The sequence below is a fragment of the Miniopterus schreibersii genome (assembly GCF_964146895.1).
Source record: "Miniopterus schreibersii genome assembly, chromosome: 18".
NCBI classification, from domain to species: Eukaryota; Metazoa; Chordata; class Mammalia; order Chiroptera; family Miniopteridae; genus Miniopterus; species Miniopterus schreibersii.
The window spans coordinates 25717462-25781581 of record NC_138121.1 but is presented as its reverse complement, the minus strand read 5'-3'; the positions used below and the strand labels follow the sequence as shown (position 1 = coordinate 25781581).

Genomic DNA, 64120 nt, shown 5'->3' with positions numbered 1-64120 from the left:
TTCCTGGCCTACAGGCTTTTAGCTCCGGTCAGAGAACTCGGGGCAGTTACAGATGAGGGTAAACCCTCCTCCAGAAGAAAAGCCAGGTTCTATGAGAGAAAATTACAGAGGGATCAGGCCTGGTCAGAGGCATCCAGGAGGCCTTCCCCAAGGAAGTGACACCTGAGAACTGAAGGAGAAAAGGAGTGGAGCAGCCAAAGGGGTGGAGGGGCAAGGGCTGTGGACAAAGGCTCCATGGGGATGTTTGCTGAGGGGAAGAGCAAAGGGTGGAGCTGGGTTTGTGTGTCAAGAAGCTTGGTCAATGGAAAACGACAGCTCAGGGCCTTGCTGGGATTTCAGAGGACATTCGATGGGACCATGAGGTCTTCAAGGGCAGAGAGAGGCCTTGCCTTGACTCTCTCTTTCTCCAGGTAACTAGCACCTGCTAGGTGTCTGGTGTTTTCTAGCCTCCACCTGCTCCTATCTCTGCCCAAGGCCTGGACTGCCCAACCTGGCCTCCATCAGGGCCGGGCAGGGGTTAGAGATGGAGCTCTGGGTACTCGGCCTGCTTGCTTAGACACTCTGAGTTACTTAACATGCTGGTCATTCAGCAGCTGTTCTGGATTACCTAAAATTGAATAGTGTAAAGCAACAAGCATTTTATCTTGCCCTTGATTTTCTGGGGTAGGAATTCAGGAGGGGTTCAGGGAGGTGGCTCTCGTTAGCGGGGATCTCTCACTGGGTTGTGTTCAGATTGCCTGGGCTGGATGTGGCCAGCGGCTGCGGCTGCTGTGGTCGTCCGGGGCGGTCAGCTGGGCTGGGGATCGAAGCACCCAACGTGGCCTCTTCTGCACAACAGTGTCAGGGTTGTGGATTTCTATATGGCACAAAGCAAGTGTCCCAGAGGACAAGGGAGAGGCTGTGTGGCCTTTTCTGACCAAGCCTCAGGAGCACGTGTCAGCATTTCCACTGCACTCTACTGGGGGCAGTGGTCATGAGCTCCCAAATTCAAGGGGAGGGGATATTGGCCTTCCCTCTCAATGGGAGGAGTGTCAAGACCTGTGTGACCTTTTTAAAGCCCCACACTTGCTGTGAGCAGGCACCATGCTAGGCCTGCGGTGCCCTCATGCTCTGGGGCTTGCAAGGGGGTTGGGGTGGGGCAGAGATGTACAGTAAAACAAGCAGTAATTGCAGCGGGTATCCCTGTGTCCCATGGGAGTGGCTGCTCCTGGCTGATTGATCCCAGGGGAGGCATCTCTTTCTCAACTTTGCGGGCTCTCCTGCTGGGCGTTTGCTCTCCAGGGGCTATCTGAGGCTAGAAAGGGGGGCCCAGCCCCAGCTCCAGGTGCCGCCCTGGTGGGGGAAGGCCTCCTGCTGCTCCCACCCCCAGGACAGATTGTCCTCATGACAGTCTCCCTGCTGCTTCAGGGAGCCACAGAGAGAGGTAAAAACGAGAACGAAAATGGTGGCTGCAAGGAGATGACTCATCAAGGGACTGGAGGCAGCTCAGTGTGTAGGTTGAGTCAGGTCGGAGGTAGCCAGCCAGGTAGTGTAGCCTCAGTTTCCTCCTCTGAAAACCAGGGCCATATCTTAGTCCATGGTCTCTGCTCTGACCTGTCTCTTCTAGAAGGTTCCCCCACACCCCATTTAGTGGGCTGATGGGTGGTTTTCAAAAGATACACCTGTGGCCCAGAACCTGTGCACGGGACCTTACTTGGAAACAGTGTCTTGGTGGACCTAAATAAGTTGAGGCTCTCCAGATAAAATTGTCCTGGATTTAGGGTGGGTCCTGAATCCAAAGATAGGTGTCCCTTATAAGAGGAAGCAAAGGGAGGCTTGAGTCAGATACAAGAAGGTGGAGGCCATGTGAAGGTGGAGGCAGAGACTGGAGTGATGTGGCCACAAGCCAAGGACCACCTGGAGCCACAGAAGCTGGAAAGGCAGGTAGATCACCCCCAGACTCTCCAACTTCTGGAGGAAGCTCAGCCCTGCCAACACTTCGATTTCAGACTTCCAGCCTTCAGAACACGTGTGTGGATCTAAGAGATTTCCAAACCTGTAGAGAATTTTTATTTGAGTTTATTTGAACCAAAGTGACAACATATGCTGGAGAGCAAGATCTCAAATGCCCTGGAAAATAACAGTTTTGCAGCAGCTTTTATGCATTTGAAATTAAGAAGGAGACGTAAGGAAGGTTGGAGAAAACAAGGCGGGGATTGGGTTACAGCAGCGATTTGCAAACTGCTGCAAGAATTTTTAAAACATGCACTACTTGACTATTTAGTCAGGAGCACTGATCTCTTTTCCTTTAGATTGTCAAATAAAAAAATGACAACAGCCAACACAACAATAGCCATCCAGTGTGAGTGAATCAAAATTATAACTTTTTTTTTTTGGTCAGATTGGCAAAAAATGTAATATATTTTTTGGTGGGCCACAGAATTTTAGTAATTATATGTGCCATGAGATGGAAAAGTAAACCCCTTCAAGGGGTATTACTTCTGGTATTTCAAAGGTGTCTTAACCTAGGTACACAAGAACAATAGACAGGGCTGATTTAAAACTTTCCATAAAGAAGCCACAGGCCTAGCCCTGGCTGGTATGGCTCAGTGGTTAGAGTGTTGGCCCTTGAACCAAAGGGTCGTGGGTTTGATTCCCGGTCAAGGGCAAGCACCTGGGTTGCAGGTTCTATCCCCGGCCCAGTTGGGCACATGCGGGAGGCAACCTATCGATATGTCTTTCTTATTGATGTTTCTTTCTCTCCACCCCCCTCCCTTCCACTCTGTCTAAAAAAATCAATGAAAAAAAGTCATAGGCCTAGGGCATGACTACCCACCATGGCCTGCCCAGTCAGGAATTTATGATCAGTCACCCTGTGAGGTTACTTTCCATAGAACCTTTTCCCCTCCACACATTTCTGTTGGTTTCAGCCCTCCCCCCCCCCCCCCCCCGTTGGTGGTCAGGGGCCCCAGGAAACTTCCCTCCCTCATTGGCTTCTCCCCTCCCCTACTAACTGCGAACCTCTCCAGGGCAGGGACGTGTCCTCAGTGCCTGGCACGTAGGTGCTCAGTAAACAGTCGGTGAGCGGGACTTCTCTGGAGCAGGAGGGGACCTGCCCGGGTCTGCAAGCCACACAGAACCCACAACCCTCTCAGGCCAGGACCAGACCTGCTCTGTGCTGAACTAGGCACAGCGGCCAGAGGCTTCCCGGCTTCCTTCACCTGGGAGCGGGCTCCCACCTCTGTCTCGCCCCCAGTCCCTCCACCGGAGGGTAGGTGTGTATCTTGTGTACCTGTCCACCTGCCTCAAGCACCTGTCCAGCTCCTGCACCTTCAGGGGCCAGAACCCATTCCTTTGACTCCTTCCCCCTTTTCAGTCTCTGGAGACACCACCGGGAGGTTGGAGCTCCAGGGCTGGGGCAGGTGTGGTGCGGTGGCCAACGGCCAAACCAGGGTGTCTGGGGCTCCAGAGGACCTGGCTGCAGAGACTTGCAAATCTCCTCGGGAAGGGGACACCTTCCCGCTGCGTGAGCCTGGGGGGAGGCTGTCTGCCTCTGCTGGAGACCTGGTTTGGGGGAACTGCCCCTGCAGCTGGGGGGTAAGAGAGGAAAGAGGCCCCCTTGAATGGAGGGCTGACAGTCAGCTGCGGGTTATTTCTGGTAAATCTGTGAGAACTAGCACAGATCTCGACATGGGTACTTCTCTAGTTGGCTCACCCCTGGCAATTCCCGTGTCTGGTGTCACTGCCGAGGACGTGCAAAGCCGTGGATGGCATGCCCAGGCGAGACAGGCTGCGATTCTTCCGATAAACCCCACAGCACAAAGGCCGTGTAAGAGGCAATTTGCAAAAACGGTGATGATGTCAGAATGAGAACACCGAAGCCAAATTCTCAAACAAAATAATACAAGTATATAGACGTGAGCAAAATTACATCGGTGCCGTGAGAGTGTGTGGTGAGCCCTGGGGAGGGAAGGGTAGTGTCAGCGTGGGACTCCAGCTGTGTCTGTTCCATTTATTTTTAAAAGAGCTGAAGGAAATGTATACAATAAAATGTAAGCATCTGTGTAATGGGCAGGTGGGAATTTGTTAGGCTAGTTTCTGTTTTCCTGTTGGTTTAGAAGTTTAGAAATGGTTTTGAAACAGGCAAGCAAAAGCCCACCGCGCACCCAGCAGCCCCAGGGAGGAAGGTAGACGGCTCGCCGGAGCTGATGGAAGGGGCAGGCGGGAGCTAAGGAAAAAGGGGTGAGTGCTTGTGGGGGTCCAACCAGATGTATGCTGCTCAGTAGCACCAGTTTGAGTTTGACAATTCAAACGCCAACCGAAACGAGGCTGGATGATGTTGAGAACCAAGCTGTGGGTCTGAAAGATCTAGAGGAAGGATGTCCCCAGATGCTTCCAGTGCCTTCCTACAGGTCGCCTCCCCCAGTGACACCCCGGGGCACCCACTGCCCAGGCTCCTGCCTCCTGTAGCCCTGCACCCCCATCTCATCAGTCTCCTCAGAAGCCTTCCTCCGGGATGCTGGCTGCTCTGGCGTCTCTCCAGCTCCTACAGGGCCTGGCGTAGTGTAGGAGCCCAGTGAATGCTCACTTAATAAGTGGGTGCCACCTAAATAAGTGGGCTTGCGCCACAAAGGGCCCTGCTTCTCAAAGGGTGTCATCCCCAGATACCCACAGCAAAACCACCTGGTACATTTGCTAAAGTGCAGATTCCTGGGCCCCACCCCAGACTTACTGGGTCATGATTTTGAGGGATCATTCCAGAATCTGCATTTTTAGCAAGTTTACCAAGCGATTCTTAGATACTCTAACGAGAAGGTCTTTACAGAGGGTAGAGCTTAATGATGCTTGTTAGGTTCTCCACGTGCCTGGTCTGGAGCTGCATTAGCATCATCTGGGAACTTGGTGAGAGGCAAATTCCACGAGCCCTGCCCCTGGCCTGTTGAGTCAGAAACTCTGCAGATGGGCTGGAAGTCTGCGTTTAAACACACCCTCAGGGCAATGCTGATGCATGTTTGAGTTTGGGAACCACCATTTTTGACCACACTCTCCTCCCTTTGAAAAAGAAACTTTGATCCCATTCTAGAAGAATTTTGGAAATGGACTTAAATTTTTCATTTTATAAGCATTACTTGCTACCATGAAAATATTTAGAAAACAGATAAAGAAGACAAAAGATACAAATGATCTGATAATCTACCTCCCAGAGGTAACTATTGTCACATTTGAGGGTACAGCCTTCCTTCCAGACATTTTAACAAAGAATATACAATTTTATTTTCAAAAATTGAGATTATGTTGTGTTCATGTTATTGCAACCTGCTCTTTCCCCTCACCAATATATGATGAGCACTATTTCAGTGAATACGACTATAGTCATCTTTGTGTGTATGTGTGTGTGTGTGTGTGTGTGTGTGTGTGGCTTATGCTAAATGGTTATATAGTCATTAGTTTAGCCAACCCTCTATGGCTAGGTATTTGGAGTTTGAATTGGTAAACTGGTGACTCATAAGCCAGATCTGGCCCCCACTGTGACTGGACTGCACATGCATAGCTGCACAATTTGCCATTGCTCAATTGCAGGGGGCACTGTTCGTGTGAATTTTTGTGAGACCGGGGACCCCAGAGTTGTAGAGTGCACAACCTGCCCAACGGTCCTCAGAAGCCCTACCCCAAATTTTGAATTGGTTGCTAATATTTACAAATGGAAAGATTTCACATAAAATCCCAGCTCTCACATTTTTTGGACAAACCCGAAGATCCACTAACACGTGGATTATATTCCTGCGAGCAAGGAGGGGCTGGGGCTGAGTTATGACCGCCCGTGCGGATTGTGTGTGGGGTGCACTCGCCAGGGCCCTACAGCCCTCAACTCTCCGGTTAATTCCCCTGCCGTCCTTTACCGTGAGCTCCTTTACGTGAAAGGTCTGATTCCTTTAAGCATCTATTTGTCACCCTGGATGACACTTTTAAATATTTGTTGGATGAAGGATGGAATCCCTCTTCAAAGCTACAACTGCCTAGAGACAGAGGATGCTTCCTCTATTTTACTTAAACAACCCAGATGGGGAGTTGCTATGGCAACTGTGGGACCATATAGTAGATTGCTTCCAGCATGATCAGAGTATCCTCCAAGAAGCAGCACCCTGCCCCCCACCCCCTACCCCGTGGTAGTCACTTGCAGCGTGGATGTAGTCGCAGCTGTTGAGCAGGGGAAGTAGGCTTGCTTTTAGAATAGAGTGCTAGCTCCGAATGGGAGCACAGGGACTATTTAGCACTGTAGATTCTGGTTTTCCCCCACAAAAGGTTCCTTTTTACTATTTACCTCCCCATACATTCCATATTTTAGAACAATCGTCTGCCAAACAAACTGCATTTAGGGAAGCACAGATTTGTTTTCTCATTTAGAAACAAAATCAAAGCTGGATCGTGGTAGCTACTGTCATGTCATGGTTAAGTAAATGGATTCTAATATGGGCTCTGCCCTTCATTTGCTGTGCGACCATGGGCAAGTTACAAAACCTCTCTGAACCTCAGTTTTATCCCCTTATAAATAATAATGATGATGATGACAGTCCCCATCTTGTAAGGTTGCTGCAAAATACCCAAAACACGGTTATGCATGAAGCACTCAGCACAATGCTTGGCTAAGAAAGGCTACCACTCAATTCAGAATGGCCATTAAACCCCTTTCCTATGAAGGACCATGGGACTCATCCAAGAAAGCTAGACTGGGGCCATGTCATGGCTCTCCTTGCCACTGGGGCTATGGGCATGTTGTTGGGCCTTGGCGCCGGATTCTGCCCTGTCTCCCAGGCCTCTGTCTAGGTCCTCGATCTCCTGGGATGTGCAGTCCCCCTCCTAGGTACTAACCCTCGCTACTCAGCATTCACTCTCGCCTGCTTCTACTGCTGTTGATTCTGGAAAGTTAAAAATGAATCCCCCAACTCTCTTAGAGCTAGGGTCCGCGTGCAAATGTGGTTGTGCCAATAAGGTGCTTTCACGTGAGATTTGAAAGGCAGGAGAGCGGGGAAGCCATCTCTCCATGGCCTGTTTTCTCTTGGCAAACAAGGTGGTCCAGATATTGGCGTCCTGTCTTCAGCTCTGCGGGTGTCCAGAGCACGTGCAGGCCGCAGTGGGGCTCTGCCCCCTGGGCTGCAGCTCTGAGGGCGTGTTCTTGGCTCACCCTTCCCCTCAGCAGCTTTCTGGTTCCCCATCTTCCTGGCTGTGGCAGCTCCCGGCTGGGTCAGTTCTGTGGGGTCTGGGGCTGATGACCACAGAGGAACTTGGAGCTGCTCCTGCTCCAGCCATGCGTGTTGTAAGCACCTAATGCCTTGTACCAAAGCACTTTCTGCAGGAAATACTTAGATCATTTCTGCGTGAAGCCTGACCCATGCCACCTCACTGGGTACCCATCCCTGCTGGCTGCCTGCTGTGTGTGCTGGGGGGTGGGGGTGGGCTGAGCTCCCAGGCTGACTCTGATCTCAGAGGCTCTGCTTACGTCCCGTGTAGACAACTCACTTCAGACCGCACTCTGCTGCACAGAGGCATTTGGGAAAAACATTGAGCAGGGGGGGTGGGGGGTGGTTCCAGGTTCTCCCTACACTCGGATTCCCGGGATCTCTCACTTAGCACTGAGTGAGTTCGAGAGTCATTAAGGGATATTTCAAAACTGCAGATAGCTAGTCTGTTTTGAAAATGACTCCCAGCGTCATTACACCAAAAGGCCTGTGAGGGCCGACCAGTTTTCCTTTTTGTGCCTTAAAAATGCAGTCGTTAAACTAGTGGTTAAATTGTGAGCTTTTTCTTCCTAATGTTGTAATCTTTTCTAACTACAGAAGTAGTAGATATTCAATGTGGGCCGACCACTCCCACTCCGTGTGACAGGGAGATGTCCCAGGCAGGGATTATTCTGGTGGATTTATGAGCACCCCAAGCAGATGCGGGGGGGGGGGGGGGGGGGGCTCTGACCTTCCCCGCCTGGTGAATTGTGCTGAGATGGCATTGGGGGCTGGGCTGAGAGAAAGAGGGAAAGAGAAAGCCCTGACCGCAAGGCCCAGCCTTTAGGAGGAGACTGGGGGCACACCAGCTGTCAGGGAGGGGGCCTGCGGAGAGTTTCAGGGGGTGCAGGCAGCCCTCCCCAGGGTTCTGACAAGCTGGCTCTAACGAGCCCTCAGGGGCCTTAAAACCTGGCTCCCGCTTTGAAGTTTTTCTAAAAGGCTCTTAACAATAGCCATTAGGCCCCAAGGTCTGCAGTCGCAATAAATTAGGATCTCAGGTTTCATTTAGGCTGGAAGGCTTGGCTCCAGGCCTCCCACGGAGCCGCAGCCTTAAAGCCTTGGTGCTGAGATGAGAAATTGGTCAGGTGGTTTGGGGAAGGGGAGGAGGAACCCTTCCCTTGCAGGAGAAGCTTCCATTTTAATTGAGGGCCTACTATGTGACAAGCACATATCATTTATATCCGCAAGGGATGTGATAGTGTCCAGCCATTTTAGAGATGAGGAAAGTGAGGCTCAGAGAAGTGAAGCTACTGGCCTAAGATCCCAAAGCTAGGAAGTGGCAGAACTGGGATTTGAACCCAAGTCTGTGGGCTCCAAAGTTCATGCTTCTGTCTTTTTTCCCTTCTTGCCTTCCTCCCATCCATTCCCTTCTTTCTCCCCCCCGCCTTTTTCTACCTCTCCCCTCCCCCCTCCTCCCCTCCCCTCTCCCTCTCGAATATGAAGCCTGCAGTGTGCAGCCCCCAGGCCCCTGCCCTGACCTCCAGGCCTCTCTACCCCTCCTGAGTCTTTCTTTTCTTCACAGTCCTGCTCCCTTCCTTTCTCTATTCCTAGCACCTAGGAGGGCACCTGGGCCATCGTGGGCGCTCAGTAAATGGGGCTACTGTAAATATTTAGGACAAATAGTTTTTGTCCTAAAATATTGGCAATGTGACAAGGCCTGGGAGGGTATGTGGGGAAATGTGCAAAACTTGTGTTGATTAGGCTTCGTGACATGAAAACGGGGAAACTGAGATGGGTTGTGTATAGATTTCTCTAAAGGCCAAACTGGTGACTTCAGTAATTTGTTCTGAAGTAAAAAGAATCTTTAATAAACCTGGAAAGAGAGGGTAGGGGATGGGTAAGGGCACCAGGTTGGGAGGAAGATGCTGGGGCCCCGGCAGGGACAACCCACTCTTGGGGTCCCCGGTAGTGGTAGTGACAAGCCACATCCGCACACCCCCAAATGCTCTGGGAACCCATCATAAGAACAGGACACAACAGCTCTTTAATTATTCATGATTTGCACTTTATTTCGGTTTAAAAAAAAAAAAGCTAATGCCCAAGGCCCTTTTCATGGTCTCCTCCCATTTCCATCTTGACACGCTGCTCTGGGCTCCGGTTTCAGAGTTTCCGATTTCAACCCTGGGGTGACCTTTGGCCACTTTGCCTTTGGGTGCCGGGTGTTGGCGTAGCCTGTCCTGGATGAGTGAGGTGTCCCCATCTGCTGGGAATGGCCAGCCCACTGGTCAGAGGTCACATAGCCAGAAGGGGTATCAGTGGCACTTGAGAGCTGTCTGTCTGACCCCCAAACCAGCGCTTTCTCCCAAGAAATCATGTTGCCTTCACCCAGGGGGCTTTTGAGAATCAACAAACCTCATCAACTAAGAAAAGTCAGATGCCAAAGGCATTAGATGAACCCCAGGAGCTCACTGGAGACGAGGTCCCTGGGTGGAGAACAGAGGAGCGCAGGGACCTGGCTCCGATTCGGGGTCTGCCTCAGACAAGCGGTGTGGCCCTGGGGGGCCCCTCTGCTTCTATGGCTCTCAGTGTCCCCTGGGATTAGGTCATCTTCCCCAAAGGTGATGGATGTGAGGCTGGCGATTTTCTCGGTAACTGCAAGGCATAATGAGGAACAGTTGCTGTGTAATTACTGGAATGTATTAAAATACAGCACACAATAATGGAAGCTGACCCTTCCATCTGCGTTTCTGACTCTTGAGCATGCACCGAACCACCTGGAAGGCAGGTTAAAATGCAGGTTCCTCAGGCCTACCTCGAGCGCTTCTAATCCCGTGGGTCTGGGTGGGACCCAAGAATCTACATTTCCAGCAAGACCTCAGGTGGTGCTGATGCTGCAGGTCTGAGGACCCCTCTTTGAGACCACTGACCAACATAGCACTCCTGGTGCTGTGTGCTCAGTGCTGTGCCAGAGGCAGCTATTACTGTGGCTCACAAGGAGCCAGCTGTGCTCGTCCCTTCCCAGCTCCACATTTGGTGACCTCACATTGGTAGCTGAAACCAGCCCTGATGGAAGTAACTGGATATCAGCAAATACTGCAAGTCAGGGCTCACCTCAGAGCCAGCTGTTAAAACAGCACAGAGCTGTTCTAAGCCCTTCACGTATACAAACTCATTTAATCCCTTCAACCATCCTATGCAGTACATGCTATTGTTATTCCCATTCTACAGATGTGGAAATGGTGTCCCAGGAGCATAAGTAACTTGCCCTTCAACGAATATTAGCAAATCAGATCCAGTGATACATTACAAAGGTCATACATCGTGATAAGTAACTTGCCCAAGGTCACACAGCTGTACGGGCTTTCTGCCTGGACATTCTGGGCCCACTGTCTGTGCTGTTAATCACTGATCTACGCAGCTCATCAAATTCCGATTTCATTGCCTACAGTAAGGCTAAGAAGAGAAAAGCCACAGTAGGTTGGTTTTAAAAATATGAACTAATAACAGTGCTTCTGTGTGGCGGACAACTGAGTTAGCTTAGATGGCAGATGGGCTTTCCTGAGTTTATTTATAAGGGAAGGCAGTGCCTTCCTTGGGAGAAGAGGTCCCAAAGCACTTCCTCAGTGGTAGAGAGGTTCACACCAGTGGAAAAGCTGGGGCTTGAGTCAGGAGAGCAGTGCCTGACAAGCAGGGGACTTGGGGATCAGTGTGTTCAGACAATGTTTCTAGATGTCTGAGAGGCGCGTGATGACTTTGGCTTTTAAATAGCAGTGCTAGCTCAACCTCAACCTAAAATTCGTATCCATGCCATCCCTTCAAGATCTTATCCTTATGTAAATAGGAAACAAGGAAACTATGGCAATGCACCCTAGTAGTGCCAGAAATGGGAAGATCTGTCTAGGGGGTCTTGAGTGAAGAGGTCTGCGGGAGGCCACATGCTCTCTGAGTCCTTCTGGCTCTGCTAGTTTGCAAGGGCCCCAGCTGTGGGTTTTCCATGGGGGGAAGTCAAGGCAGGGCCAGAACCAGTGTTGATGGCTTGTCTGGGGTGTGCTGGGAGTTTTGTGGGCGTTAACTGCACACATTTCATTATATGGACTATCTGCCGACTGAGGCTCAGGGAAGCTAAAAAGAGAGAAATCACAGACAAATCCAGAAGTCAAACTCAGGACCCTCTGACCTCAAATTCCTGAAAAGCCCCTGTGGCTGATGAAGTTTAGGCTGAGATCCGAAGACTGAGGAGGTGTCCCTACAAGATCTGGGGCATTTGGGGGAGATCTGTGGTAGGTTGAGTAATGGCCTTCTAATGTCCAGGTCCTGGTCCCTGGAACCTGTCACTGTGACTTTATATGGCCAAAGGGACTTGTGGGTGTGGTTAAGTTGAGATTCTTCACATGGGGGCAGATTACCCTGGATTATCCAGGTGGGCCCTCTGTAATCACACGTGTCCTTATTAGAGGGAGGAGGGGGAGACCTGACTGCAGAGGCAGATGTGGATGAGGGGCTGGGGAGGGAGGAAACAGGAAGCAGGGCGTCCCTGTGGCCACAGCCAGAGGCTCAACATGTGGTTATGTAATCACTCTCGGCTCCTTCACTCCCTGCTTCCCCGGCCTTATCAGTCATTACTCATTTCATTCATGTATTCGTTCGGAGCCCACACTCAGAGGTAGGCACTGGGTGGGTGAGAAAACACGATTCCTGCCCTCAAAGAACTCATTCTTTTATGGTGCCGAGAGACCACTGGGGTATGAGGGTGTTTGAGGGATACAGGGGACACAGGAGCCCAGGGGAGGGAGCAACCAGAGGCTGCAGAGAGGAGGTTCCATTTGAAAGGTGCGTTCATTCATTCATTCATTCATTCATTCATTCAGTGTTAGCCAAGTACTTACTGAGTGTCAACCATGTGCAAACACTGTTCTAGGTTCTGGGAATACATTGGGGTGATAACAAGGTTTCTGCCCTCCTGGAGCTTCCAGGCTGGGGGATTGAACTGACCAAGGAGAGATGGGGGGGGTGGGTAGCCAGCTGCCAGTGTCTGGGCCAACAATACTTAGCTGGTAAGACTGTCGGTAAGAGCCACCAGGCAGGCAGGGGCCAACCAGCCCCAGGGGCAACCATAACACCTCCTCCCTCCGACATTTATTGAGCACCTACTGCGTGCCAGGCACTGTGCTTAGAGCTTTCCCATCCTGGCTTCATTCACAACCGTCCTCCTCAATAGGCACTCATATTAGCCTCTCTTTGCAGATAAGGAAACTGAGGCTCAGCCAGGTTAAGCCACTTGAAACCTCTTCCCACGTGTGGGATTTGCTCTCTCTCCTTGTGTGCCCCAGGACATTTGTGTCCCGGCACTCGGTGATAGTCCTTCATCTATCCAGTGCCCTCTTTGGAGGACAGGGATCTCACAGAACACAAGTGCTCACTATGCATTTGTGGAGGGGGCTAGTGTCTTCCCTGGGGCCCATTCTCCAGTCCTTCCTCGGCCCCCAGATCTCAGGGTCTGGCCCCCCACCTTGGAGCACTTGCCTCCGCAGTGAGGTTTGGAGGACTGATAACAGCAAAGCCCTGCCTCCCCGGGGAAGAGAAATACTGAAGGGGATGGAGGCTCCGTGGTGGAATTTCAGGCATCAGGGAGGGGAAACATTTTAAGCTCTTGTTGTCTTTGCTCCCGGCAGTCGCCCCCATAGAATTGGTTGCAGTGATAGGATTCAGGTCGTGGAAGGAGTTGAACCCGAGACTGCATTTCTCTGCTACTGTGAGTTGCCCATGGGACGCCTGCCTGCATTAGTGCCCTCAGGCCTGTCTCCCAGATCTTGGGGAGGCTACCCAGTGCTCCTGCTCTCAGCAAAGTCACCCCTCAGCTTAGGCCTCACCAGGGGGTCAGTACCCCTTTCTTAATGGGTCCCAGTTACTTTAACATGAGAGAAAAATCGAGAGCAACAGGGCTTGAAACCACACCCCTTTCCAGTAGTCAGGGGACCAGGTGGCCTCCGCTCTCCACAGTCACAACAAGAATTCAGCTTCGACCTGCATGTGACATTTCCTCCTTCCAACCCAGATGCAGTTAGCCGGACCTGCTCAGGGTGACGGCCTGAGGGCCTGGAAACAGAGGTCCCAGCCACCACTCTGCCTCCTACACTGCTCCCTGGGAGCCTCAGCTTTGTCGCCTCAGAAGTGAGGGACAGCAGACACAGGTTTCTTTCAGGGCCAGGGAGGTGGGGGAGGCAGACGGGGAGGCTGTGCCTGGGCCAAGTCGCCCGGGAGACCGACGCCAGCCTTCCCGGACCACGAGGGCTTACGTTTCTGGAGCTTCGGATTTTTCAAGAGAAATCAGAACTTCTGGATGTTTTTTCAATGTGAAGATTTTATCATACTGACTTTTGTCATTTTAATAAAGTGTCATTGTATCAACATGTAACATTCATGCCTGAAAAAGATGTTCGCATCCAAAGTGCACAGCTGGATGGATTGTCAAAAATGGAACGCACAGTTCAGCAACCAGAGAACAAAACAGAGCATGCCTGGCCCCCCAGTTCCACCCCATCCCCTGAGGCGACCACTGTCCGACCCCTAACACTGGACATCCGCTTCACTGGTTTGTATTAACGCTTCGCCTACAGGGTTTACAGGGTGTTCTTTTGTGCCTGGCTCCTTTCTCTCCACATTCCAATTTTACAATTTGGGGACCAGTTGTAAATCATTCACTCTCAGCTTCTGTACAGAATTTCATGGTGTTGAGTGCATCACAATGTATTTAGTCACTCACAGTGATGGGCATTTGGGTGGTCTCTGGTGGGGGCTATTATGAATAAAGCTGCTATGAACATTCTAGATAGAACATGCCTTTTGGTGTATACGTGAACACATTTCTTTTTATTTTTTTAAATCCTTACCCAAGGACATTTTTTTCCCATTGATTCCAGAGAGAGAGGAAGGAAGAAGGGGAGAGAGAGAGAGAGAGAGATTCATTGATCAGTTGCCTCACGCACAAGCCCCAACCGGGGATCGAACCTGCATCCTGGGTATGTGCCCTGCCCGGGACTGGAACCCTCGACCCTTCCATGAGGAGGATGATTCTCTAACCACTGAGCCACACTGGCCAGGGCTGCATGAACACATTTCTATCGCATCTATCCCAGGAGGGGAATTGCTGGGTCAAAAGAAGGCAAGCATTTGGAGGAAGATAAATTTTATCTGAAATCTTCCTATTTTTTATAGCGACAGAAAATAATCAGTATTTGTTTAAACAAGTATTCAACCAAGGAAAACAGTTGGCAGGCGGATTAGGCCCGCTGGCGGCACTGTCAACCTTTGGTCTGGACTGGGCTTACATTCTCTATTAGCCCTCGCAGCCCACAATTAGCTTCATCTGTGTTTTGTGGTCTTACATTTTTATAACCTTTTCATTATAAAAGAACTATAATCATGTTATAGAAAATTCAGGAAATGGAGAAAAGAAAACAAATCACCAGTTCAGCCCCTTCAAGCAAATATAGCAGCATCTTTGCACGTGGTGTCAGTGCTCTCTTCCTGTGTACATATGTATTTTTGTTACACATTTGCAATATTGCTCTGTCTAAATTATATATTTTGCCTTCTGACTTAATCATAAGCACTTACATGTTATTACACCATCTTCCTATCCAACTATGATCGGTTTTCGATTTGTTTAATTTTCTGGGTGGAGAGAAGACAATTCCTGTCTGTTTTTAGATTTATTATTACATCTATAAATTAAAAAAACACACAACTGCTGGTAAGTATGGTTTTTCTTTTGTGATAATAAGGCTTTATTTGAGGTGCATGAGAAAGTGGTTTTTGTTGTTGTTTTAACCCTCACCTGAGGATATTTTTTCCATTGCTTTTCAGAGAGAGTGGAAGGGAGAGAGAGAGAGAGAGAGAGAGAAACATCGATATGAGAGACACATTGCTGGCATGTGTGGATTGAGCCTGCAACTGATTTATGTGCCCTTAACTGGGATGGAACCCAAGACCCTTCAAAATAGTGACGCTCTAACCCCTGAGCCAAACCAGCCAGGGCAGAAAGGACTTCTAGGAGCGTGACGTCCGTAGCCACGCCACTTGAGCTCAGAGCCCAGCTGTACAGATTCCCTCCCCCTGCGACCTCTCCAGGCCTCAGCTGGCTTTATCTGGAAAGTGGGCATAATAAACAGCACCTGCCTCATAGGCTGCTGTGAGGATTAAATGAGGGGACAGAGGTAATGTGTTTAGAACAGGGCTTGGCATTTTGCAAACAAATCGCAAGGGCTAGCTATTCATTCTTAGCTAAAGCGATAACTATGTTTATGTTTATTTTTCTCCCTAGAAAAGTGATACTTGTTCATTACAGAAACTTTAGAATCCTCAGAGGCACCCTTCGTGAACATTTGTGGGTGCATTTCCCCAGTCTTGTCTTAGTGCTTATGTAATATGCATATGTGTATAACCTCACTCAAGAGTATGACATAAGGACTGTTTTGTAACCTGTTTCTCAGTGACCCCAACATGTCTCTCTAAGTTATTGATGGGACAGTCCTCCGTGGGTCTCAGGTTTCTGTGTGTTTTACAAGCAGAAGCACTGACTATCTTTTAAGGATGTTTGTATAACAAGGAACACCCTTGGTGGTTAGCCGTGTCTCCGTCTGAGCAAAGGGCAAGTTAGTTTTCTGCCTCATGTAATAGAGCCTCCCGCCAGGACAAAGGTCAGGCAGGCTGCCTGCCCAGCAGAAGAGATTTGGGTTCCCCAGGCTCAGTGTTCCTCAGTGGGGAGGAACATGCTCTGCGTGTGACATTCACGCTGCCCCCTGGGACCTGGGGGGAGGGCAACAGATGCTAACTTACAGCTCACACTGCCTGCTGTGCTGTGAGTAGTCAAGTGCTTTGTCTCTGACCCAGGAGAGTTGTATCTTCTGCCAGAGGCCTTGGAACATGCTGGCTGACTCCTTGGCTTGCACGTAGGATGATCTCTGCTCGTTCACTGTCCCTGTGACTCTTCAAAAGTTTTCTCCAGCACTATTTCCAGTGGCTGCCCAGTTTTCCCTCGTTTGCCTTTTCCATCACTCTTTGGACCAGTCTTCCATTGTTGGGAACGTAAGTTGTTTCCAATATTTTCACTATTTTAAACAATGCTATGATGAGCAGTATAACACTGAAACTTTGCTCTCGTGTGACTCTTTCCATACCGCAGATCAGAAACTCTGAGGAGTTGAGGGACAGGACCCCTGATCTTGGCCTATCAGTATGCCCATTGCCCATTGAGGCCTACCTGATCCTGAGCCACCGGGGTTTTCTCTGTCACCAGAGCTCTTTGAGGGCAGAGATATTCTTATCCTTGTGTCCCTAATACCTGGCACACAGTAGGTGCTCATCCAATGTTAGCTGAACTTGAACAGGGACCATAAATATAATCAAGAGGATGCTGAGTCATTTCATGGCATTGAACCTGCTGGTTCTCTCTCACCATTGTTGTACCCTGAGAGATGTTCTGAGTGTCACAAAATCACATCTAGTGTAAGGAGAGAGGACTTGGGGGCTACACTGGGGGAGGGTCCTGAGTCAGTTCCTTAACCCCCTGATCATCCCCACAGTGAGCCCCTGAGATAGGTGATTGTAAAATTTTACTTTCTATTGAGAAGTGTACACATTCCAGGCGTTCAGCTCAACAAATGCTCACTCACCCAGCACAACCATGGGATCAGCCTTCAGACCAAGGAACCCGACATTACCGGCCCCCCAGCCTCACCTTGTGCCCCCTGTGAGTGTCCCCCAGTGGTAACCATCATCCTGATTTCTAGCAGCATAGATTCAGGGTCCTGCTTTTATGCATGAACCACACTCCATATGACCGGTTGTGCCTGGCTTCTGCTATTTAGCGTCACTTTTGTGACAGCCAGCTCTGCTGTCATGTGTAGTTGCAAGTCATGCTTTCTCCCATGTGGTTTCCGTTATAGAGATAGACCTTATTTAACCATTCCACTGTGGATGGGCATCTGGGTAGTTTCCACTGTGGGGCTCTTGTGAGTAGAACTACTAAGGACATCTAGTAGAAGTTCTCTGCCAAGCACTTCATACGTGTGATCACACTTAACATTTCAGCATCCCTATGATATCAACATTATTGTCATCACCCCCCTTTGGCAGACAAGGAAACAGAGGCAGGGAGCTGGGAAATAACCCTCCCGCGTGGTAGCTGGGAAGTGGGCATCGGGCAGATTTGAAGGCTGCCATGTCTGCCCCCAAAGCCCGTGCTCACTCCCCTTTAGGTACTGGGCCTCCCTCAGACAGGAAGGGTAAGATCATCAAGGGGAAGTGAGGAGCCTCCGGGAGAAGGGACCCTGCAGCCCGAGGCATCAGTCAGGGTGGCATCAGCAGAAGGCCTGGCTGGCATTTAGGGCTGGGGAGGTTGGCAGTCTCCTGGGGCTGGTGAAGGGGCAAGTGGGGGCACAGCAGCCTGAAGGGGCCAAGGGGGCTCCTGCAGTGTATGGCAAGGGTGAGCAGTGGCCATTTCAGAGTGTGGCAAGCTTTAGGAAATGATCATGAGGTCGTGTTTCATAATGCATGAGGTCAGGTGGGGGTGCCCACCGGACACAGGGCCTTTGTTCCCCGCAAGGACCAAGGGAGCACTTTCCTCCTAATCACCCCAGAGAGGAAGGAAACGGAGAAGATTTATTTCCCAGAGTCTAATCGGCTTCCTTTGGGGAGGCCGCTATCTGTCCTGCACACAACTCTGCACCCCAGAGAATGCTTTGCATTGAGTTACTAAGGGTCAGACTTTGGGGGGCCAAAGACCTATAGCTTGCTTACAGCATCTTAGAAAACACACATTCTACTGTACACGTGTGTGTGCACATGTGTGTGCATGCACATGTGCGTGCATCCATGTGTGTGTGCGTGTGCGTGTGCGTGTGTGTGCGTGTGTGAGTGAAACTTCTTTCCGGACTGGCCATTTTCACAGATATCTGCATTGTTCACCGCCCAGCGTCTTTGTGAAGTTTTATTTGTTTATTTGTTTGCTTGGGTTGATTTTAAACAGGAAGGGAAAGAAAATGAGAGCAGATAGGATTTTCCTCAGATCAGTAGCTCAGTTGGAAAGGGACTGAAGGTCGGAGGTCAACTTATCAATCACCAAATCCGTTTGGAGGGCTCCTTCTCAGAAGGGAAGCTCCTGGCAGCACATTCCGGGCTCCCGCAGCCGACAGCCGAGGGGGCGGGGGCGTTGGTGAATGTGTTTCACAGGAAGTTTCAGGGCAGACTTGTTTTTTGCCAACTGCTGACTCTGTTTTCTGCTTCTCCATGGAAGCCGTGTAGGTACGGAGGGATCATGTCGCCTCAGCCAGAACCGATTGCACCAGGGCTGGACGCCTGACCCAAGCTGGGCCACTCAGTGTGTCTGTCCTGTGAAATTGCCATTGGGACTGATTCTGGAACAGAGGAGACTAAATCTTGGGTGGGGCTGGCATCATGTTGTCTCACTCAGAGAGAGAATAAGGCAGGGAGGCGGGGAGAGAGGGGGGGAGGGAGAGAGAGGGAGAGAGAGGGAGAGAGAGAAAGAGAGAGGGAGGGAGAGGGAGGGAGAGAGCAAGGCCTCGTGAGCTCCTTCTGGTTTTCCAGGCCCAGCCTCTGGCCCTGTGGTACCTAACCACATTCTTTATGCAGGACCAGCTGCATAATGTTTGGGACTTAGTGCAAAGGGAGACCATGGGGCCCCTTGTTCAAACATTTTTAAGAATTTCAAGGTGGTGACAGCAGAGCCTGAGACCAAGTGGGGACCCCTCCCAAGCCGGAGACCCTAGGCTTGTGGGTCCTGCAGCCAAAGAACCTTGAGCAAGACAGACCGATTGGGAAGGTGTTCTTTCCACTCAAAGGAAAGGTATTTCAAAAATTTTCCTAGAACTGCATCCAAGGGGGCGGCTATAGGCCAGGAAAATTCAGAGGACAGAAAAAGTCCAGGATGACTAAATAAAGGGAGAGAAGAGGCATTGCTAGCGCAGGATTCTTGCAGAGAGCCCTGGGGTGGTGTGGGAGCTGGGAGCGAACTCCTTTGAAGGCCATGGTGCTGGGCAAGTGCAGATGGAGTGGGGTCCAGGGAGGAATGCTCCAGGGTAGAACTGTGGGGCCCGAGGACCCCAAAGGAGCCAAACACAAACACATGACAATAAAGAAAGGGAGTCTGGACCGGATCAGAGCAAAGAGAGAGAACTTTCTTTCCGCCCAATGGAGCTAAGGGGCTCAGCAGCAGAACAGAGGGGGGGCTGGCACTCATCACTGGCACCTCTTATTAGGATATCTGCACATCTGCCCTTTGGTGTCCAGTGTTATGTTTAATTACATAACTGTGCAATTAACTGAGTACTGTTCTCATTCTCATTGTGAGTTCAAATATTCCCATCCGACGCTTTAGAAAACCTCGGGTTAGCAAAAGAGGAAATGCTTCAAGCCCATCTGTGTGTGGCAGTATAGCTGTTGGGGCTCCAAGGGGCTGGAGAGGTTGGCAGTGTCCATAACAGAGGCTCCAGTAGCTGGCTTGTCTCTGCCGCCTGGAAAGCACCTCACATTCCAGGCACCGTGCTGGGCCTGAGGGGGTGTGAGGGGGTTGGGGAATTGGACTGACCAGGACCACCCCAAGCCTACATCCCCGTGACAGGTCACCCCCTTCGTTGTCATCAGTCCTGCCCAGGCATCAATAAATTTCTGTTGAGAACCGTCTTGTAATAATCTGGAATCCACCGAGTTAAATGTCAAGGAGATCATGAGAGATCTTTCACATCCAGTTTCACTGTGTCTGCTGCATTTCCCTGATGTATGGCCCCGTGAATCCTGCTACACGAGGAAGGCCTGATGCCTGCCCTGAGTGTAATGGTTAGGAGATCAGGCGAGGTGGAGGACAGGTCTGGATGGGAATCAGAGCATCTCCACTTAAGGGCTGTGTGACCTTGGTAAGTCACCTAACCTCTCTGAGCCTCAGTTTTTCTCAGCTGTAACATGGGAATAATATTTCCTATCCCACAAAGTTGCTGTGAGGTTAATAAAAAGCTACCCAGCAGGTAATGATGCGAATTATTGTTATTGTTATTATTTTCCGTGTGTTCCTAGGCCATGCATTGCAGAACCTTGACTGGGGTTGAAAGGAGGGCGATCCACGGAAGTGCTAGCAGGGGTGGGGTTATGGTTGTGAGTGTTGGTGCAGAAAAGAGTTAACCTGGCAGGCCCGAGAGGCTCTCCTTAGAAAGGCCGCTTATAAGGCTGGCCCTTGGCTGGCATCTGGGAACTGGACACTTGAACGATCTGTTCCCTGCATCCCCTAACTAAAAAGGATGTTTTATTATTGTAACAAATCTGTTTGCACGAACAGTATGGTTTATGCTGCACACCTGTTTTCCTTATGGGAATCTGGGATTTTGGTTCCTACCAGGCAGAGGGTGCCTATGTGACCAGGCCCAGGAAAACCCTAGACCCTGAGTGTCCAACGGGCAGCGATGCTGCTCGCATGTTGCCGTGGGCAGCGTGTGCTCTGGGTCACCCCTCACGGGAGAGAGAGCACAGGACGTCTGTGCATGGACTCCTTTGGACTCCACGTCCCAGTCAGCTAGGCTGCTAGAAGGAAATACCATAGACTGAGAGGATTGGGCAACAGACGTTTATTTCCCACCGTTCAGGAGGCTGGAAGTACAAGATCAGGGTGCCAGCAGGTTTGCTTCCTGGCGTGTACACGGCCACCTTCTCCCCGTGTCCTCACATGGAGGAGAGGGGGAGAGCTGTAGTCTCTTCTCATAAAGACACGGATCTCATCGTGGGAGGGAGCCCTGCCCTCCTGACCTCAGCTAAAGGCCCCAAGTCCAGATGCCATCACAGTGTGGGGCAGGGCTTCAGCATGTGACCTGGGAGGGGATGTGACATTCAGTGGATAACACTTCACCTGTGGGTTTCCCCTTATGAACAGGCTCTGTACGCTCTGACTGCTGCTGAAATCAACCTTAGTCATGCATACAAAGATATGCAGAAAACGACTCTTTTTAGTGAATCTCTGATTGTGGGGGTGGGGACCCCAATGCAATGTGTGTGTGAGTGATTTCTTGCTTTCTGTTTCTTAGGGTAGTTTTATTACTTTCATAAGGAACAAATAAACGTGCTTTATAATCTTGTCACATATGAACGTGAAGCTGTGGTGTTATTTCAGTAATAAGATCACGTCCTCTGGGCAGCATCCGCAGTGACAGTTTCCAGCAGCTGCTTGGCTGTGTGGCTTCCTTCCTGCTCCTGGCCCTTGGCCCCAACATCCCTCCCCACGATGATGCGATTGTTGGAGCCCACCCCAGCCTCTCCCCTGGCTGCAGGCAGGAAATGGCTGGGTGTCCTGGAGAAAGGCCTCCCCGCTGGAAGGGAGCTGTGAGTGCATGAGACAAACACTAGAACCCCCAAATATAGAGATGAGATTTTGAGCAGCTGAGGAAGGTGCTTCCCGAAATGGTACCAAGGTCCACAGCCACTGCTGGGGAATTCCTCTCAGTAATGCTGAGACGGCTGTGACTGGCCATTCTTTTCAGAAAGGTCACTGCGTGTGTCACATTCGCTGTCCCAGTGATTGTCTTGGTTACCATCATGAATGAGAGGATCCGAATGGGGTGATTTCAGCAAGCAGACCGGACAAAAGGACACTTTGCCAAATATGCAAATCCAGCGGCCAGATTGCCCATAAATTTGCAAGTTGGTGACATTTTGTGTTTCTTTGTTCAGGCTCCGGCCTGTCTGCTTGGAGGGCGTGTTCATCCAGAGTTTCCAGAACTGGTGGGGTGGAGGGGCCCCAGTCACACTTCCAACGCCTCTCCCGGCCTGTGGAAGTCGTGTATGGAGGAGCGAATGAATGAGAGCAGGAGCAGCTGTGGCTGTTGGGAATGCAGCCTAGGACCCCAAAGGGCAGCAGGTCGGGTGGAAAAGGGGTTCTTATTAAAATGTGGGCTCTGATTCAGCAGGTCTGAGGCTGGGGGCTGAGAATCTGCTTTTCTAACAGACTCTCAGGCCACGCTGATGCTGCTGGTCCACGAGTACACTTTGAATGACAACAAAGTAGGCAAGTCTTAATGTGCCCATTTCACAGATGAGGAAATTGAGGTTCAGGGAGGAAACCCAGGTCTGCCTGACTCCAAAATCTGTGCTCCTTCTCCCATGCTACTAAAGGTTTCTCAGTGGCCGGATGACATCCTGATTGTCATAGGACAGGAAGGTAAATCGGACGGGTGGGTAGCATGGATTTGAGGCAAAGAGAATGAAGGAGGAGCTCATATTAGAACATCACTGAAGCAATTCAGGTGGGAGGACATACAGCCGTAGAATAGAGTGTGTGAATAAAGAGGTGACAGATACGTGGAGGGAGTTTTTTTGGACAGGATTTTATAGTTTTATTAACACAAATACAATGTGCACAGAAGCCGTCTCCTGGTCCTGTTGTATTTTCCTTCACAGTACTTGCTATTAAGTGATTATGTGTGTGGTACATGGTTTGATGGTTTGTGGCCATTTAAAATGTTCTGGTGTCAGTAACTATGCCCACTGTTTCCCAGTGCTTAGCATAGTGCCTGGCATATAGTAGGTGCTCCAAGAAACGTTTATTGAATGAATAAATAAGTGAAATAGGCTCTCCATAGGCCCCTTCAGCCTCCAGCTCCTAAACCTCAAAATTCATTGTGTCAACATATGGAGGAGCCGACACTAGTTTTCTCTTTGAGGGAGTTCACATCCAGGGCTTTGGTGTTGAAATGAGAGAAATTACCTATAGACACAGTTGCGACTCCTTTATGACTTTTTAAAAAATCATAGTCATAATCATAAGCCCCTGTGGACCACAGGTGGATGTCACTAAGTCGGCTTGGGAAGCTCCGATCTGGGGCTGCATTATCTCGCAAACTCACTCCAAGGTGAGTGGTGGTGGTGGTTTGGTGGAGCATCAAACTGAGCAGAAAACAGATATAATACAAGTTAATCTTTGTTAGCACTTAAGAAGAGCCAGGCCCTGTTCTAAGAACTTAACTCATTTAACACCCACATTGTGAGGTAGGTCTTACTATCCCCATTTTAGAGATGGGCAAACTGAGGCAGGTTAAAGACATAGCCCAGGTCACAGAGCTAGTGGATCTGCAGAGCTTGGCTCCCAAGGGGATTTTTGCCCTTATATCCAGTGAGTTTTGATCCTGTTCATGAGCCAAACTCACTTCTTTCTTTCTGTTTCCTTTCTCTTCTCTGTAGCAGAGGGCAGTGATTAAGCATATCAATTCCAGAAGCAAAAGCCCAAGTGTAAATCCCAGCTCAGACATCCCTGTGTGGTTTCAAGCAAGTCAATTAACCTTTCTGTGCCTCAGTTTCCTCAGATGTAGTACTTGGATAACGCCTGAAGCTGCCTCGTAGAACTGTGGATATGCTTACGAATCATGCTGGCAAAGGGCTCAGATCAGTGCCTGGCCCAGAGTGGATGCAACTTGTGTGCTTGGTATTATTGTATTTTAAAATAGCAAAGAACAGACCTTGGTTGGAAGATTCTTTGAATCAGTTCCTGGGTGGCCAGATAAGTCACCTGCTCTGCTTAGAACTAGGAGACCCAAGCTCCAGGCTCCGCCTTGCCCTTTCCAGCCGTGTGACTTTGCACAAGTTACTAGCTCTTTCTGAGCACCAGTTCTTACATGTGTGAAATCAGGTGTCATCCTTCCCCACAAAATTCCTAAACATTCAAAAAAAAAAAAAAAAATACTGGCTCTAAAGCAATGGCTGGACCCTAGAATCTCTTCTTTATAACCAGTTACCTAAGATTCACACAGACAAATGAAACAACAGAAGCACTCATGTTTCTCTGAGCTGGGCACAGGCCACCCTTGGAAAGCCCTGGGAGCCATGAAAAGCACAGTCTCAGAAGTCGCAGTTGCTTTCTTCCCGGTGTCCCACCTAGTGGCTGCCGAGGGGCTGCAATTGTGTGTCATCTGCACAGCGGGGTTGGCCGTTGTATTGAAAGAACACCGGGAACTCCCAGTCCTGACAGAGAAAACAGTATTCCAGGGGTTCTCCAAGCCCATGGCCTCCACCGCAGCTGTGCTGGAACTCGGGCCACTGGTCCCCGCCTGGGACGTCCCACGACTTTCCCGAGGTTCGGGAAGGTCTGGGTGTTGGACTGGCTGGGCTGGTGGAGGCTGGATTGTGCTTTCTCAGGGGGATTCGCCCCGAATCTGCTAACTCTCAGTGTGGCTGCGCTGCTGAACAAAAGATGTAAGCAGAGCCGAGGGCCGGGGCGGTGGCCGGGAGGCGAGGAAGGACCTAGGGGAGAGCAGGGGAGGAGAGACCCTCCTCCGAGGGCCCAGGGCTCCCGTGCATACAGGGCTGGGGCGGGGGCTGCACCCGCTGTTGCCTCATTTCCAAGGACGGGCTCAGGAGAGGGGGTAACGGGGACCAGGGCCAACCATGGAATGGGCACCTCTAAGACAGCTCCTGAAAGGGTGGTCTGGGAACCACCCAGTGGTCAAGAGGTGCCTTCCTTAGGTTTCCTGGGCAAATGGTCAGCAATTCCCTGGACTTCCTTTTTTTTTTTTTAACCCTTGCCCACGGATATTTTTTTCCATTGCTTTTCAGAGAGAGTGGAAGGGAGAGAGAGAGAGAAACACTGATGTGAGAGAGACATGTCGATTGGTTGCTTCCTGCATGCGTCTCGACCAGGGCTGGGGATCAAGCTTGCAACCGAGGTATGTGCCCTTGGCCAGAATCGAACCCAGGACCCTTCAGTCTGAGTGCTGACTCTCTAACCACTGAGCAAACCCGGCTAGGGCAGGACTTTCATTTTTAAATACACATAAGGATGCTTACTAGTGATGCAGAAAAGAGAAGGTATTGTAATCATTAAGTTTGAGTCCATGGGACAGGGAGAGAGATTAACACGAAGCAGGCATGCCCTTCTCCACTCTTCCTGATGGACAGAGGATTGATTGAGGGCCTGCTCTCAGACCTTTAGAGATCCGATCAGGGAAATGGGTTACATTTGTATGAGAAAGGGCACAGTGAAAAGATGCAGGAAAGAGAACAGACCTTCCGGGGGAGGGAAGGTGAGAGAGAGGAGAGAGCAAGGGAGTCAGGCAGAGAAAGACTGAGTCAGTGGCTGCTTGTGGTGGGACTTTGGGGAGAGGTCTGAGCACAGAGGACACACGTCGTGTTGTGGCCACCAGTGTTTCTTGGATCCTGCTCCTGCGTGTGGAGACACACCCACCTGATGAGTCCTGAGCTAGAAGCCAAGTTGAACTCTGCCAGTTCAGGTCCCACAGGAAACAGACGCCGGTTGGAATTAGACGTGCAAGAGACGCACAGGGTATGGATGGACCCGGGAAGAACCTTCTCTGACACGCGAGAAACGAGAAGCGAAAGGAAGGAGGGTTGGAGGGAAAGTCCTTAGCCTGCAGGGCAGCAAGGAGGAAGTCTCGGCCAGACTGCTGGGGAGCCCCAGGGAGAAGATGTCCCTGTGGAGAAGCCCTGACATGGGCCAGAATGGCAGCCCTGCCCTGCTCCGCACTGGCTGGGAGCAGAGATGCTGCCAGGTTCTCCCTTGGAGGGATATCTGAGCAGTGTGTGTCCCCATGGCCACCACCAGCCTGAGAGCACAGGGTAGCCCCAAAGAGGGTTGGTTCTGGAGGCAAAAGTTTGTTCCAGTAGCCACAGTTAGAAGGTGGGGAGGGGGTCCCAGGATGAGGGCAGTGGGGTGGAGGCAGAAGAGCAATTTTCAACAGGTTGCCACGTGGGCCACTGCATCTTCCTGCAGGTTCTTCAAGGTGCCCCGGAAACCACAGGCCCCGTGACTGCCCACAAAGCCTCAGCCAGGATGGCAACAGCTTTGGTTCCACGCCCGTGGCTCTCAGTGCTGCTGTGCACTGGAACCCGGATGCCCGGGCTCCGCCTCTCAGAGCTTCTGACTCAGTTGTTTCTGGGAGCAGCCTGGGCGTCAGTTCCCCTTGAGAGTCCAACATGCAACCCGGCTGAGAGCTGCTGGTCTAGCCTAAGAGCAACGGGCAGTTTGCTCTTTCACTCAGCTAGCTACTGGATCTAACAGACAGCCTGTTAGTCCGGGTGTGTGTCCAAGCATGTGTCCCAGCTCAGGTGACCTCCAGCATGAACTCTGAGGCCTTGGAATACTCACATGCAGGGCATCTTATCAAACCGAGATCCTTTAGTATTCAGTGTTCTGTGTTTTAAAAAGCACCATCCAGCCTGGCTGGTGTTGCTTAGTGGTTGAGTGTCGAGATATGAACCAAGAGGTCACCGGTTTGATTCCCAGTCAGGGCACATGCCGGGGTTGTGAGTTCTGTCCTTAGTAGGGGGCATGCAGGAGGCAGCCGATTGATATTTCTCTCTCCCTCTCTAAAATCAATAAAAACATATTTTAAAAAAAGCATGTCCGATGAATATACTTTTATTTGGGGCCAGATCATTCCTGGTGGCCTCTCCTGGGTGTTGGTGGCCCAGTTTATTCCGTGAAATTTGCAGGCTGACAGGCAGGGCACATCCCCACCCCTGGGCGTGGTGCTGGTCTATAGCCAGCTGGCTGCCCCTCTCCGGCCCTCAGTCTCCAGGTGAGGGGGAACAGCCACGGTGGTGCTGTAATTGAGGCTGTCGGCACCTGTATCAGCAATGAAGGCAGCCTCTGCCACCAGCTAACAGGGGACTGGAATCTCTTCCTCCCAGATGAGAGAGGAGACTCAAATGCTCAAAGCTGTGAGCCACAAAGGAGACCTGTGGTGGGCTAAAAAGTGGCCCCTAAAAGGTATGTCCAAGGCCTCAGTCCTGGTACCTGTGCAGGTGAATTTATTTGGAAATAGATGTAATTAAGGATCTCAAGATCCTGAGTCCACAGTCTGGGGCGGGCCTGAGATCCTGCATCTCTACCTGGCTCCCAGATGGTGCTAATGGTCCTCTGAGCAGCGAGGCCACGGGACTGTGTCTCTGTACGTGTGTGTGCCTTGGACGGTGTGTGTCAGCTTCACTGGATGGGTACACCTTTCCTGACCTACAGAATCAGCCTCTCTGGGGCAGAGGCCTGTACTCTGTGTTTAATCATCTCCCCAGGACAGCCTCACAACCACAGGATTTGGGGGTCTGGGGTAGTTAGGCCTGGGAAGACAGTGGCCCCTGAGGGAGTCTGAGTCTCTTTCTTATTGGGGCAAGGGAAAAAAGCATCCACATTTTTAAAGGACCTCTTCTGTGCCCCACCCTGTTATAGTAAACCTTATGTTCATTAGTGTATTTAATCATCAGAACAACTCCTGGGAGGCAGCTTCTGTTCTTACCCCCATTTTGCAGATGGGAAAACTGAGGCCTAGAGAGACAAAGAATCTTAATGTCCTATAAACAGATGCTCACAGTCAGACCCACTGCTGGCTGTCTGATAACACACTGCCCCGAATTCACAGTGACTAACTCCCCCCCTCTCCCAACTGGGTCCCGGCAGAGTTCTGTTTAAGGCCAGTGCTTCTCAAGCTTTAATGCGTCTTCAAGTCATGTGAAAATGCGGGTCCTGGCTCCCAGGAGATGACCCTGTTTCCCTCAGAGGAATCATCCCTGACATGGATTAGGAGTCACCTGCAGGGGCCATCTGCGAATCCGAATCCGAATTAGAGATGAAAGACCAGGCACCTTGGGGAGGTGGGGCAGGACCAACGGCAAGCAGGCGCCATCCTGTTTTCCAGCCATTTTAACACCTGGACACCTGGATAATGGGATCACCTGAGCCATCGAATTACAGAGCAATTGGCACTTAATAGAACTAAGATACGCTGAGCACCTGCTAATGGATTGCTTTGAAAAGGAAACAGCTGCCCACTTGCCTCGTTAATCTCATTATGCCCATGCTTGAAATTACCTCCTTGGAGCAATGAGCAACTCGGTGGCCCTACGTGACCAAGAATGGAAGGCTCGCTCTACATTAGAGACACATGGGACAACAGGGCCCATCATTAAAAACAGAATGGGGAAACCTGGTGGAGGCCCTCCTTACAAAGTCCGCCCTGGGGGACGTGCGTGGGTGAGCGTGTGGAGCCGGTGGGGTGAGCTCGCGTACGTGACCCTGGCTTCCCTCTTCCCTGGAAGGGTCCTGTAGAAAACCAGTCCACAGTGAAGCCATCACAGGTCTGTAGTAACTGACAAACGCCAGCTTTCTACAAAACAATGCATTCCATTTATTGCCTTTTAAAAACCCTGTTTTTGTAAGACTTAGGTGTTAAGATGATTTTACTTTATGAAACGGGGATGATGCTAAATGTGTTACCTTTTTTAAAAAAAAAATGTCCTCAGTTGGTAACATAAGCAGGCAGCCTTGTTTCAGCCCCTTGATGTCTTAAGTAGTTTGTGAAATCCACAAATCTGGAAACCTCAGCCTTCGGCCGTTGCTATAAACACACATGTACACGACGTTAAATGCAGCGTTGCGCATAAAAGCGCAGGATGGAAGCAACCAAAACGCTCATCTGTAGGGGCCTGGCTCAGTTATGTAATCTCAGCAGTGGCAGGTTATGAAAATAGAGGCTTGTGCGAGCTCCGTGATATATTGTGTTCTTTTTTTTTAAAATATATCTTTATTGATTTCAGAGAGAGGAAGGGAGAGGGAGAGACAGAGATAGAAACATCAATGATGAGAGAGTCATTGATCGAGCCCACAACCCGGGCATGTGCCCTGGCCGGGAATCGAACCCCGATCGCCTGGATCCTAGGGTCGATGCTCAACCGCTGAGCTACGCCCGGCCGGGCATCGTGATATATTGTTAAGTGGAGGAAACAGGCTGTGAGACGGCAGAGGGGCTCCTGGGGTGTTAGGGCTATGGAGTGACGTGGATACGGAGTTTCTGGGAAAATCCCCAAGAAGCTCTGGCAGTGGCTGCCTCTGGGGAGCAGGACTAGGAACCAGGGTGGAAAGGAGATTTCCTTTTTATTACAGACTTTCTTGGACTGTTTGAACTGGTTATTGTGCTCGTGTGTTAATGTTTGGACAAACAAGTTAATTAACCAAGTGACTGTCTGGGACCATAGCTAGGTGGAGATGCTAGTTAGGAGGCCCAGGAAGGAAATCCCAGCGCGGCTATCAATGCGGGATTTTCCTCCTTGGCACCTCAGCTGTAAAGAGGGCTGGTCGCTCTTTACATCCCCGGCTGGTTCAGATGGAGGCTGTTAGAATGCACGTGGAGCTTGGTTGGGGGTCACACTCCTTTTAGGCCCTGCTTCTCAAACTTGAATTGCTAAGAAGGCTCCTTAAAACACAGCTTGCTGGGTCTCACCCCAATCTGACTCTGGAGGTCTGCCTGGGGTGTGAAGACCTACATTTCTCACACTCTCCAAGGGGATGCTGACCTGCTGGCCCAGGACCCCATACTGAGGACCATAGCTTAGAGGGTTCCAACCCTGCTGCTGGGTATTTCTTTCCCCAGATAAATTGCTAGCCCTTCCCCACACGGCACCAGGCAGCAGGTGGGGCTTTGTGGGCCTGCTAAGTTAAGATGAATGGGAAACAGAGCGGGGAGTCCAGCCTGGCTGCAGCTGGGATCCCTCGGGTGCGTTAAGAGCACCCACGCCCGAGCCCCATCCCAGACCAGTTAAGTCAGAACCTTTCAGTGTGGGCTCAGCTGTAGGTCATTTTAAAAACACCGTGGGTGAACTTTGAGTACAGACTGTGCGTGAGTGTCCTGTGGCTGCCTTAGCCAAGTACCTCAAACTGTGTGGCTTAAACAAAAAATGTATTGTCTCACATGGGAGGCCAGGAGCCCAAATCAAGGCGGCTCTCAGCAGGGTTGGCTCCCCCAGAGGGTCGTGAGTGAGGGAAGTGTATGTTCCAGGCCACCCTCCTTGGCTTGTAGATGGCCCTCTTCTCTCTGTCTTTCTGTGTCCAATGTTTTTAAATAAGGACACCAGTCATATTGGATTCAGGGCTACCCTAACCCAGTACAATCTCATGTGAATTAATTATATCTGCAAAGACCCTATTTGCAAATGAGAACTCATTCTGAGGTCGTGGGGTTAGAACTTCAACCTGTGAATTCTGGGGGACACACTTCAACAAACACCAAATTGTGTATAAAGTTTGCTTTTCAAACTGTAATGTACATAATAATTACTTGGGGCCTTAATAAGCACAGATTCTGACGCATTAGGTCCGGGCAGGGCCTGACACTCAGCATTTCTAACTAGAGTCTAGACTGGATCAGATTATAGTCAGGAATTATAAATTCTGTTAGGTGTGATCATGGCATTTGTGGTTGGGTAAGAAAGTGTCATATTTTACAATGAGATGCAGACGGACACACTGAGGCTGAAATGTCTGGATGACTACCACGTTCTTTCAAATATTCCCATGAACAGTAGGAAATACGGCGAAATGCTAACGATTTTTAAATCTAGGGGGTGGGGGTGAGAGGTTTAGTCTTATTAGTTTGCTTTTCCTCATGTTAGAAATTTTTCATTAAAAAAAAAAAGCTTTCCAGGTGACTCTGAGGTGTAGTGGGGGCTAAATACCTCTGGGATGGATGGAAAGACAGAGGGACAGATGGGGGTGGGGAATGCCTGGACGTTGGTTTCAGGGCCCACTCCTGAGCTCTCAACGTGGGAACGATAGCTGTGGGCACCAGCACTTTGTTTGTCAGCACCGAGTTTTTATTTTTCTGCCACCATAATTTCCGTTTGCCTCCAAGTGAGTTCTGGGAGGTACCAGGAAGGGGCGCCCCTGCCGGGTTTACCTGCTCTGGGGAGCTGAGGGCAGTTTAGGTTTCTGACCTGCAATCTTTGCTTCTGTGTCTCTAGCCCTTAGCATAATGCCCAGCACACAGCAGGCACTCAGTAAATGCACTGAATGAATCAACAGTTGGACACTTACGCTGAAGGCCTGGCCTATTCCAGAGGATCCAGGCTCAGGGGGGTTGGGTGACCTGTCCCAAGAGGCTGAGCTGGGTCTGAACTTCTAAGTCAGTGCTGGAAACAGGATGCGAGCCCCATGCACGATTCTAAATGTTCTAGTAGCCATGTTTTAAAGTGGAAAGGAATGTGTTAATCTCGAGGATACATTTTGCTTAACCCAATATGGCCAAGATATTGTTTCAACAGGTCATCTCTGTTTTAAAATTACGGGGCCGTGCAGGAGGGAGATCTCATGGTGAGGGAATAGTTCTGTGCCTTGATTGCGGTGGTGATCACACAAATCTACACGCGTGATAAAAAGACATAGAATCATTTACACACATGCCCATGTCAGTTTCCTGGTTTTGATGCTGTCTGATTATTGGGTAGGATGTCGCCATAGGGCAAAACTGCGTGCAGGTGCCTGGGCCCTCTGTGGGCTATCCCTGCAACTTCTCGTGAACCTATAATGATTTAAAAAGGAATTTTAACCTTTTCAAGATAGTTTACAACTAAAAATAATTTTTCAACTAGAAAAAAAAGTTAAAAACCGAGTCTCTGAGCTCTGATGTGCAGGTCTTAGTCTGGACCAGTCTGAGCGCTTGGTAGCCACGCGTGGCCCGTGGCTGCTGCCGTGGACGGCACAGCTGTTGCCTGTAGCTCTTGCCTCCCACACAGCATTCCTGGAGGTGGGTTCCTGGAGGCCTGTTCTGGCTTCTGGTAAAGTTACTTACCTTAGTTAGGTCACTGCCTCTTCTGAGCCTCAGTTATCTTTATCTGTAAAGTGGGACTAAAAATCGTTCTTATTCTGCCCAGTTGTTGTGATGTGTTAAATGAGTAGTCAGCACTTACGAGTGCTGCCATATTTGAAACCCTTCCTGTCATATTACCTACTGCTTCTGTCTGCTGGTCTTCCCCAAGCAACACATGCTCGAGTGTCTCTTCTCATTTTAGCTGCTGGGCAGGAAGTAGGATGACATCCCCTGTGTATCTTTGGCCCCTCACTCCTGGTTGCTGTAGCTACACTGTCCCTTCCTGAAAGATAGCAAGCTGGCTGTTGCTCAGCTCTGAGGCCAGGCCTTCTGCAAAGATCCTTGCAAAGCTGGTTTCAAAACTAAGGACTTACCCTGTAAGCCCAGGGCTGCGCTTCTGCTTTGCAGAGGGCGGCTGCTTTTTGCCATATAAGGCAATCCCTTGACAAGTGGGTGACACAGGTGAGCTCGCAGCTGCACCGCAGGGTCTCACTCAGCTAAGCCCAAAAGGCGCTTCCAACTGAGCATGTGCGCAGAACTTAGCAATGAGGAGATTTTGACGCCTTTTATGGTCTAGAAGAAGAAAGACCTGTACACCGCAAAAGCAGAAACACAGAGCTTTATCGCTGTGAGAAACGGTAGGTTGACCTCATAGTGACACTTTCAACAAAACCAGGATGTAACTCACCACAGAGCAGATGCTCACAAACACCCCGAAGGAGGCTGCCCGCCCGGGGGTTACTGAGGGTGGCAAGAGGCAGTCACAGGAATCGACCGCAAAATTTAAGCGGCGTGGGGGTGGGGGGAGGACTTTGGATGGGGCATAAACCCTCCACCCCCCGCCCCCACCCTCGCCCCTCCTGAACCTCAGGGCTCATCCATGGGGCTTCCTGGCCTGTGACCAGGTTAGCTTTCCCCACACTGACCTTAAACCCTGCTCTGTCTTCAAAGGACTTCACCCCTCTCTGCCTCCCCATCTTCACCTGAGCCTCTGAAGGGGGGAGGAGAGGGAGCAGGAGGGTCTCTGGGAGGTAGGATTTGAGCTGAGGCCTGAAGAGTGAAGGAGTGGAGAAAGTGGGGACACTTTTCCAGGTGGATGGAAGGGCCAGTGCGAAGGCTCCGAGTAGGGGATCGTCATGGGTGCTGAGAGATGGCCAGGCCCAGGGCGGGGGAGGCTGCAGGGGCCCCCTGAGGCAGTGGGAAGTCACTGAAGAGACATCTCAGCAGCTGGGAGACATGATATGACTTACTCGGTGGGATCTCACTGCCAGTTATCAGCTGGCTGGCATGGGCGGAGAGAGGAGCAGCAGGCTGCTCACTCACTCAGCCATCTCTCGAGCGCCTCCTGCAGGCCAGGCACGGGACGCAGACGCAGTGCCCCGCTCGCAGGGGCCTTGCACCCTGGTGCTGCTTACAGGGCAAGGTCACGTCCTCCCTTGGCCCTTCTCACACTGTTCTCCGGCTGCCCTCTCCTGGCCTCTCCTTCCTAGGGCCCCTTTAATGACACTGATGGAGTTTTACTTGGATAATTGGAGAGGCAGGAAGAGGCAGGAACCCCAAGTAATTGTCTTCTGCTCCAAACGTCGAAAACTGCTGGGCTGCAAGTTTCCACTCTGTTCTCACCCCACACAACTAGGATGCCCTGGCCTTTACTCCGTCTTAGCCGAAGGGGAGGGGCAGGCAATGGTTTTAAAAAGAAAGAACAAACTTTTTTAAAAAAAAAAATACATGAGCCAAAGAGCACAGTCTGGAAAAGGGAAGGAGGAAGAGCAACTGGACAGTGGAGAAACAGGACAGACAGCCCCTCATTCAGGTGACCAAGGTCAACAGCAACAGTGGTAAGTCACGGCGACGGCATATGCCGTTGATACGGTGTCGTGAGTCCCCTGGGGTCTTCATCCGCCAAACCCACAGCCTCAGTCTAATCGAGAGAAAAACGACAGACACCCCAATAGAGGGCGCCTTACAAATCACCTGGCCAGCTTTCCTCCAAACTCTGAGGGCCCTCAGAACGAGGGGAGTCTGAGAAACCGTCACAGCCCAGAGACATCTAAGGAGGTGTGACAACTAAATGTAAGGTGTGACTGCTTCCCTACTGGGCAGCCTTGCCTTGTGGATACAGAAGTCTTCGAGGTACAGTTCTGGACAGTGATGGGGAGGCATTTGGGGCACCTGAAGGACAGAAGCCCTACCCCTCACATACCTGTGGAGGGAGCAGGTGACTCAGTTTCAGCTATTCATTTCCAGTGGGCGTCCTATAGAAGTGACAGTGTCATCCTCAGGGAATCCATTTGGAGTCACACAATGTCCACTTGGGCATTTTGAGGCAGGGTCATAATAAGCTGGGAAAATTCCTGGGCAAGAGGAATGAGGAAACTGAGGCAGGATAATTAAACAAGGCCAAACTATTTGAACAATGTACAGCCAGCCCGTGAATCGAGAGACGGTATCTTCCCAGAAGGACACTTGAGAGCAGATGATTTATACCCTCCTCTGTAGCCAGAGAAGACACAGCTTAAATCACGCTGGCTGGGAAAATCGAGAACAGAGACCCAGTTAGTGCCATTTGTGCCGGCCAACCCCAAGGACGGATGAAGTCAGGGGAACAAATAACAAACAGCCCGTTAAAGCCACATAGACCCAAGATAAAAGTCAAACAGTAAAGCAGACCAAAGAATAATCCTATACGTTCATTTGGATGCAGCAGCATATTAAAAACACACCTGGGAAGCTAATGAATATTCTACCTGAACCCTTCCCTAAGATTCCCACCCAGAGAAGATAAAAACCCTTAAGACAAAGACCCGCGTGGGCTTGCTCTAGAGCACACCCATGCCCCTTCTTGGGCATGAAGTGTTTACTTCCTCAAGTCTGAGGGTCCCCGTGAGACTTGCAACCAGGGGAGTGATGGGCAGCGGCAGCTCGTCCCAGGCTTAACCCCTGATCCTGTCTCCAAGGGCTCCTTTTCTCTGACTTTCCAGTGAGCTGACAGCGGCCCCGCCTTGGCTCACTTCTTTCATATAACGGTTCTAGGGAGCCAGAGCGGAGCGTGACCACCTAGGCGCTCTCCTGCTGCTGCTTCTGTCCGAAGCCCTTCCTTGGTTTACTATCCGCAGCTTTAATAAATGTCCTCCCTCAATCACCTGGACTGGTGTGTGAAATCTTTCCTGCACAAAGTGAAAACCCCACACACTACAGGCTGGCCTGAGAGAGACCCACTCTGGGCTGATCCCCACCTGTAACAATTTGCTTTGGGTTGAAACCAGCCTTTTTTAAAAATGGAATTTTAGAGAGACAAGAAGGGAGAAGGAGAGAGAGAAACATCAATGTGAGAGCAAAACATCGATCAGCTGCCCCCTGCAGCCCCCCCCCACAGGGAATCAAGCTTGCAGCCATATACCTGGGAATCGAACTGGCAACCCCTCAGTCAGGGGACGGCGCCCAACCAACTGAGCCACACCAAGGTGCAGCCAGCCTTTGAAAAACGGGAAACCCGAGTGGAAAAGTGATTATCCCATGGCAGATGGACAACTGTGTAGCAAGAGGGACAAATTTTGGGATACTGCACCAGCTTTAGAAGGCCGTAAAGAGGTTTGGGATGCCTTGAAGGCTGCAGCACATGCTTTTGAGAGCGCTGATCATGAAATGGCACAAGCAATCATTGATGGTGCAAGCAGAGCGTTACCAGAGTGCTGTGATGAGCTGGGAAACGGGTACCAGCTTCCAGCCTGTCGCCTGGCACCACCCATCAACGTGACAGAGGGAAAGAACTACAGAGAGACTGGATGTTCCTGAGCCACCTCCTAATTCTGGACACGAGCGTCAGCTCCGCCTGTGCCTTTCCACTGGCGAAGATGCCAGACTTGTGGGCTGCAGCACAGACTCGGTATACCACGGGGGGCGGCTCTGCGCAGCAGAGGGGGTGGGCCCGAGGAGTCAGGGGGGGCTCCTTTTGGGCAGGCCTCCCACCCACAAAATGAAGTTGGAAGAGCTGAAGATCCCAAAGGGCTGTGTTGTGCAGGTTGTCATGAGCCGACCTTCGCGAAAGCCAACACCAGTTGAGAACTGAGCCGGTCCTATTGGTTGGTTCTCAGCTCCCTCCCGCTCCTTTTTATTGTTACCTACTCTGTGACATATTTCTTTTCACTGCTCTGAATTCTGTATAATGGGTTTAGTTCTGAGGAAATACCAGTGAAAAAACTCCATTCCATCTGTGATGGAGATCAACAAAAATAACTAATAAAACACAAAGAACTAGCCTTTGAGACTCATGTAATTACAATTTCTAACTTGAGGGGCAGTTAAGAAATAGACAAACATATTTATTTTAAAACACCCAGCAACTATGTAGTGGCTGTATTTAAATTATCTGAACTGTAACTAGAACATTGTATCCATGAAGAAAAACAGTAAGCCCCTTGTGAATACTTAATTTTTATAAAAGTAAATAAAATTTCCAGAAATCATAAGGTGGAATCAATATTGGTTCATTAATGGTGACAAATGTATCCTATGAATGTAAGATATTAGTCATACGGGAAATGGGTGTGGGCTATGCAGGAACCCTCTATCAGTTCTCAACAATCTTATAAATCTAAAACTATTTGAAAACTTGTGTTTGAAAAACCAGGGCCTTGGCACAGTATTTTGCAGTGATCACGAGTGCCACCTTGTGGGCAGACGGCTACATTACCTGTGTCCAGTCCCCACAAAACAAACTAAAAGGGTCACAAACTCTGGGCTTGGGAAATGGAAACGGCCTGTTGCGTGCCCTGCAGTGGCTCCTAATCAAGTTGGGGGCCAACGTGAAGGAAATACAGAATTCCTCATCCCGGCTAGGACTTATCTGCACCTTTATCTTGGGCTAGAGACTGAGCTGATCCATCCCACTGTCACTGGCCCAAGACAGCCTCGTGGGACGTGCTCATGACGTCAGCTTTAGTTCCTGTAGCTCCTGGACCCTGCTGGGCAGCTGGGAGGAGGGAGGGGGGAGGAGAGGCAGCTACCCTCTTGTCCCCCAATAAAAAGCCCAGGACTTCCCCATGATTTTTAATGTCCATTCTTAGGAAATTGGGTCAGGAGAGGGAGTATCTCATTCATTAATTACAAATGTCCAGCTCCAGCTAATAAAGCTGGGACCTGGATTTAACAAGGAGTCCTCGGGCCCCTGTCTGGAGCCTGCTGTGGATCGCATGAGGAGGAATGTGGTTTGTCCTTGCCCTTGCTTCCTCCTTGCCTTACAGCTGCTCTTCTTGGCTGGGGTTGCCCGGTAAGACCAGGGTGCCCAGTTACGTTCATATTTCAGATGAACAACGAATAATTTAATAATTTTTTAATTTTTTTTTTTAGTATAAGTATACTCCATGCAATATTTGGGGCTATTTATACTAAAATATTATTCATTGTTTATCTGAAGTTCAGATTTAACTGGGTGTCCTGTGGCTCTATTTGTTCCACCTGGCAACCCTATTTCTGACCCCTCCAGGCTCAGGGAGTGGGGAGGAGAGGTGGCGGCAGGCAGAAGGCTTTTATTGGATACGTGGTGGTTCGTTGGTTTCCCGTTGCTGTCATAACAAATTACCACACATTTTGTGGCTTAAAATATTAATTTATACCCTTACAGTTGTGGAGCTCAGAAGTCTAGAACCAAGGTGTTGGCAGGACTGCCTTCCCTCCGGAGGGAGGTTCTAGAGCAGAATCTCTTCCCTGGCCTTTTCCAGATTCTAGGAATCCTTCCTCCATCTTCAAGCCAGTAGCGTAGAATCTTCCAGTCCCTCCCTCCCTCTTCTCCTCCCCTCCTTCCATCATCACATCCCCTTCTCTGCCTCTGACCCTCCTGCCTCTCTCTTATAAGGACCTGTGATGACATTGTGCCCAACCAGATAATCCAGGATGATCCCCCATCTCAAGATCCTTAACTTAATCACATCTGCAAAGTCCCTTTTGCCATGTAAGGTGACATAGTCACAGGTTCTGGGAATTAGGTCATAGGTGTCTTGGGGGGCCTGTTATTCCACCTCCCACAGGTGACAAGCTGTCTTCGGGCCATCTGGGCCTGGCCCAGCTTCAGGCTGATTTTGAGCCTATGGCCACTTCTGTGCATCCTTGGGAGGCTGCCCTGCCCACGGCTACTCCTCTGGCTGGGCGGCGCCTGTCCTCGGGAGGCCCGCTCCCAGGTCACCCTGGTTGGCGGATGCCCCTGCAGCCTGTCATTGCCGGGCCCAGGGGAGAATCCCCTCCTCCAGGACTCCGGGCTGCCGTGCCCGTAGGCGTTCTGAATCCCGGGTGGCAGCTGGCTGGTCACTGCCAGGAGCAGACTCCACTCCTCTGCCCCCACCCCGCAGCTCCTGCACGTGCGACGTGGACGTTGGCTGGAGCTCTCAAGGAGGCGCCTCAGTGCCCCCCCCCCCCGCACTGGCCCTGGGGTGAGAGGCAGGCTCCCCGTTATTCCTGGGGAAATGGCCTCAGCCCTCCCACAAGTCTTTCCCCAGATCCCCCGATCTCCACGGCCTTGAACCTTTCACATCCCCTTTCTGAAGGGGACTAGCCCTCCCCGGAGAGGAGATGTGGGCTCTGGGAGGGCAGTGGAAACGGCACGTCCAAAGGCGTGGAGCTGGAGAAGACCGTGAGTGGGCGAAGGTCCCAAGAGAAAGTGGCATCATGAATGGGGCCGGGTGATCAGGGGTGCAGCCCTGGAGGACAGCTCGATGGCTTTAGATTTACAGAAATGTTTCAGAGAGTGCACAGTCCCATACACCCCGCGCGCAGTGTCCCACAGTGGGAATGGCTCACGTTATTATGGCACATGTGCTACAACGAATGAGTCCTTGTTTCTACATTATTATTGACTGAAGCTCATAATTTATTCAGATTTCCTTGTTACCTGTTACCCCTTTTCTGCTCCGGGATCCCATCTAAGATCCCACTTCACGCTTTGTCGCCACGTCTCCTCAGACCTCTCCCGGTTGTGACAGTTCCTCGGCCTTCCCTTGTTTTGGTGACCCCGATAGTCCTGAGGAGCGCTGTCTGAAGTTTTGCAGGCTGTCCCTCAGTTGGGGTTTGACTGCTGTGTCTGTCATGGTTAGACTAGCGTATGGGTTTGGGGAGGCCCCCAGGGGTAAAGTGCTGTTTCCACTTCATCACATCAAGCGCCCAAATGATCAACGTAATTTGTCACTGCTGGTGTTGGCCTCGATGCCCTGCCCGGGCAGCCTTGGTGGGGTTTCTCCGCTGCACAGCTCGGCCCCCCTCCCATGAGCGTCCCGACCTCTTTGGAAGGAGGTCGCTGTGCACAGCCCTGGGGGAGAGGGAGTTACTCTCAGAGCATCCACACAGTCATTGGGGTTCTTTCGAAAGGGAGGTGTGCCTCTCCCTCCACGTTTATTTAGTCAATCACATATGTAGGAACATGCTTTATTAACTTTCCAAATTCTTTCACGAAGCAACAGCTATACAAACAGAAAAAGCCTTAAACATAAGGCTATGCTGGACAGAGACGTATCCGAGTTTCATTCCATTGTACGTTCCAGAAACTGAAAAACTAAACTGTTCGTGTCTTTATGTCTTCGGGATTCATTCTAAAGGCTTTTAGATCACTCTGTAGTTGAGAATTTTTAACCTTAAAAAACTCCATGTGGGACTATAGTGACAGCATTGAAGTGGCCTGAGGTCTGTTTCTTGGTTTTTACAATCACTGTGTTTCCGATATTTATTTCAGATCTATTCTATGAATGCAGGATGTACCATGGCAGGAGCCAGGGACCCATGCGGCACACGAGTGAGCTCGGAAAATTCTGGATTTTTCAAGCTTACTCTTGTGATAAATGCTCTTGCACTGGGGGCAAGATCTATACCTGGGGTTCTCCAAATACACCCAGTTTTTAAAAGATATGTAATAAAAATGTACAAATTTGAAGCTTATGTAAATATTATTAAAGTGCAAGATTAACAGCAGTAACAGTTAAGAACAGTTAAGTAACAGCAAACCGTGGCTTACAAGTGAAATCTGACCAGCTGTCTGTCTTTGTGTAGCCAGTGAGTTAAGAATGATTTTTACATTTTAAATGGTTGGGAAAGAAATTAAAACAATAATATTTCATAACGTGAAAATTATGTGAAATTCAAATTTCCGTGTCCATAAAGTCACAGTGGAACACAGCCATGTTCAATTGTTTGTGTATTATCCTTGGCTACTTTTGTGCAGTGAGTGACAGCAGAATTGAATTGTTGTGACAGAGACCATGTGGCTTGAAAAATCTAAAATATTTACTCTGGGGCCTTTCACAGAAAAAGTTTGCCAGCCCCAGGTTTAGTGCTGACAGCAAGTACAGTTGTCCCACCTTATCTGCGGTGTCACTCTCTGAGGTTTCAGTTACCTGCGGTCAACACCCATCTGAAAATATTACACAGAAAATTCCAGAAGTAAACAATTCATATGTCCTAAATTGCTCACTGTTCCAGGTATCATGATAAAATTTCAAGCCGACCTGCTCAGTCCTGCCCTGGACATGAACCATCCCTCCGTCCAGTGTCTTCATGCCATAGGTTCTCCCTGCCCACTAGTCACATAGAAGCTTCTGGGTTATCAGATTGACTGTTACGATATCGCAGTGCTTGTGTTCAAGTCACCCTTATTTGCCTTAGTAATGCCACATTCACATAACTTTAATTACAGTATATCCTTATAATTGTTCTATTTTATTATTAGTTATTATTGTTAATCTCTTACTAAGCCTAATTTATCAATTAAACTTTATCATAAGTATATATGTATATGTAGGAAAAAACATAGTATATATAGAGTTTGGTACTATCTGTGGTTTGAGGCATCCACTGGGGGGGCTTGGAACATGTGCCCCCAAGATAAGGGGCGGGGCTACTGTAAAGGGCTTTTCAGGGAAGAGAATTATGTTATTGATGTTGCTTAGAATTGCCGGCTCTTGGTGATACAAAGCAGATGGGTTTTTAGTTGGTTTTATTGTCTTAATTTGTAAAGCCAGGTCACTCCTCCTTCCCCTCCCCCCTGGCCTGCACCTGGGACGGCCACTCCTGCTCCCTGACTTGCCTTGGCCGCTCGGGCCTACAGGGAATCGAATGCACTGCCTTGGGCACTACTGGCAGTGTACACAAGGCTGTGTACCAGTTCGCTACTACCTTGGCTTGCAGGTGACAGAAACCTCACTTGAGTGAGCCAAGCTGAGGAGCTGGGGAGATTCACTCCTGTCACCGGAGGGCAGGGTCGGCTGGGCTTTAGGACACTTTGCTCTCATGGAGCTGCTTCTCCTTGGCAATCGGCCTCAGCTCTCTGACCATTTTCTCTTCAAAGGACCATGCCTTACGAGCTGTCATCAGCTGGGCACAGCCCTGGGGCAGGGCCAGGCAGGAAGGGGCTCTCTTCTCTCTTCCAACTTGGAAAATGGCCAGGTAGCCTCTAATTGGCAGGTGGGTGGGGATGAAGGTGGGTAGAAAGAGCTTGGAAAGGCAGGAGACCCTTGACACAGGAAAGGAAATGTTCAGATAGCCTCTGAGTTCTTAAGCCTGGAAATTCCCGTTGATTTCGTCATAGCCCACCTGTTTTCCTGCGACAGCCTCTCACCCCCAGCCTCAGCTAGCCCCCTCCAACCATCTTCTCCCCCTAATTTAATCATCACCTGCCCACTCATTCAAGGAGTGGGGACTGATGAGAGCAGGGGCTCTGTCATTCACTGCTGTGTCACCAGCGCCTGGCATGTAGTAGGTGCTCAATATGTATTTGCAAACTGGAGGGACAGCCTGCCCTTGCCCTTTTGGACCTTATAGTGGTCCTAGCCCCACCAGCCTAAGATCATCAGGATCAAGCCCATAGTCTGACAAATCGGGTGTTAGCTTACTGCACCAGGAACCCTGGGCAGCTCACCTGGCAAAGGTAAAGAGTTTTCATAGGATTTTGTTGAAGGTGAGATGACATGAAGCAGAGTTTTAACAGGCTTGGTGTGAAGCAGGACCATATGTGAAGGGGCCAGCAATAGGTGTGGGCTGCAAATTGGATCTGGCTCCTGTTCCCTTAGGTGCTACCAAGTCAAGATGGCCATGGGATGTGTTCATGATGCTGTGTCCAGGACGTTGTGCTCGGCACCCTGGCCAGAAATCCAGGCTCTTTTCTAAAAAAGTGACTTACATACTCCAGGAGGGAGCTGGAAGTTTCATTCTTGCTGGGAATTTCAAACAGCAAAGTTTCTGCTAATCTATGATTTTAGAGTTCAAAGTTCTTTTTGAGTAAAACAGTCATTGTTTTAAGAAGGGGGTTGTTATAACATTACAGCTTCAGCTGGGTGTCGTTGAGAATACTGTCCCTGTGAACTTTGCAGCTGTTTTTTTTTTTAAAGTTTTGTATTGATTTTTAGAGAGAAGGGAGAGGGAGAGAGAGAAAAACATCGATGAGAGAAAGAAATATGGATCGGCTGCCTCCTGCACGTCCCCTACTAGGGATCGAGCCCACAACCTGGGCATGTGGGCGTGTGTTCTGACCAGTGATCTCCTGGTGCATGGGGACAACACTCAACCAACTGAGCCAAACCTGCCGGGCTGCAGCTGGTTTTGTCTGTGTCTCTCATTTTGGCCTGGTGTGATGCTCCCTCAGTCTAGGGGGCAGGACAAGTCTTTGTGTGTTTAGTGTGGGGGACGGGTTGAAGGCCAAGAGGCCAGGAAGGAGGCTGTAACTTTGGTCTAGGTCTAGCCTGGACCTACATAGGGAAGTGGGTGAATGCAGGACATATCCTGGAGGTAAAACAGATTTAATAAGTAATGGAACACGGGGAGAGAGGGAGGAGACATCCAGGACGCTTCCAGGTCTCTGACTCGGGCATGGAAGGTGGTGACCTGCACTAAGGAAGCAGGTAAACAGGAGAAGCAGTATTTGGAGGGAAGAGGCTGCGTTTGGGTTCAGGTGGGCTGAATTTGACGTGTAGCCTTGGAGAGATGTCTGATCAACAATCGGACATACCTGTCAGGGTTCAGGCTCTAAAACCAGCTGGCCTGCAGGTTTGGGGGCCTCAGCGGAGAGGTGGGAAGTGAAGTCATGAGGAAGGATGTTATCTCAGAAGGCGTGTGGGGTGAGAAGAGGAGATGCTGTAGGGAGCAGCATGAGGAAATCCAGTAGAGCAGAAGCCAGGAAAGACTGAAAACTAGAGGAAGAGGGCGAGGAGAGCCAGCAACTGAGCGACCTGGAGGCCCAGGAAGGAGAGCTGGAACAGGGAGGCAGCAATGACACCGGGGAGCCACGGCATACTACGGCCCCTGGGGCCAGGTTTCAATGGTTTGGGGTCTGAATGGAAGGTGATGAAGCGGCGACAACAGTCGAGACATTTTGGAGTGAAGGCGGGGTGGGTACTAGCTGGAGAAGGGCGTGGGGGTCAAGGAAAGTGTGTTTAGCAAGACTGGAGAGACTTAAGCACATTTAGAGGCTGCTGGGAAGGGGAGAGAGGAAAGAATACCGGCAGGACTTGGTTACCCGCGTTACTGGGACGGGGGACCAGGCTCAGAGGGTCTGCCTAGCGCCAGCCGGTAGTGTGTGGGTTCTTGACTTTGTGTAGGAAAACTTCACACACGAGGTCACGGGGAGGGCAGGAGCCCACGCTCAGGTTAGGAGGTGGTACTTTCTTTAGGCGGGAGGGGGCTCCTCCTGGCGGAGAACCAGCGGTGAGGAACGAGGGGTGTCGGAGGAGAGCTGCCTGGGTCTGGATCCGCAGGGGCCTAAGCAGTGGAGGGTCTCCCAGCGGGGCTGCCAGCGGCTCTTCTCTCGTCTGTCTGTCTCTGTCTCGCTCTGTCTGTCTCTGTCTCCTTTACAGCCCGCTATCCTCCACCAGTTATCTTCAGCCCCCACCGAAGCCTGTTTCCCAGCCCCGCCCCTACTCCAGCCCCGCCCCGCCCCTACTCCAGCCCCGCCCCATCCCAGCCACGCCCCTACTCCAGCCACGCCCCGTCCCAGCCACTCCACGCCCCGCCCCAGCCACACCTCTGCTTCTCCCACAGCCCAGCTACTGTTCTCTACTCCCGCCCAGACACCCCATCCCTCCCCAGGTCGGTTTCCCTGACGTCTCCCCTGAATCACTCCAGCTTCTCCTTCCCAGAGCCGTCTCCTGCCCCTTTCCCGGGTCCTAGTCCCGCGGCACCAGCACTACCCCTTCCCCTCCCTCCCCTCCCCTCCCCTCCCCCACGCAGCTTCCTGCCTGCGGCGGCCTGCGGGCCCCACCTACATCCCCGGCCCCGCCCCGCCCTCAGCCGCCAGGGCCAGCCCATTCCCCATGCGGTGCATTGCCATTGGCTGACTCCTTTACAGGACTCCGCCCCCCTCAGCCTCCATTTCTGCGATTGTGGCAGAGAGACGCCCGTCAGCGCTGTCGCCTGGCAACAGGGCTGGCCACTGCAGGGGAAAATCCTTGGCCAACCCGACCGGAAGGCGAGTCTAGTTGGCCCAAACTAGGAAGGTGAGTCCAGGAAAGGTGAGTCCAGTTTGGCGATGACGGAGGCCGGAGGTGAGCTGGGAAGAGGCGTTGGGCCGGTGGCCTGGAGGCGGGGGTAGGGATCAGGGGCAATGACCCTGGTCCTGGGGGCGAAGGTACCCTGAGTTGCCTGGGCCCGGCACCTCCCAGGCTACCCATGCCTCCGGCCCTAGGTGGGGGAAGGTGGGGGTGGGCGGGGGTGGGGGATGGGGGAGGTGGGGGTGGGGGGTGGAGGGGATTGGGGGGTGGGAACAGCTTCGAGGGATGGGGGGTCATTCCATGTGGTCATTAGAGCACAAAATCACTCCGTACCTCCAGCCTTTCCTGTGCTGGAGATAAAAGTGGCCCAGCAGGTGCCATCTCCAGGGTGGAGGCCAGCTGTCCGGAGGGGAGAGCAACAAAACTGGTATAGACATAGGAGAGACAGAGGAGCATGTGGGGAGGGAGTGGGAGTCAGGGAGGTTAGGGTGGAATGGGAGTGCGGGGCGGGACACACACACACACACACACACACACACACACACCCATCCCCCCCCACCCCCCACCTTTCTTCCTGGTGTTCTGATCGCAGCCTGCTAGCTTTCCCCCAGGTGAGTTGAGTCTGGTCACTGAATTCAGGGTAGAGGGAAGGGGGGAAGCACTCCTATGCTGACACCTCTGCAGATGAGTCAGTGGGGCTCTCTGGAGGGAGGAAGCCAGCCTTTGGCAGGACAGTTCACCTTCCTGCCAGCAAGGACTCTGCTGCTGAAGGCTGGCTCCGGCCCAAGCTGACCTTTGGCAGAAGGACTGCTGGCCCATAAACAGGGCTTTAAATGCTTCTGTCCAGATGAGGTGGTTGGACTCTTCCCAGAAAGGGGGAGCGGAGGGTCAGGTCTTAGAGGAACATTGAGGTGCAATCCTCCTAAAAGAGAACTTGATATGGGTAACCTACAGGTGACTCGGGCCAGCGGAGGGTGGTTGTATGCACAACTCGCGGGGAAAAAGTCTGTCCTGCATGGCGAGGTGCACCTGGGACAGTCCCGTGAGAAAGCCATTGCTGGGGACTTGAAAGAAAGTCCAGGAATTTGCATTTGGGGAGAAGTAAGGATGCATGGAATGCCTCCACGTCCTTTCCAAAATCGATCAGAGATTCCTGGTATGGTTAAAGCCATCAAGGCTAGGATGGATGAACTGGGGAACACTGTACCATTGCCATTACTTTATCTGGCCTTGCAGAAGCTCTTCAAAAGGAGGTGGGGTTGTCATTGGAGCTGTTTTGTGATCTTTCCCTAAACCTGTGCTCTGCAGACTAGGAATGGTGGGGCAGGGTAGGGCCATGTTGTTAGAGGCTGCCCCTCCGCCATCGGCCTGAAGCTCCTCCTTGAGGCTGCCACTCACCCTTCTCTCTCCTACTAGAAAAACTGGTGTTGCCTTTGGGTCTTTCCTGGTGTCTCCTGGTGCTGTCCTGTGCCAGCCCCATGCTGATGGTCTGCACCTCTCCTGTGCATTTCTGCCCTCCCTTGGCTGCTCGCCCAGCATGTTCCTCTCTCGCAGTGTTTGGGCATTGGGCAGGTCTGGCCGGGCTGCTCCATACTGATTTGTTTTCAGACAATAGTGGAGGAATCTACTTCGAGTAGGACAGAGGAGGAGGTGGTGTGGGCTGGAAGTGAGGGGCAGACGAGGGCCCCCTTGCTCTGTAGCCTTTTCTGGTACCTTCCCCACACCAGACCTCACCTCCCTGATCTCCATGTTCACCCCACACCTTTGTGTGCACTGCCCCCGCTTCCCAGGTGAACCTCCTGTTGGTGCCTGAAGACCCAGCCAGAACACATCTCGAATCCTGTGTTCTCTCTCCGATCCCCACAGCACTTGGCTGTCTCTCCCTGTTAAAGAGGACGCTCCTGCAGTCCTGGCCTGCCTGAGGCTTTTCTCTGTCACCTGCTCTCTCTGACCGGCCCATCCCAGGAGATGCTGAGCTATGTGTAGAAGGAATAGATGCATTTGTTGACATCAGGAAGTCTGCAAGAGGTAGATCCTGTGGCCCCTTAGTGGCACAACCCCTGGGTGCACTAGAAACTTCTAAGGAGTGGCATTTAAATGTTGGTGGCTTTTTAGCCCCAGTTAGTAGGGCAGAGGGTGAGAAACCCCTTAAAGAGGCAGGTATTCCCTAGGAGAGCAAGTCCTTGGTTCTGAGCAAGGAGGAAGCTTTCTCAGGATTCTGGGAACCTGAGGTGTGGCATTTAGATGTCTTTGTATGTTAAGAAAAAGCCAGAGGTGGCTTCATCTTGAGATCCCTTCCTCTTTGTGGGCTCTCCCTGGTGGCTCTGGGCTTGTGTTCTTCGGGCTGGGGTGAACTGCATCCTTGTATGTGCTGAGACCCTGCCATGGGCTAGGCCTGGTGGGTTGGGGGGTACAGCAATGAGGCATACTGGAGCCATCCCGTTGTGAATGGTAGAGAGAGTGGCACTGATCCAAGGGACCCCTGAGTGCTATGGGCCCCTGGAAGTGAGTCCCATAGGAGCTGAACCTGGGGTACTTGGGCCTTCTCAGGACCTAGGCCAGGTCAGCCTCCTGGGATTTACACATGGGAGCCCACAAGGAGGTGGGAGAATGCATTGGTCTACCCGAGAGGCCAGCAAGGAATGTCAGTAATTGGACAGGCACACCCCCATACCTGCGTGCGCCAGGTTGGCTTAGGTGCTGGGCAGGTGGCTGTGGGCAGAGTCTCTTTCGTGACTTTCAAATTCTAGCCAGCCAATTAGGCATGAACCTGGGTGCTGGGGGTGGGGGTGGGGCAAGCAGAATGAGCAGGGATGGGCCTGTCTCCATTTCAGTTAGGACAACAGTCAGCCCTAGGAAAATTACGAATACTGGGTGGTCTGGAACCCGAAGGCTGAGTGTGATGGTGAGGTGTGCAAGGTGGACAGTGAGGGCCCTCTGAACCAGACAAGGGGCAGAAAGGAACTGCCCAGAGAGAAGGTGTCTGGTGCCCTGAGTAGAGCACACATCCATGAGGCTGGCCTTGGGAACCTGCCTGGGGTGGGCACGGCCTCGAGAGTTCAGCTTTGAAGTGAAGGTGGGCTAACGTCTCACACCTTTCCCTCCCAGGTGCTGGGAAGATCTTCATTGATTCCAGCGTTTAGGTAAGTCATGGGCCTTCCCATGTCACAAACCCTAAGGTTTTCTAGAGGACGTGAAAAAGCGTGATCTTTGTATGAAGACCCTAAGAATGCAAGGACTTCACGAGGGTGCATTTTTGTACATTTACCATTTTCAGGATCTCAGCGGAATAACAAGATAGGATGCAGGGAGAGATGTGTGACACATTTTCTGGTGACCTGATAAATTGACACAGATTTTGAGTGAATTGAATTTCCCTGGTTGTGGTGTGTGTGGTGTGGTTGTAGTGAGTATGAATCTAAAAATACTTTTGACTGAAGTTGTCATGATTTACCAGTGACATATGTAAAGCCGAGACAGAACAAAGCAAAAGCAGGACCACACTGTACAGACAAAGATAAGACCACTGTGCAAGCTCCCCAAATAATCCCAGGCCCTTTCCTAGTAAACACGAGCAGTGCAGTCCTTCCTAATGACAACTGTAACCCCATTCTGTTCTTCCTGCGTCTTTTTAAAAATTATTAAGACACCCACTCGCTGACTTGCACCCAGTCCAGGCTGAACCCTCCCTTTGAGCCTCCCAAGAAGGCAGCCCCCTCGCATCCTGAGCCCCCCACGCTTCCTCACTGCAGCAACTTAGAAATGCAGCTTCTTGCTTGTCTTTAGCCAGGGGGCATGGACATATTTTCTATTGTGGTTTCTCCTGGGCAGTGCCTTAGGCCATTTCATAACGTGCACTGCACTCGGGATGTAGGAAATTAACTGCGGAGTCAATGATGTCCTGCCCTCCTCCTCCATTTGCTTTGCACTGTTTCCTACTCCCCCTGGAAACCGTGGTTAAAAACCAAGTGATGATGGCCTGTCTCCTAATGTAGCCCTAAACGATCAGGTTGTTTCTTGGGGCTCTTAGAAGAACTGATGGAGGAGACAGGTCTGTCTTGGCGTGGCTGCTTGAATTGTGGCCCTGGGGGGACTAGGGACCAGCTGGTGCTGCTCACTGTGTGCCAGAGATGAGGGAAGCCTCGTGCAGGCTGGACCTTGAGGTTTCCTTCTTGGCTCCTACGCTGCTGAGAAACTTGAGGAGTGGAAGCATTTAGATCAGATGACCCATGAGTGACAGCCCTAAACTGGGTTGCTAAGGCCTCATATCCAGCCTGCCTTTGTGAGTGCACCACAGTCCCTCTCCAAGGAGCCCTCTCTGTTCAGGGCAGATGGGTCCCCCTGTCAGGATGGCAGTGATTAAAAAAAACACACAAAAAAAGACGACAGGAAAAATAACAAGGTTGGAGAGGATAGAGCAAAATTGGAACACCTGTGCTTTGCTGCTGGGAACAGAAATAGAAAACAGCTTGGCGGTTCTTCAAAAGTTAAACGTCAGATTACCATAGGACCGAGCAATTACACTCTGAGGTCTGTACCCCCCAAATTTGAAAGCAGGGACTCAAGTACATTAAAGGTGTGTGTACAATACCCAAAAGGTAGAAACAGCCTAAATGTCCGTCAACAGGTGAACGGATAAACCAATGTGGTATTTCCACACACTGGAATATTACTCAGCCATGAAAAGGAATGAAGTGCTAACACATGCTATGACATGGATGAGCCTTGAAAACATTCTGCTGAGTGAAAGAAACCACTCACAAAAGACCACATACATATAATTCCATTTACATGAAAAGTCCAGTGTAGGCAGATCCCACAGAGATGGCACATTATCGCTACCAGGGCCTGAGGGAGGGGGAATGGGGAATGACTAGTAATGGTTACAAGGTTCCTTTTGGGCGAGATGGAAATGTTTTGGAACTAGGTAGAGCTGATGTTGGACAATATTGGGAATGTACTAAATGCACTGAGTTGTATCCTTTAAAAAGGTGGATTTTATGTTAAGCAAGTCTGGCCTCAATAGAAAAAAGGAAGGGAAGGAGGGGAGGGAGGAGAGGGAAGGGAAAAAGGAAGGAAAGAAAAGATCCCAACTGTACCCCATTCCCCCTTGAGGTTTTGAATAGCCAGGACTTGATGAGCCTGTTATATACACTTCGCGCCCTCTGAGATGTCCTGTCCCTCCCTGTCCTGGTGGGAGATGGTTGACACTTGCATTGGCTTAGTTTATGGAGTGCTTGTCTCTCCAGCAATTTCACCAATGCGAATTTGCAAATTAAGTTTTAAAACAAAAATTAAGAAGTCATAGCGTTAGCCTCTTAAGAGATTTTTTTTCATCTGACTGTGCTTTTCTCTTTGAATCCACGAATCTGTTGGCATTTGACCCCTTTCTGTAATGAGGTCTGTGACAGTGTACAAAGATCACCAAAGGTCACTTGCTTTAGGGTACTAGTCTCTGCAAACATTCCTGAGCTCATTGGCTGGATAATTTAATTATCACAGTGATCTCTGAGAAAGGCTGTGATTATTTATTTTTTATTTTTATTTTTTGTTAACCCTCACCCGAGGATATTTCCCCCCCATTGATTAGAGAGTGTGGAAGGGAGGGAGGGAGGGGGGGAAGAGAGAGAGAGAGAACATTTATGTGAGGGAGACACTGATTGGTTGCTTCCCACACACATACTGAAAGGGGGCCTGGGATAGAACCTGCAACCCAGGTACATGCCATTGACTGGGAATCGAACCTGCGACCCTTTGGTGTGCAGACCAATGCTCTGATCACTGAGCATACCAGCCGGGGCGGGCTGTGGTTATTGAGAAATGTGGAACTTGAGGCACAGAGTTTCGGTAGCTTGCCCAAGGCTACCCAGCTAGTGGGAGGCACAGCCACGATCACAGAGGAACACTTGTCAAATAGCATGTGCCCTTTGTCCATGATGTTTTCAGGGTGTTGATTTTATTCAAATACATGCGATCATCCAGGCAACAGATTTTTTTAGGTTAAAATACTGATTTTTCTACCTTTTAGTTACATTAACTTGGGAACTGTGTTTTGAAATAGCGAAGCTGTTTGGCAATTACGAACATGTTTTCAGAGACCATAGGAATCAGGACTGGGTTTTCACACTCGTTGATCTTGACTATTAAGTTGCACCACGTTGAAACAACATTACGTGGCTGTGATGTGTTTTGGCTGCATTTCGCAGCTAAGTCAATGTTTATTAACTTGATCGTATAATTATCAGAGTTTATTTTCTGTGGTTATGACATTCTGAGTTTTCTCTCTAACTTGGTATCTTTTCCTTCTGCAGAGAGTCCTGCCAGATACAGGAAAGATGGGGAATGGCAGAAGCTGCTCGGCGCCGAGCGTTTGCTCGCAGTTTCTTCCTGAGGAGCAGGCTGCGATGGACAGATTGTTTGATGCCCTGTCATCGGAGAAAGGCGGCTCGAGCGCCTCGCCCAGATCCTTCTCTCTGACGGCTCTGAAGGCAGGAGTCACAGTCATCAGCTAATGTTTAGTCCAGGGCAGGAGCCTGCAAACTATGGCCCGGGGCCAGAGTCGGCTCTCCATTTCTATAAGACTAAACTTTAAAAAGTTTCTTTTCTGTAAAGGGTCAGACAGTACATATTTTCAGCTTTGTGGGCTGCTGTGGTCTCTGTCACAGCTACTCGGCTCTGCCTTCAGATCACATTTCTAACTTGAGGGTGAAAGGAGGGGCCTGCCCCGCTTTCCGCCTGTTGGCCGTTGTCTCCCGACTTCCCTCCGGGTGACAGACCGCCTTAGCAGGACTCGTAGGTCCAGCGACCGCAGTCTCAAGTGTTCTTTGCCTTTAGGGTTTGTACGTGTTTGATGTCCTGGGAATTGTATGGTACTCTTAACAAAATGATGGTGTTTCAGAGTCAAGGTTCATCTGACAAGGAGTTAAAACTGCCCGTTTCCCCATCTCTCTGCCCCGTTCCATGGGGCTTTTAACTGCCTGTGTGAGCACTCAGACTGAGGCAGGGCGCTGGCAAAGACGGCACCAGCCCGCCTTCCTGGCCGGGGGCGGGGTGGCAGGTGTGCAGGCATTCCAGGCGCCGCCTCTCCTTGGCTCTGCAGAGCGGGAGCTGAAGGGCATCGGGGTCCCTCACATACTCGCTTTGCAGATGAGCAGAGGTTATGTGGGTCACGGGTGGTGTATATGCATGTGCACAAGTATCTCCACTGACCAAAACGACCCCCGTCTGCCTGGCCACCCACCACGCAGACTGGGTGGCGATGTTCAAAAGTGTTTATCTAGGTAAATATGGTTTAAGTTGATCAGAAAACCTTGGTGACAGTATAAAGTTTCCTTTGGGAAGGAATCTGAGATTGCTTTTCTAGTAGAACTTCAAAAACACCTGCAAAAATAGATATACTCTTTTTGAGAGGTCAGGGTGGGGACCAGCTTTACAAGAACTGCAGAATATCGATGCTGTCACAAACACTGTAGAGAGTTGTTACTGAATAATCCAGCATTCAGACCCTACTGTGATGGAAGCTCATGACTTGCTTTCTCTCACCATGTATTTTTAATCCCCGGACCAAATTTGATCTGATGTCAGTCTAAAGGAAAGCGATATTTACAGAATATTTTTGGCAAGACATTAACTAAGAACTAGATTTTAAATTTAAATAAAAATTAATTAAAATGCATATTGAGCACAGACGTGAAAGCTAGCTAATGATATATTTGGAAGTCCTAATACAGAGGAGACCAAATTAGCTATGAATGGACATATGCACCATATGTTAGTAAATTCAGACATGCAAATGGCAGCTGTCAGTGTAGGATGAAGGGGCTGCTTTAAGCAGAGTGAAGAGCAGATGGTGGCCAGACGTGGGAATGACATGGCCGACCTGGGGACATTGGAGAGTTTGGAGAGAGGGGAACTGATTGTGGAAGCATCTGATGGCCAAGATGAGCCATAAGCCAGGACACATTATGTTTGTGGGTCCTTGGGTGATGTGATGCTCTTAGATGGGGAACAGCTGGTACGCGTGGGGATTTAGGAAGGTTACATGCTGGTAGAAGCACCATGGCGTGGCAGTCCTTGGTCATGGTCCCCTTGTTACCATGTTTAACTTGGGCTCTGTCTAGCCTTTTCTCCTTCTTGTCCTTAACAGAGTCACATTGGACAAGCTCTTCCCCCAGAGATGATCACCAGACTATATGATGGCATGCGGAGGGTTGACCTGACGGGACAGGCTAAGGGGCCCAGCGAGAGCATCTCCCGGGAGCAGTTCACAGTGTCGATGTCCCACCTGCTGAAAGGGAACTCCAAGGAGAAGAGTCTTATGATCCTGAAAATGATTTCTGCCACAGATGGTCCTGTGAAAGCAAGAGAAGTCCAAAAGGTAGGCCATGAGGACCATTGCAGGCATCCCAGGTAGCCTCAGTGTCCTTAGGTGGGGGACTCGGGGTGATCAAGCAGCTGGTGGAAGCATCACAGAGATGTCCATCTTTGGAGAACCCTAGACCACAGAACTGGTCGAGGGAGGTCTGAACTCCTGGACAGAGGCCTTGGCAAAACCAGGCCAGCCAAGGGGATCATTAGAAAAGTGAATAACCACCTAAGTTACATTTCCCCATTGTGGTTGGCATTGAAGAGATAAAACACTCTTCCCTTTGTTGTTGTGGCATAGGTCTCTTGTCTTGGTAGAAATGTTACTAATGGTAAAATTGTAATCTTAAGTTTACAGAGGATCTCGTTGGCTCTCTAGTGCACGTGCTAAACCACAGACAGGAGCTGAGAGGCTGGACCCAGAAGAAATCTCCAGGCCCCCTGCCCACGGTGCAGGTTCTGGCTGCTCAGCTGGTCTCTGAGATGAAGCTTGCAGGCAAGTGCCCCGTGTGTGCCCACACTATGAGGCCTTGGCAGCGTAGAGTGGTACGATACCATCTCGATATTGCAGCCTTGCAGTGAAGTTTTGAAATCAGAAAGCATGAGTTTTTCACCTTGGGAGGACTATTTAGATCATCTAATTGGTTGGCATATAACTGTTCATAGCATTTTTTTTATAACCCTTATTCTGCAATGTCAGTGGTGATCTTCATTCCTCATTTTAGTCACTTGAGTCTTCTCTTTTTTTCTTGGTCAGTCCAGCTAAAGGTTTGTCTATTTTTTTGTTGATATTTTCAAACAGCCAACTTTTGGTTTTATGGATTGTCTCCATTGTTTGTCTAGCCTCTCATTTTATTTTCACCCAAGTCTTCTATTTCCTTCCTTCTGCTTCCTTTAGGTTTAGTTTGGTTGTCTTTCTAGTCTCTTAAGCTAGAAGATTAGGTTACGGATTTGAGATACCTTCTTTTTTAGCATAGACATTTATGACTATAAATTTTCCTTTAAACACTGCTTTAGATCCAGGGACCTAGAAGCATGGAACAGACTGAGGGATTTCAGAGGGAAGGCAGGGGTGGGTGGGGAGAGATTAACATAAGAATTTATATGCATATATGCATAACCCACGGACACAGACAATAGTGGGGTGAAGGCCTGCAGGGAGGGGTACAGGGTGGAGGGGATCAATGGGGGAAAAAGAGGACATTTGTAATACTTCCAACAATAAAGATACATTTAAATTAAAAAGATAAAAGTATTACTGTTTTATTATAAAGCTGGATTTTTAAATGCAGTTTGAAAATAGGGTATATTTCAAAAATTCATTTAAGTGAGGTATTTAGAACTTAGAAAGAATATAATATATATAAAGTACCAGTAGTTTTCCTTCTCATAATACCACTATATCACTTCCATTCTTCCCCTCTCTCTAAAGTCAATAAGCATATCCTTGGGTGAGGGTTTAAAAAATAATAAAAAAACAAGTGAAATTGACTTCAATAATATGTCCAAAATGTAATTTAATATTGTCAATCGGTCAATCAAAAATGATTGAGATATTTTATATTCTTTTGTCCATACCAAGTTTTTGAAATTGGGTGTGCATCTCACACTTACTGCACATCTCAATGCAGACAAGCCACGTGTCGAGCGCTCAGAAGCCGCGCGGGGCTCCCATGTTGGACAGTGCAGGTTTAGGTGACCAGGAATATGGAGAGGCAATCGCCCACTAATACTGTTTCTCTTCCCTAGATGGCAAGAAGCTGCTGGGGCCTCAGCAGCTGGACTGCGCCTGTGACCAAGCTGTGATTGAGGACTGGGTGTTCAGGGCCCACCTCGTGGCCACATTCCTGAGTGTGGTCATCCACAGAGGCTTTTTCCTGAGCTTGTCCCTCGATCTGGCCACTCTGCTCCCTGAGCGTCAAGTTGACCAGGGGCAGGAGTTTGAGAGCCTCCTGGACGTCCTGTCTGTCATCTATGTGAACTCCCACCTGCCCAGGGAGCAGCAGCACCGCTGGCATCTGCTCTTCTCGTCTGAGCTCCATGGGCACAGCTTTGCGCAGCTCTGTGGGCGCATCCCCCACCGAGGGCCCTGTGTGGTGCTCCTCAGGGACCACGATGGCCACGTGTTCGGTGGGTTTGCCTCCTGCTCCTGGGAAATCAAGCCTCAGTTTCAAGGTAAGACTTGGCCACCAAAACCCAGTGGTAGCACAGGGCTTGTTAGGAGTTCTGGTCAGACAGCTGCAGCATGGAGACCTCTGAGCACCAACAAAGGATGTGAGCATTTAAAAAGGGTGTGAGCATTTCTTCCAGCATCTCCAAGTGTTTGCCTAGATGTATCGGGAGGAAAGTGAAGCATGATGCTGCTTTATGGTGGGTCAGCGCTTCACGGATTTCTCTTTTGATTCTGACGACAGGGTCAGGTAAGCAGGACAGGTATCCTTGCCTCGGATTTTAGGTTTTTTTCAATGGTGCCAGGTCCAGGTGGTGGGGGAGGCCTCATAAAGGAGTGGGAGATGCCAATTCTTTCAGATGGGATGTTTTCTCTCACTGGACTGTCTTCCTTTCCTGGAAATCTTCGTGTGTCTGCTTTACTGCTTCTGCCATGGTTTTTTGGCTTTGTGATTTTGCTGGAGTTTGGAAGAACTTTGCGGGATCTCGAATGCAGCGAATGAATGGCTCTAAGTGAATTCTTGCCCTTCCTCAAAGAAAAGTGCTCTGAGAAACATTTTTAAAGGACTATGTTGAAAGCGCTCATCTGCTGGGCATACTTGGGGATGAAGCTGCCTTCCTAGGGCTTAGTGTCATTGCATGTCCCCTGGTGTGTGGCCTGTCTGCCTGAGCCTGTGTTCTCAGTAGGGCTCTTTGGGGCCAGCGGCTATAGAGGGCTTTTCCTAGTGGCTCTGAGAGGCCAGCTACATTCTCACTCTCACTCCCTGGACTACATGAATTCTGGGTAGGTCCCTCCCCATGAGGGGGCAAGGTTAACACCCTCCCTGGCTGTGTCAGTGGAAGGGAGGATCCAGGGACATGAGATGCAGAAGATGGAGAGAGAGGCACCTTGGCTGAAGACTGCCATCCAGATCAGACGGTCATCAGCTCCCGCCCATTCTGCCTGCGTCCTTCCCGCATCTTCTCTCGGTCTTACTCTCAGCAGTATTGTGTAGCTGCCTCCTCACTGGCCCTCTGCTTTTAGTCTCACCCCTCTAATCCATTTGCCAGTCCCAGATCATCTCCTGGAAACCCTTTAACAGACCCCTCACTGCCCTCAGGGCAGTGCACCTTTTATCTCCACTCTCACGATCCACTCCTGTCCCCTTACGACCCGTGCTCAGTCCCACTGGACTTGTGGTTTCGAGAACAGGCCATGCTCCCTCTCGTCTCGGGATGTGGCACATGCTGCTTTCTCCTCCTTCCACCCGTTTGCACAGCCAGCTTCTTGTTGGGACTCAGCCCAGGGTCACCTCCTCCAGGAAGCCTTCCCAGCCATGCAAGGGCCGTGTGCTCCCTGTGGTCCTCAGTTGTACTGCACGCTTCAGGAATTGTTCCTGTCTTTCCTTCGCTGAGCAGAGCTGCTGCTGGCTGGGGAGCTGTGTCCAGGTGCAGGAGTTTTAGCAGCAGAGGGTGACCCTTTGCCTGGGATGGGTGGAAGGAATCATGAGATGAAGGTTGGTTACCTCTATCCCAGAGATCCTGTTATTTCTAGGATTTTTATTTTCTCTTGGTTTTAGAATGTTCTAGATCTTCAATCCAGGTGCTGCTACCAGCTCTTCCCCACTGTGTCAGGGGTTCCCAAGAGCACCCACACATCAGTGATTCACTAGCAGCACTCATGGGCTCAGCATATAGCTGTGCTCATGGCCACAATTTACTACAGTGGGAAGATACAGAGCAAGATTAGCACAGGGAACAGTGTGGGGTGAAGTCTGGGGAACCAGGCACTAGCTCCCAGAGTCCCTTCCCAGTGGCGCCACACAGGACATGCTGAACTCGCCCAGCAGCAGGCTGTGATGACACGTGTGAAGTGCTGTCCACCAGGGAAGCTCCACAGGGACTCAATGCCCAGGGTTTTACTGGGGGCCAGTCACGTGTGCACCCTCTGCCAGGCACAGCAAAATCCCAGACTCCCAGGGGAAGGCAGGTGGTCAACACCAATCATTCTGTTTGTACAAACATTTAGGCACAGGGGACCACTGCGATCAGTTCTGGGAGTGGTGGGACCCTCCCAAAATCCAGGTCCCCAGATGTCAGCCGAAGGCCTTTCTGGGACTGCAGTCTCAGGCCTGCAGCAGCCCCATTCTGCATGCTCACCTTTTCCTGTCACTGTGTCACCGGGGGTGGCACATCTTCCCTCCTGCCCCATCTCAAGGCTTTGGGGAAGGACGAGTTGCTTGTCTCTGGTTGGAGGCTGTGCTATAGGATTTGGACAAAAACCCTGAGAATCCTTATTAGAGATAAAATGTTCACTTCTTTCAGCTCCTTTAATATTAATTCCAGGTTGGCACTGTTGGGTTTAATGTTTTATTAACAAGCAGAATTAATTTTCTTGAAGAATGGCAGAAAAATGCAGTTCCCAAGTTCTCCAACTTGAGTTTCTTTCTGTTCTGAAATATGAGGATGGAATTCCAGCAGAGGGCAGCCTTGCACCAGAGTCCGGTCAAATTCAGAGGGTTCTTGTCCATTCCTCTTGGAAACTTCTAAAGTTTGAGACTCGAGGTGAAGTGACAGCCATGGGGTCACTTTTCTTTTGCTCTGTTGCCTGTGGTGCAGTTGAAAGGCCTGTGGCTTTGGACCAAGCACAGAGCCTCATGAGTCCAGCTCCTGTCCTGGGCAAGATGCTTGATTTCTCTGGGCCTCGGCTCCCCAGAATTACGGGAAATGGTGCTGTGGGAAAGCAGCTTGTCAATTGTGTCACAGTGGGTGGTTGTCAAGTATTGTTATTCTGAGAGAGAGGTGGGAGCCTCACTGTTGTGACTTTTTTTGCAGGCAATACTGATCCCACGGGTCCTTACTTCCATGTCCTAGAAAGAGTCTGCCCCCACCTGGCCTCCCTGCTAAGGAGAGGCCCCCTGGTGGACTAGAGTGGGACCCATTGCAGCTGAGGGGGTCTCTGCTTTGTGGCCCCATCACTTTGCTTAGCATGGGGACCGAGTAAAATATTGGTCGAAAGACAGCCATAGGACTGCAAAGCAAAGTGATGCTCTATGCCCAGCACTGGGGGCAGCCGGGTGGGACCAGGTAGTTCATTGCTTCTAAAACTGCCCAACCTGCTGGAGCCACTCAAGCCCTTGGACTCAGTCCTGAGTCTTTGCCTAAAGCCTGCTGTCATCTGACTTCAGGTGACTGCTCCAGGCTCTTCTCCCTTCTTCCCCTGCCCCAGCGATCACAAACCCTTCAGTACAGGGAAGGGTCCCTGCTCATTCGCCATACATCTTGCCGCTGCAGGGAGGGGGGCCGTCCAGGGAGTGGCTTTCCCCCCAGCCATCTCCATCCCAGGCTGTCCTTCCTGAAGCTCAGCCTCCAGAAGCTCCCTGACCGTTCTGACCGCACCCCCGTGGGTCTGTCTGGGTTGAGGCCTGAGCGTCACTTACTCAGCTCTGCTGCTCCTGCCCTTCCTGCCCCTTGAGGCCCCTCGGGCTTGAATCCCCCTACGTGTCTGTCCACAGGCTCCACATTTGCGCTCCATTTACTTCCCGGGACCTTCCTTTCCGCTCCACAAATTGCCTGACCCCAGAGTACCATGAGCAGGATCTTGAGTTGGCGTGTGTGGCCTGTTTTGACATCAGGTGCCCCTCATGCTGTCACCGTGGAGGGCTAGGCCTTCGGGCTAAGTTCTCTCAACTAAGGGAGTGCATCTCTGGTTTGGCTGCCCCTTAGCTCAGAGCTTTCTGGGTCCAAGGTGTGGCCTCCATTCCTCTCCCTGGTGCTGAATGTGCTTCTGGAATGAATCAAGAAAGGGAGGGAGCTCTGAGGCTGAGCATGCTCTTCATTTCCACAGTTTGGGCTGGTACCTTCTTTCAGTGGCAGCATGCCCACCCTGTGCCCTTGCAGGAAGGTAGATGGCCACCTTTCACTGCCTGTCCCCTTCCTCCCCTGTGGGCAGCTGCGTGTCTGCAGGTTTTCCCTCCTCTCTGGACGATACCCTCTTTTAGGTTGGAGACAGCCTTACACAGCATCCAGTGCTGACTTGATGAGGCTGTGCCAACATCAAGTCAGTACCTGGAGTGATCGCCTGGCTCCTTGATCCTAAGTTAAAAGGCCACCCATGTTTCCTGACTTGGATGCATTTTTCTGATGAACAGCAGGCAGAGTGCCTGTCACTGCTTCCCTGGTGAGAGCAAAAAGGTGTCCCCAGCAAGCAGATGTCAAATTTCTTTTTGTCACTCTCCCCCTCAAATCCTTAGCTCATCCTCTGGGGCCCTGGGTGGCTGTAAGGCTTACCTTCTGCGGGGCCTGGGAGCTGCCTGCCGGTCTGTTATGGCTGAGCCCCTGGGCGTGTGGGCTCAGGGCACATCTGAAGACCCATATGAGGGTCCTCGCCGCTTTGCCTTCTGAGCGGTGGTTTGTTTGCAGCCCCTGCCTCTCTCCGTGCCCAGCTCAGATCAGTGATCCTGCTTATTTGTGCTCTGGTCACTTTTAGGGGACGACAAATGCTTCCTGTTCTCCATCTTCCCCAGCATGGCCGTGTACACCTCCACGGGCTACAACAACCACTACATGTACCTGAATCAGGGGCAGCAGACCATCCCCAATGGACTGGTGAGGACTGGGGAAGGGCCGGGGACGTCCCACCTTCGTGGTGTCCATCCCCAGTGGAATCAGCCTTGATACGCCCAGACCGACGCTTTCCAACACCTCAGGGGAGCTGTGTGCATTTGGTTACACAAGCTTGTCCTGTCCTGTTCATTCTGCCGGGTTTCAGGGCCGCGACAAGTGACGAGAACAGAATTTCTTTTGTGGAAGGTCAGAGCCTCTGTTGGGGTATTTTGGTGGTTTGTGTGCAAATGGTGGATTTGACCAGTTTTCCTGGTAATCAGATGGTTGGTCTGTGGCCTTCATGGCTGGACATGGTGTTGTTGTCAGACCTGTCACCAGGCCCTGCTGTCCTGCCACTTGCCTGGGGGATGAGCTGGGGGAGGGGAGGGGAGGGGAGGGGAGGGTAGGGGAGGGGAGGGGAGGGGAGGGGCACGCCCAGGGCTGGGTTCCCTGGATCCATGGGGAATTGTCAACAGTGAGTCACAAAACAGTGTGTGGGTCTCCAGGTGGGTTACCGCACCTCCTGTCTGCTCTGTTCTCCGGCCTGGAGACAGCTACAGGAAGAATAGGAGGGTGAAGGCCAAGGGCAGACAGAGGGGCTGGGGTGCGTGAGGGGCTGGGACAGGCACCCATGCGCACACAGGAGCCCAGCTCCTATGAGCCAGCTAAGTGTGGGTGAGAAATGTGTCTCCTGCCAGCACTCCAGCCAGTTTTTTTCTCTGCTTCTTATCGGAAAGCTCCTTTTGGGAAATTCTAGCCCTATGCTTGCAAAGCCAGGGGCTAGGAAGGCTGGTCCCCCGTCAGGATGGTGAGTGCCCTGTGCTCCTTCCCAGGCTTGCTGCGTGCCTCCCATGGGGCCACCTGAGGGACCCCCAGACACCTCCCAGAAAGGGCAGTTTGGTGACCACAAAGGCAAGGGCTTTGGCCTCAGGAGCAGCACTCAGTAGGTCCCCAGAAATCACCAGTAGTCAGTTGGAGGGAGAGAAGTAGCTCTGAGTATCTACTGCATTTTCTTGCTTTGGCCTCTTGCTCAAAAGTAGTTCCCGGCCACCAGGGACACAAGAAGAGGTGGTGGAGGTGGCACCCAGACCAGTGACCAGGGAGGTGGACCGCAGTTCTGTTCTCACCAGGAGCTTAGGGCGGGCAGTGTGGCGGGTGGTGGCAGAACGTCTCTGCATTACACCCCCACCCCCCAGACCCCCCCCGCCCCCAGTCTGCTTCCTGTTTTCTTTCCTTGCCGTTAACACACAGAGTGAGGGACTTACACCCTCAGCACAGTGCCCTGGTCTGTGGGGGGACGAGTGTCCCCGACTGCAGGATTTTCATCATCAGCTTCTCTGGGCCCCGGTGGTGTGTTGCCGCCCTCTGCTGCCAGCAAGTGTAGCCCCGAGAGAAAGAGCCATGGGGTGGGAGTCTGGATACCTCGATTGTTCTAGTAACTTGTAATGGGACATATAAATTGCACCATATATTTCAGAGTTAGAAAAAGGAAATTCCATCCACTTGTCACCCAGCCTCGTCTCAGACTGGTGCCTAAAGCTGATGTGGGCTTGGAGTGCGATAGCCAGACGAGGAGACGCTGATGGTCTTCCCTTCACAGGGCATGGGCGGGCAGCACAGTTACTTTGGGCTGTGGGTCGACGTCGACTTCGGGAAAGGACACAGCAAGGCCAAGCCCACGTGCACCACCTACAACAGCCCCCAGCTGTCAGCGCAGGAGGACTTTCGGTTTGAGAAGATGGAGGTGTGGGCGGTTGGAGACGCCTCCCACTCGCAGCTGGTGAGATGGGGGCCTTTCTTCACCCTCAGCTTTACCCCTTTTACGAGGTGGAAGCATCTAGAGACAGTTTATTCCAGATTTGTTTCTGTCAGTTGTTGCTGGCAGTGGGTGTACAGCAAAGTCCTGCTGGGGTCCGTGTGTGTGTGTGTGTGGGGGGGGGGGGTTAGCAGAATGAACCCCTGGGAAGCTGGGCCTGCCCAGGGAACAGGGGTGCGTGGGTGGCCCTGTCCTCAAGATGAGGTGGGTCAGGGCGCCTTCTAGTTCTGTGGTTCTGCAGTGAGTCATCGTTGGGCCCTCTGTATCTTGTCACCTCCCAACGATGGCATGCCAGGGTAGGGGGACCTCAGCAAGGGAGCCAGAGCCCCTCCACATCTTGTAACAGTAGGCTATCAGTCCACTCTAATAAGCTTGAAACCTGCTCTGGGCTGCATATCATGGTCATTGAACACGCCCACTTCCCTTTTTCCCAAGGCCAACAGAGGCAAGAGCATTCTCGACGTGGACCCGGAGGCCCAGGCCCTGCTGGAGATCAGCGGGCGGAGTCGCTACAGCGAAGGGCTCCGGAAAGCCCCTGACCAGGAGTGAGGAGGAGCCTGGATCGAGGGTTGTCCTGGAGCCAAGCGTGACCCCCTGGACAGAGCACACAGCCTTCAGACCTTCTCGCCATCCTGTGCGTGCCTAACTTTAACCCAGAGCTGCGCTGATCACATCCAGGTTGTCGTGGATGTGCTTCATCTGAACGCAGTGATTCCTCTGATGCCATATTTTGATCAGTGGGTGTATCTCCCAGAAATCCTGAGGGTCATATTAGCAACTTAACTCTTATACTTTGTTAATTTTGTATTGCCGAAATGCAGAGACACGGAGACACTTGAGACCTGTATTGGAATCAGCATTTGATGGGCATGTGGGTTCGTGTGAAGGGGGTTCCACCCACTGGGGGTTACTTGGCCCCTGCCGAGGCCGTCCCAGTTAAAGTGCCTTGGCATTCCATTTCGACTGCTAAGGACACAGGCATTCGGATGGGAATCTCGATGCTTTTTGGTGTATTACAGGGGGAAATAGCTGAAGGTTTTGGAGACAGCGGTGTGGGTCTTCAGTGTTTGTAAGGGTCCACATCTGCCTTCTCAGCTGTTTTTAAATGAGTCTGTGCCATGAGCAAGTGGGAAAATGGGAGCGCCAGAGAAGCAGAGTTGTCTTTCTGTTACTAATCTAATGTGGGGACCTTTGGAAGCCCTTCTGTAGCCTGTTACATAAATTAGTGGTAACTTCGCAGCACTGGCCTGGGTCCTGGGCCTCACACTCTCCTGTCAGTATCCCCTCCCTGCCCAGTGCTGCTCCCAGAGGGGAGGGCTGGTCATTTGACAGCTTGGGCTTGCTTTAAACAAACCCCAGTGATCCTGAAACGCTGAGGACCTCTCAGGTGGGCTGGGCTTCTAAGCAGAGCTGCTATCTCGGGCCTGAAAAAACTATAAACACACTGCAAATTCTCTCCTTCAAGGAGCTGTGGGTGCCTCACTCAGACATAAGCCTCGGCCTCTTGTCTTTTGCTCTGAACTTTGACATTTTATTGTAGAGTTTGTCCTGATTATAAGCCATAGCAAACTGTGCTGTTTGCATTTTGTAGGTTCATTTTCTCCCAGGAGGCTCATCAAACTTGGCGCTTAGCAGTGCCCTTGACAGAGCAGAAGGCACTGCAAATTAGCCTTCAAAAGAAAAGCACACGCTGGGATGGCGTGACACACACAGACTCGGCCGTGATTGATTTTCCTTATAAAAAGCCAGTGTATAATATAGCCTCTCGGGTCCACTATGTGACTTCCTAACTGATGGAGTAGCAGTTACAGGATATTGGGATCCTCAAATATCCTTACAGAAGTCCGAAGAATTAGGTCTCAAATCTTCCGTTTGTTGGGGAAGGTTTTTTTCTTTTGTGTTTTTTTTATAAAATGCAATGAAATACCTCACCAATAAAAGGCCCACTGGTGGCTGTACCTTGAGCACGTACCATTTGCTGCTGCCTCGGTGGCTGTCAGAGAGGCTTAGATTTTGTGTCCTGCGTGCTTTCTGCCTCGCGCTTGTTCTGAGAGTGCAGATCACAAATGGGGATATGTTTCCAAAGCTGCACACTTCCAGGAGGAAAGGAGGGGGCCCAGGCCGGGCGTGTGGGCACCCGGGGGTGCCGCCCTCGCGGTGGGCCTGCGGTTCGGAGCACACAAACCTCTAGGGTGTCCGTCGTGGCCAGGCCACTGGCCTGATGCTCCACCTGGGGCCAGGAAACCTGCGATGCTTTTTAACCAATGTTCTTTTATGAACCGGGAATAACAATTCAGGTTGTAAGGACCAGCAGCCTTCCTGTAACTGAAGACTGCTCAGCACCCAAAAAGGTGCTAGAAGAAAGAGGCGAAAAAATGCAGTTCCTGATACAAACGTGGCTATTTTCTCCCACCGTATTTTTTAGTTAAATTACCATAGGTGGACATGGTGAAAAAGGTCAAACTGGAAGGATAGAACTTGAAAGGGGCGTCTTCCTCCTACGGCCTTCCCAGCATTTCCTTCCCAAGAGACAGAAGCCCTCGTGAGAAGGCCACTTAGGTCTCCTTCCAGAGGTAGCGCCTTGCACACTCAGCGTAAGTGTTTACACTCTGGTGTGGCCCGTACTTTTGATTGGGTGCAGATGCCCCCCCCCTCCCCCGCCTTTGTTTTCATTGACTGCGTGACGTCCCACGATGCGGATGCAGCCGCATTTCTAGCAATGCGTTCAGCCAGCCCGCTGCGGAATGTTGTTTATAGCCAACCACAGTGGCGGTGAATATCCTGTGTGTGTGTCTTGGTGTGATTTTTGTCTGGAGGGTAAACTCTCAGAAGTGGAATTGTTGGATCAAAAGGTACGTGGATTTTTTTACTTAGATATTGACAAATTAACCT

At 50.8% G+C, this 64120-nt stretch overlaps 1 protein-coding gene and 1 pseudogene across 5 annotated transcripts; both read left to right on the top strand.

Annotated features, from left to right (window-relative positions):
* Nucleotides 1–30438: 30438 nt before the first annotated feature.
* Nucleotides 30439–35906, top strand: LOC308548055 (ubiquitin domain-containing protein 2 pseudogene; annotated as a pseudogene). The gene is made up of 2 exons: nucleotides 30439–30455; nucleotides 35308–35906. The product of its transcript is annotated as a ubiquitin domain-containing protein 2 pseudogene (transcript).
* An 8325-nt stretch (nucleotides 35907–44231) lies between these two features.
* MEAK7 (MTOR associated protein, eak-7 homolog) lies at nucleotides 44232–63186 on the top strand. 4 transcript variants are annotated; one of them, XM_081118793.1, is made up of 9 exons: nucleotides 44232–44301; nucleotides 47404–47438; nucleotides 50607–50783; nucleotides 52442–52672; nucleotides 53011–53155; nucleotides 54409–54834; nucleotides 59297–59415; nucleotides 61013–61192; nucleotides 61664–63186. In XM_081118793.1, exons 3-9 carry the CDS (start codon nucleotides 50631–50633, stop codon nucleotides 61775–61777), a joined length of 1368 nt encoding a protein of 455 aa, XP_080974919.1. In that variant the 5' UTR covers nucleotides 44232–44301; nucleotides 47404–47438; nucleotides 50607–50630; the 3' UTR covers nucleotides 61778–63186. The 4 variants fall into 4 exon arrangements, with proteins under 4 accessions (XP_080974919.1, XP_080974918.1, XP_080974920.1 ...); XM_081118792.1 differs by having other exon boundaries at nucleotides 44253–44316; XM_081118794.1 differs by having other exon boundaries at nucleotides 44272–44349.
* Nucleotides 63187–64120: the final 934 nt, after the last annotated feature.

Excerpts from the sequence above, each read along its gene's own strand:
- MEAK7 (XM_081118793.1), top strand. The coding sequence starts at position 50,631 with ATGGGGAATGGCAGAAGCTGCTCGGCGCCGAGCGTTTGCTCGCAGTTT. Across the intron at positions 50,784-52,441 it reads TCTCTCTGACGGCTCTGAAG|AGTCACATTGGACAAGCTCT; the intron begins GCAGGAGTCACA and ends TGTCCTTAACAG. Across the intron at positions 52,673-53,010 it reads AAGCAAGAGAAGTCCAAAAG|TTTACAGAGGATCTCGTTGG; the intron begins GTAGGCCATGAG and ends TGTAATCTTAAG.